The 72,089-nt window shown below is 34.3% G+C and overlaps 2 protein-coding genes across 4 annotated transcripts; one reads left to right on the top strand and one right to left on the bottom strand.

Annotated features, from left to right (window-relative positions):
- Positions 1-22,840: 22,840 nt before the first annotated feature.
- On the bottom strand, positions 22,841-24,350 carry LOC141630040 (protein FAR1-RELATED SEQUENCE 5-like). The gene is made up of 3 exons (XM_074442928.1): positions 24,028-24,350; positions 23,455-23,704; positions 22,841-23,227 (listed from the first exon to the last, which is right to left on the bottom strand). Exons 1-3 carry the CDS (start codon positions 24,348-24,350, stop codon positions 22,841-22,843), a joined length of 960 nt encoding a protein of 319 aa, XP_074299029.1.
- Positions 24,351-30,050: 5,700 nt separating this feature from the next.
- On the top strand, positions 30,051-55,034 carry LOC141633809 (two pore calcium channel protein 1-like). 3 transcript variants are annotated; one of them, XM_074446213.1, is made up of 24 exons: positions 30,051-30,330; positions 31,386-31,529; positions 31,673-31,780; positions 32,855-32,950; positions 35,243-35,373; positions 36,404-36,464; positions 37,005-37,171; positions 37,674-37,779; positions 38,510-38,587; positions 39,767-39,828; positions 45,506-45,578; positions 45,687-45,752; positions 45,845-45,988; positions 46,098-46,155; positions 46,955-47,062; positions 47,174-47,237; positions 47,656-47,824; positions 48,791-48,855; positions 49,022-49,112; positions 50,187-50,273; positions 50,901-50,963; positions 51,771-51,802; positions 51,882-51,972; positions 54,723-55,034. In XM_074446213.1, exons 1-24 carry the CDS (start codon positions 30,211-30,213, stop codon positions 54,738-54,740), a joined length of 2,202 nt encoding a protein of 733 aa, XP_074302314.1. In that variant the 5' UTR covers positions 30,051-30,210; the 3' UTR covers positions 54,741-55,034. The 3 variants fall into 3 exon arrangements, with proteins under 3 accessions (XP_074302314.1, XP_074302313.1, XP_074302315.1); XM_074446212.1 differs by lacking the exon at positions 54,723-55,034 and having other exon boundaries at positions 51,882-52,928; XM_074446214.1 differs by lacking the exons at positions 48,791-48,855; positions 49,022-49,112; positions 50,187-50,273; ... (2 more) ...; positions 51,882-51,972; positions 54,723-55,034 and adding an exon at positions 47,891-48,018 and having other exon boundaries at positions 30,064-30,330.
- Positions 55,035-72,089: the final 17,055 nt, after the last annotated feature.

Genomic DNA, 72,089 nt, shown 5'->3' with positions numbered 1-72,089 from the left:
CCATAAATCCGGATATTAAAGATGTATTATAATACTCCAAAGTCTTAAATCATTCGCAATGATCAATATGTCATCCACATATTAGACTAATTAAAATTACCGTAACTCCCACTAAACTCCATGTATAAACATAACTTCTCGATTTGTCGAGAAAAGTTTTATAACATGATCAAAACATTGATTCCAACTCATTGATGCCCTACTTAAGACCCTCTCTTAAGTTTCACATTATCTTAGGATTGCAAGAATCTACAAAACTCAAGACATGTATTGAATACATTTCTTCTAATTGAAGAAGTGGGTTTTAGATTCACTTGCTATATGTATATCATCATAATGAAACACAAAGCCTAAGAAGATCCAAATAGACTTAAGCATTTCAACTAGTGCAAACCCCTTTGCCACCAATCAAGCTTTGATATCTAACAATTCACTTGGAATTTATTTCGAATTTTCATGGCTCTAAGCCTTGTATTGAGTTGTGACTTAAACACTCTCATGTAAGTCATATGTTCATTACTTTCCAGAAGTAATCAACTTGAATCAAACAATTTCTTTGTAAGTTGTAAGTTCTTTACTTTCTTAAAAGTAATATGAATTTATCATTTTCAACAAGTGAAAACTTTAACCTCCTAGGTTTTGAAGAAACAATGTCTTACACAAAACGTTAGGTTTTGTGTAAAACAACGTCTTACACAAAACGTCTCATGTAGAGTCTTTCTTGTGACATAACATTCTTTGTGGCTCTTTGAATAATTTCTCCCACTCTGTCTTCTAGAAATAAACTTGTATTTTAGAAAGACATCTTCACGAGCCACAAACCCGTTGTACCCGTGATTATAATAAGGAAAAATGAGCATTTGTTTCTTGTGAAAATTTACAAACATGGTACCTCACCATTTCATATCTCATATGATTCGTTTTAGATTTAGTGGAAAAATAATTCAGACAAAATGATAAAATCCACAAAAGGATCAAGTAACTCAAAGTAACTTGATTGAAGTCCAAACCATATCGAATAGCGTTTGATTTCTTTATCCAACCACACATTATCCCATAATGTGTGTTAAGAGAGATTAACTTGTGATACTATATCATATTTCATTTGGCTTATATCAAAGTCTTCACTTTGATAATCCCATCACGACTAGATCGTGATTCTTTGAACTCTTTGAACTTCTTCAAATATTTCTCTATTTACCTTATTAAGCGAACACATTAGCGTCAACTTAAATCGTTGGTAAAAGAAAATGATCAACCTATTCTGGATCAATGATTTACAACCTCAATCTCCCTTTCAACCAAAAGGCATGAGACATCTTGCTTTGAATACAAGATACGCATATACCATAAGATCTAATGGTTTCAAGAGTACTCGATAACTCTTTGCGTTCATCATTCCAGAATCTAAGGTTTAATCTTGGGTTACCAATTTGAGTCTTGCATCATCTTCATGATTTATCATTCTAGTTTGGTTTAGAATATAATCACCTTGATAATGGGCTAGCCATACATCAAATCATGGTGTATAGGGTCACAAAAGTGAAACCTCTTTTGTATCTTAACAAGTTTATATTCTTATTTAGAGTTTATGCACTTAATAGTCACAATTAAGTACAACTATAAACCCAAAACTAGATTGATTACATAATGACTCTATCTCTCAACATCATTGTTGCTAGTCGTCATATTCTAATCATCCTATGTATCAAGTACAATGATGAAAACCACCACCGGTTTCTAATATTGACAAAGTAGTACTAGCAAAATTTATGTCAATCAAATAAACATTTAAAGAAGAAGGTCCCATTAGATGTCCCACAACTAACTTGTTGATTCTTCAATAATTTGGGGTAGTTTCCTTTCTAGCGTCCAACAATTAGGACAATGGAAACTTTATCTGTCGGGATTGATAGGTCTAGTATTGTTATTCTCAATAACGTTACTTTTAACATTACCTTGTATCAATTCCAATCTAATTTTACTTCTTTAAAACCTTATCCTTTTCTTAACGGTTTAAGAGAATGCTCCCACTCATTTCAATGAGTCTTTGCTTTGAGAAGCAAAATTATATTCATGAAGACTACTCTTCATTCGTTTGTTTAGTCTTAAAACTTTCATTGAAGTGGTTGCGGTATTTTGGTCTATTACGATTTCCGACAAATCTAATTACCAAAACAATTTATCGCTTCAAGGTACTTAATTCAATTAAGTATATGAAAAACAATCCATTGTAAGTAGATGTGTTAGTCAAGAATCAAAAACTTGTTTGATAATGAATAACTTTTATCTATACTTTTCACAAGAGATCCTTCCAATGGATAATTCGAGGTTTTAGAAGAAAATTCAAATTTTGTCTTTAGTTACGATGTTTTGATGGAGTTTTGAATCGAAATGATATCGTATAAAAATTGTGGTGAAGAAATAGAACAATATGATAACGGAATAGTGGAAAACTTAACATTTATCGTTTTATTAATATTTGTAAACAAGTATAGCATTTACATATTGACCTCTACCCAACTATGATAAATGATTCCAAGATCCAAATTCATATTAACTTGGGCACAGTAGGGCCGATTCAACCCTTATCAATATAACTCGGTGGATTAACTCTTTAACCGATTCTACTTTTAAAACTCTTGGTCGATAAAATTACATTAATATTTATCTTTAGCCCGGAACACATGCGACTACGGTCACGAATACTTCCGTTGAGCTCAATCCAAATTTCGAATAAATGTGTCCATGATCCAAATCCACATCAACTTGGGCACGGTAGGGCCGATTCATCCCTTATCAACATGAATTCGGTGGATAGACATTTATCACCCACTTCCCCTACGTAACAAGGTTTGTACCCCGGTAGGGCCGAGCGCACTCCCTCATGAAATAGGTTTTCATGGTTTCTACTTTTTGGTAAAGCTAAGTCTCAATTGTTTATTTTAGCGAGAGATCATGTCAATTTATTATCTATCACGTTTTAAGTGAACTAAAGCGGTGAACTACGATAATTGTAATTGACATGGTCGATAAACTCGATTGAAATGCATGTTTAGTTATGGCGATTTAGCGATGCATGCAACATATAAATAAAGTGCAAAGCATAAAGATAAAATCCTAGTATGGCCTTCCTAAATAGTAAATCTAATAAACTATTACAAATTCGGAAACCAACTCCTTTGGTCCCTTGAACTTTGGTCTTGGCACGCATTTCAAGGCAACACCATCTTTAATGGATCGCCTTCTCGAGTGGCACCGTCTTCAAGGATCTCCGGAATAAATAAATTACATAACGAATTACATAATTTCCTATTATACATTTGTAATTAAAATAAAATAAATCTATTAAATTACAAAACGGTGATACGAGTTCACAATAAATTACAACCGAATCGATATTCCCATACATTTCGGGTAATATCAATTAAAAACTAAGGCCATACTAAGTAAAAATTACATAATTCAAAAATTACATAAAATAAAATTATGACAATCATAAATAAAATGCAGCATTATAATATGTATGAACATGCCCAATTTTATACTAAATCGCCTTTAAGGAGTCAATATCGTATATTAATCGGTTGTTACGGATTTGCGTGATTCAACCTTTTAAAATCACAATAAATTACATAAAATCATATTTATGCACAAGTTAATTACCCTAACCAACTTAGTACTCAAAATTAGTCTCCACTAACTTATGACAATAATTAACTTATATTTCTTAAAATTGTTCATTAATGGACTCAAAATTACAATAAAATGCTATAAACTTCAAATAAATCATAAAAATTTCAAATAAATTTGAAATTTAAACTCATGAACATTCTGGAAAAATACCATGACACTCATAATGTTCAAAAACTTAGGTTAAAATTTCGAAAAATTTATCGGGAAAAACATTGTTGCGGATTATCGGATTTATCAAATATAATCATAAAAACATGAGAAAAATTATATTTATCAACTTTTCAATTTTAGATCTGAAATGGGTAAAAAAATGCAATATGTGACGTTTTTCCTTAGTCATGAAGTATGTTTTAGCAATTATTCTCTAATTAAAGTCACTATTTATGCTATTTTTCATCAAAAATTCATAAATCATGCATAAAGACATCATTATAGCCTATTATTTTACACACATCTTGTAAAATTGCATGAGACAACATACTAAATTTCTATGACCAGATTCGAAATTTATCTCATATTAACCTATTTTTCCATTTAAATTCGATTTTATCAGGAAAAATCCATATTTCGAGCATAAGAACTCCAAAATTATGAAAATTTACAGGTCATCTAAAAATAATATATGTGAAAACATATCCAAAAACCACTGGAAAATTCGAAGTTTAGCTAATTTTAGTCCGAAAGTGACATTTTTATCATAAAATCACATTTTAATGTCATTATTAAATAAAATGAACAATAAAAATCCATAAATTAACCAAAATATCCTAAATACATTTTAGGATCAGAAACTTTAACATGCAAAATTAATTTCGTGATATATCATAATAAACACAAATTTATAAGTTTTATATGTTAATCGTATAACTCGGAAAAACTATAACCGATTTGCATGCAAACAACCTAAGGCTCATGATACCGCTTGTTTGAAATCTATATCTCATTACTATACATATTCATATATGTGATGATTTAATTTAGTCATAAAATTAAATGTTGATCTTATGCATGCAAACATAAATAAATATAGAGAAGAAATCGTTTTCCTTACTATGTGATTTCGGTTTTATGAGCACCAACAAGATCTCCTTCTTGTTAGTTCTTGAGCATTCCAAATAATGGATGAACAAAGATTCAATTATAGAATCTCTCCCAAAAGTGAATACCCAAGGAAAAACTCTTAATAACTAATATTATTATGTTCTAGTAATAATAAAAGTCTTTGCTTAAAATTTGACACAAAATATTTATTTGTTCTCTTGAAAAATTTCGGTCCAAGAGGAGGAGATTTTGTGGTTTTTATTTCTCTAAAAATTTCATAAGATGTAGAGAGACATAATTTTTACACTAGAAAAATTATGTGAAGAAGAAGTGAACAATAAAAGAAAAGCCCCCTTGTCTTTTCTATGTGGAAACCGGTTGGAGGGGAAGGAGAGCCCAATGCATGGGCTAGTTTTTCTACCCAAGAAAAACATAGGTATGCAAGGCTATGTGAGGTAGTAATCATAATGTTTTCCACTTAAAATAAAAACACAATATATACCTTAACCTCCCTCAATATTTCGGCACTTTTATAAAATGGATGGTCCATTTTATTTTTTGTCATTTGTCAATTGTGACAAATGTGACATGTTACTTGTCATGTGAAATTGTAATGTATTGTTATCATATTAAAAATCAACATACTCATAAAATATGTCATTTACAAAATCGACTAGTAATTCGTAATTACTTGTGCCAAAACGGTTTACCAAATTATAAATTACAACGTCTTGTATTTATAATAAATTATTTATTCAATTTCAATTCCAAATTATTTCGTAAACAATAATTTTATCTAAGTAATAAAACAATTCAATTACTTAGACCGTATCTAATATAATCGAATTACAATAAGACACGTTAATTTTACCCACAAAATCATCCGTCAATTTTTAAGCAATTTAATTAACCCGTATCGGCATACGATTAATTAAATAATCAATTAAGAGTATTTCCCTATAGGTATGACCTAAGGGAATCAACTGATCACCACCGTCGCACGATAGTAATGTCAAACTCTAGACAGCCAATCATTACCGATATGTGTGGACCAGTTGACTGTAAAATATTACATCCCACATGTATTCTTAAAATGAGATTAAACATGTGATCATCATGATCGACAATTGTGATCGCATTATTGTCGGAGGACACTTATTCCAACAGATGGACCAATCAAGGCCTCCATCTTGAAATTGAACCATAATTTTTGGTGAATAATATTTTAGGGTTAGCGAAGAGTTTTTTTTTTTAGAAGGATGAATTTGGAGAAAGGGAAGTTGAATAAACTTGAAAGTGGAAGGAAATGGGGAAATGGTAGTGTGGACCGTCAATTTTGATATTTATAAGGTTTTTTTAAAAAAAAAAAAAATTAAAATTGATATATTATGCAGGAGTCATTTGCAATTATATACATTTCTTTACATTTGAATTTTAGTACATTTTAAGCTATCATCGGGTTAAGTTAATACGTATTTTTACATAAAATATCGATATTAAGTTATGATCGGGTTAAGTTATTACGTATTTAAATGAAATATTGAATCTAATCTATGATCGAGATAGTACAAATATCGCTTTTAAGCTATGATCGGGTTAAGTTAGTACGTATTTACATGAAATATCAATTCTAAGCTATGATCAGGTTAAGTTAGTATGTATTTGAATGAAATATCAATTATAAGCTATGATCAGGTTAAGTTAGTACGTATTTACATTAAATATCAACTCTAAGCTATGATTGGGTTAAGTTAGTACGTATTTACATGAAATATCAATTCTAAGCTATGATCGGGTTAAGTTAGTACGTATTTACATGAAATATCAATTATAAGCTATGATCGGGTTTAAGTTAGTACGTATTTACATGAAATATCAATTCTTAGTACACATTTACATTCTCGATTTAATCTATACCATAAAAACCCTAACACCTAAATCTATACCCTAGAAACCCTAACCCCTAAATACTAAAACCCTAAACCCTATATCCAAAACCAAACCCAAAACCGTAAACCCTAAACCCTAAATTCCAAAACCAAACCTGAAACCCTAAAATTCAAATTGGCGCCAATTGTGTTAAATTAAAAAAAAAACAATTTTCGCCAATTGGGTTGATTGTTACCAAGTTTCAAATTTACAATGATCGGGTTAAGTTAGTACGTATTTGAATGAAATATCGAATCTAAGCTATAATCAGGTTAAGTTAGTACATATTTGAATGAAATATCGCTTTTAAGATATGATAGCGATAAGTTAGTACACAATTACATTCTCGATTTAATCTATACCAAAAAAACTCTAAACCCTAAATCTATACCCTATAAACCCTAACCCCTAAATACTAAAACCCTATATCCAAAACCAAACCCTAAACCCTATATTCCAAAACCAAACCCTAAACCCTAAAATTCAAATTAGCGCCAATTGTGTTAAATTGAAAAAAAAACCATTTCCGCCAATTGTGTTGATTGTTACCAAGTTTCAAATTTACAATATTTCAAATTTTAAAACTTGACTATGTTAGTTAAAATAAATTTTAAAAATCAAATACATGTTCAATTAGAGATCATTATTCTTAAATTTGAATTTTACTTTCAAATTGCAAATTAGCCTCTTTTTATTAAAAAAACTAACCCTCTTCTTATGCATCGACGGTTCGAACCCTCCTAACCACATTTTTTTTTCAATTTAGGTTATCACTTTTATTTTTTCGTTTTTAATGCATATCATTTTTACATTTTAAATTTTATTCATATTCAATTAGGATATTGCATATCTTTTCCATTGTTAATTTTATTGTATCTTGCTATAATATATTCATTTTTTATTTTTTAAAATTATACCAAGATATTTTGGCCGAAATATAGGGATATAATTAGGAAACTATATTTTGGCCGAAATATAGAGCATAAAATTAGGAAACTTTATTTAAGTTTTAAAAATCATATTTTGGGATATCTTATTTTTATTTTATTAATTCCATTTATTTTCATTTACATTATACTCAAATGCAAACAATAAATCTCTTCTTATGCAACGTGGGTTCGAATCCTACCAACCACATTTTTTTTCACCCTTTGTATCCGCTTCATATGCATCGTGGATTCGAATCCCACTAACCACATTTTTTTTCACCATGTGTATCCCTTTAGGGTTTAGGATTTCAACGTAGGTTAAGACTTATGTGAAGTCGTTTAATTGCTTTTGAACCATAATTCGTTTAATTCCTTTCACTGTTCATATATTCTTAATTCAAACAAATAATTAAAAGGATATTGACGAAATAACTATCAAATTTATTTCAATTAAAAATTCTAGAACATAAACTGAATTAAATTAAAGATTACAAAACTGAAATTGAAAAACGTGGGAATTGACAAAAATAAATAAACAAAATGAAGCAAAAATGGCAACAACACCAAGCATCCTTTTACCCGGTTTTGGTCCTTCACCAAAATCGAGGTCCAACTTCAATTCCGTCTAAGAACACATGCCATTTTACGGCCTAAGACTCTTCTAGGATGAGTTTAGAGCCTTTTTTCCTAGGATAATTAATCTTGAAAGGGTTTAAATCAGATGCAAAAGACAGCACCAAACCGAGTGGTCACAATGAATGCGGTTTTGGAGAAAGGTGCAAAACATTGCTTTCAAGCTTTCCTCTTTTGTCCAAGCAAGCTCTAAAGTACTTTTGATGCTGCCTTGGGTCCTATACTCCGTCTAAATGGTCCACAACCAGCTGCCAAGGAGTCCTTCTATGATAAATAAGATGGAGCAGGCCAAAGGAAACTTGTACTTATGCAAACAACCCTCTTTATGCACTTGTCTTTTAGCCTTTTAGTTTCAGCTTTCTAAGGCCTTTAGGGCCTTTTTTTATTGTCTCTTTAGGAGACCATTGTGAGCCTTAGATGCTACTTTAGATGAATGGCTAGGATTGCAACAAAGACTTTATTTAAGGAGCTCTTTTCTCTTTGTAAAAATCAGATTTGAGTGAATTAAAATATGAGTTTGAAACTGAAGTTTTCAATCAACTTTGTTCTTGCTTAGTGCGGAAAACCCATCATTACTTAGTGTTTGAGGCGGAATTAGCTCTTGCTACGTGATCTTGAGTTTAATTCCAAGGCTTAAACCTGCTTCGTGATCTAGTTTAAGTCATATCCCGGTTACTTGTTCTTGTTTTCGTGTCAAAACAGTCCCAAAGTTTCTGTTTTCGTTGCTGTAAGTCATTGTGGAAATTGTTATTTGAATGTTTAGTTCATAAGTATTTAAATTACAATCTTATTTCCATTGTTTTCATTCAAATTACTCAAGTTAATTAAGGTCTTATTTTCGTCCAAAACAGGCTGTTTCGTGCCTTGTTTTGGTTGAGTCGTTTGTTAGCTTTTAAAACGATCCTTGTGTTGTTTGTTGGTCCTTAAAACAGTCCATTTAAGTGTCCAAGTCAAGTCCTTAGAGTTTCTGTCAAAATTCATTATTATTTGTGTTTATTTTAGTCATTTTAATCCCAATCAAACAGTCCGTTACACTGTTAAAATTCGAGTCTTAATCGTCGAGTCTTAGTAGTTTTATTCCACAAAATCTATAAAAAAACTAAAATTTGAGGCGTCTAATAGCGCGTGCATGCAGGCAATCGATATCGATCCCTAGATCTCCATCCAAAATGGATAGGAGGAGGAGGTGTAGGATGATCACGATTATAGCCAAACTCATCCCGAACATCTATTGCATCGTCCATATCGGGCATAGGGAGATACTCCAAGTCACCTACTTAACGCCATTTAAGATGGTCATCGGGTAGAATTGCAGCATTTTTGCATTAAACTCCTCTTCATATAATACTCGATATTTTGGCAAGGGGTACCATAAAGAGCTTTTTCAAATTGCTTCTGTGGAACAATTTCAATCATTGCTTGAACGAACCGTCTTGTCTCCAACACATCTTGTGCGCGGCCTTTCCTCTCACTTGCAAGTTGATACTCCAACACACGATTTCGTAGCATAAGTTCGGCCCATTTTACATCTTGGTTATCCATTTGTAATTTAGGGTTAGTTTTGATAAGATATTGGAATTGGGTTGTGTTATGAATGAGTTTTGTGTGAGTTAAAATGAGCAAAGGGATGAACTTAAATACAATCCCAACTCAAAATTCCCTCCATTTTTTCCCTCCAAAATTTCCCACCAATAATACCCACGTAAAAGAAAAAACAATTCATTAAGAAAAAATTTAGAATCCATTAAAAATAAAAATATAAGAATACACAATATTATAAGATCAATTAAGAATAAATTTAAATAAATAAATGGTATAAAAAAGATTCCTTAAATAATTTATTTACAAAAATAAAGAATATGAATATAAAACCGAATAGGAAAGAAAAATGGCAGAAATTTAGGGCTTCCAAATAGGAAACAATAATGAACGAATATTAGGGCAATATATTAGGAAAGTTTGACTATTTTATATATTAAGATTATTCAACACTATAAAATGCAATTAAATTGTCTAGTAAACGTGTTGATACCCCTTGCTTAACTGGTTACGAGTATACTTGCAAAAACTAACTTAGGCCCTTCTAATGCAACGCGTGTTGGAACCTCATTATCAACATTTTTTGGTTTTTTTTTTGGCCTCAATTTTTCGCCTAATTCAACACTAACCCATGAAATTCACACAAAAATTAAATTAGGTTTCATCATTATTAATAGAACGATTTCAATTAGGGTTCATCATCAATTGAATGAACAATTTTTCTGTTTAATTGAATATTGGATTAGGGCTACATTCGAATTACTTATTTTAGGAGGAAAACGATGAACAATTACCATTAATCACAAAATCGATCCATTAATTTTATTAATACAATTAAATTAAAGGGGAAATGTTATACGAAATTCATTGTTTTGATCCCTAATTCAATTTGGATGAACCCTAATTTAGTAAGATGTGTAATTGAATTAGGGTTTTCGTTAATTTGATGCAAAACTTTGTTTGATGCAAAAGTTAATCAGATGTGTAATTCAATATGATAATTAGATTTTGCAAACATTAATGTAATTGAATAATAAATAATTTTATTTTTATGTAATTGACTAAATATAAATGGAAACGAAATAAATGAAATAAGAAATAAAACTAACCATAAATTAGTTAACTATATATGCAAAAACTAATCGAACCTAATTCACCATTGTTTGCCACGTGTCACGCCACGATTGATTTGTGTACAAAAAATTTGTACTCATATGTATACTTAGGCTCTGTTTGGTAAAACTGACTGAAAATGTATCTGAAACCTGAAAAGGTGCCTAAACCCTGATAAGGTGACTGAAATTAAAAAGGTGCCTGAAAAGCTAGCTGGAAATTGGAAACTGATAAAGTAGCTGATTAATTGTAAAGTATTTGGTAAAACTAACTGAAAAGGTAACTGATTTTTTGTAAAATGACATAAAAGGACATTAATAATTATAATAAATTAATTTAAATAAAGGGTAAATATGTAAAGTAAAATATTTCAGCTATCTGAAACTTTAAAAAGCTAGCTGAAATTTTAAAAAGCTACCTGGAGTAGCTTTTCATTTCAGGTACCTGAAAAGTCATTTCAGATACCTAAAATGACTTTACCAAACAACAATACATAAAACAACTATCTGAAATATTAGTCAAATCAGATTGCTTGGTCAAATTAAATACCTGAACTAACTTTCCCTTAGCCTTTTTGTCTTAAATTCGTAATTGATTGATTGGTGTCAGTTAGTCAATAGCCGTACCACTTGTATGTGTCTGTCTGATTCTGTTGATTAATTCCTTCACCAACTATATACCGACACTCTCCATCTCTTTGTTCGAAAAGGCTACAAGTACACGGGGTGTACAAGGGCCTTGGTACACAGGCCAGTGAGAGCACGCCAAGTGGAGTTTGGTAGGGACCATATGGAATCTTTTTCAAATGAGTTTTTAGAGGGATAAATTTGAAAATTTTGAATTTCAAATTCAAAAAGAGACAACCTATTAATTGCTACACTTTCCAAAGATCATTAGCAATATTAATCTAATTTTTTTATACTAATCTCTATACTAATTATTTTTTGTTTCTTATATTTATTTTATGTTCTTATTTATTTTAACCTCATTTCTCTAACTAAAAAAAATCGTTTCTCTCACTTAAAAAAATCAAGATATATCGTTTCTCTCACTTAAAAAAAAATCAAGATATTTTTTTCCCCAAATCTAATAATCCATAAAAAAAATCAAGATATTTTTTTTTCCCAAATCTAATAATTCCTTAAAAAAATAAGTATATTTTGTTTCCAAATCTAATAATCATATTTAATTATTAAAATCTCATATCGTATTTCAATCGATCGACACCACCATCATCTTTCAAATATGAGTTTTAATCAATCTTGTTCTTGCGATTCACATTGTTATCATAACTTGGTTCTAATCCGTCAACTCGTGAAGAAAAATGGACCTAACAAAGGAAGGTTTTTTTATCGTTGTCCCTTATGGAAGGTATATTTATGTTTATAGCTCAAAATAATATAATTAGTATAATATCTATGTTTATTGCTCTAATTAATTTTTAATGCATCTTTAGACCAAGATTGTGGTTACTTCGTATGGGATGAATGCGTGGAGGTTGATCGAACATGAACAAAGTTGATTGATCTAAACAACTCTTTGGAGGATAGGTTACGGCAATTGACATCGGAAAATATTAAATTGAAATCTCAGAAGTTACGTGCTACTAAATCAGAAAAGTTAGCTCGTCGGTTATTGTATTATTCATGGGTTGTATTTGTATTATTATTATCAATTTGTATTGTGATAATACTACATAAATAAGAGAAGAAGCTTTAATTTGTTATTGATTGTTGATCTAAATTTGTATTTTGACGATAGTTGTCCATTATTCGTTGTCGATCAAAAATAATTTCGGTCGCGGTTTGTTATGCTTGATTATTAAGGTTTTAAAACTTAAAATGAATCAATTGCAAAAAGAAAAACATTTAATTTGTAATGTGTTAACTTTGAAAATTGCAAATTGCAAATGACATCTACTTACTGACGGCCCAAGTAAATGAATGGATGAAAATGGCCCAATTGAGGAAGTAAATGGGTCGACGAGAAAGAATGGATGAAAATGGCCCAATTGAGGAAGTAAATGGGTCGACGAAAAGTAATCGATGAAAATGGCCCAATTGAGGAAGTAATAATGGGTCTAGTTACCGAAGGCCCAAGTAAGTTAGTTGATAAATAGAATGAGCCAAAATTGTTATATAAGACCTATATTTTGATTGGGCTTTTCCCCTATTGGGGCCACATTCCTAATGGTCTGGTTTTTAACATAGAAACATGGAAAATGAATATTAATGGCCCAAGTGAATAATGGTTAGTCCTACCAAGTTAAATTGCATAATTATTTGTAGCAATAAGATCTCGTTGTGGCGTTTGTTACTCGCTTACTTAGCCGTGTTCTCCTCATGTGCCGGATTTATTTTGGATTAAAATTAGTCATCACACATTGGTAAAATTACGGGTATTTTTTTAACGAAGGACGTAAGATAGTAATTAAAAAAAAATAACAGAATTTGAAAAGGAAAATGGGTAGTTGATAATCATAGATCCATTGGAAAATATAAACCAACCTTTTAATCCTTACAAAATACGTACTATATAAACCATATTTAACCTAACTAAAAACCAAGAAGTTCAAGTTGATGAAGCTCCAACTCAATTTTCTGGATTTCAATCACCCCTTGTTCACGATTAGCTTTCACTTCATGTATAAGAGCTTCCATATTTTCCCGCACGTCGTTCATCCCTCTACTTATTGCCCGCCTTATCACCTCCGCTCGGTCTATTAGATCGCCAACCGAGTGTCAATCTCTCGCAACCGAGCGAGTTTGATTCTGCGATTGATAGTGTATTGTACTAATATAGGAATGAACTGTCTAACCATCTGAAATTCATACTAGTTAATTAAATTAAAAATAAAACGTTATGTAAAAGGAAAATTGGATGACAACTACCATTCATATCCCATCGCCAATATGGACATAAACCGTTTATATTCAATCAAAAAATAGTTATGATTGACGAGTTATTAAATTGATTGTCACATACATGCAAAAATCGTTTACGGTTTTAAACTTATACAAACGATTTCATTTAAAAGAAAGAATGGTTAAATATCTTGATGAAATGAGCAAAAAAAAGAAAGAATGGTTAAAATACCTTGATGAATGATCAAACAATTAGTAACAAGAGTTGTGAACAAGTTTGGAGTCCTCCTTACAAGTATATATGAGATCTAGGGTTTGTGTTGTAAAGGGAGTTTTATTTTTGTAGATGAATGTAAAATACTGCCATATTCCTTTTATAATGGGGAGAAAGACAATTTTTTAATTTTTGTAATTAGTGATGTTTAAAACCGTCTATATTTAATTAAAAAAATTAAAGCGTTATGTAAAAAGAAACAAATATAACAACCTTTCATATCACATAAACCGTTTATATTCAATTAAAATATAATTATGATTGAGGACTTATTAAATTGATTGTCGCATACATGCAAAAATTGTAAACTATACAAACGATTTAATTTAAAGGAATGAATGGTTAAATACCTTGATGAATGAATTAGTAACACAAGAGTTGTGAACAAGTTTGGAGTCCTCCTTACAAGTATATATGAGATCTAAAGGTAGTTTTATTTTTGTAGATGAATGTAAAATAGTGCCATTTTCCTTTTATAATGGGGAGAAAGACAAATTTTTTTATTTTTCTTATTAGTGATGATGTGTTTTAAATCCTGTCAATTGAAGTCAAATCAACATGCATGCATGCTAGATTTCTCGTTTCGTTGCTTTTGCTTACACGACACACATAATCAAATCAAATCAATTGTAATTCTTTTTGTGTTGTGTTTAGTCAAATCAAAATAATCAAATCAATCCACATTTTTAACTATTAATAGATATTCATATGTTATATCGAAACCAAAGAAAATCAATGATAATAAAACTGATTCAAATGGAAAATATTAAAAACCCACATTTAAAATTTACATACTTAATATAAGTGACATCATGCATGCCCACTAAATTAAATAGAACTTAAACGAGAAATAGAGGCTCTTAGGGAGGCATTCTCTTCCATGATTTTGATCTTCACCTCCTTTGCTAGTTTGAGGTCTCGTAGCGGATGCAATATCTCGCCGCATCTTCTCCAACTCCGGCATAAAGCCACGATCTTTGGCCACCTTGAGTGAGATCTGAACATTAACAAGGAATAGGTTGTTCTTCCTTTCGATTTCCTCTAAGCGATTTATGAAACATTTGTTGTACTCGATTGTAATCAATGTTTTGGTAATGTTCCGATCCATTATTTTGAAGGAAGTTTTCAGTTTAGGTTTTAAAGGTTTAGAGTTTGAAATATTGATAGACAAATCAAATTAGATAATGGCTTGGGTAGTAGATGTGGTTAGGATTTACTGAATATATGTATCATATATATATAAATAAAGTGTGGGTTGTGTCTTTTCATATGCCACACAGGAGGATTTTTAATTATAAATTAAAATTAACAAGTGGAAGTTGAATTAAAATTAATATGTTTATAGGAAATGACAACTTGTCCTTTAATCTTCCGGTACAATGAATTGTATTTTAATAAATCTTACGTAATTAATATAATTGCGAGTATTTAAAACCGATATTTATTTATCAACTCTGGTTCAAGTACGAAATTAAAATGACGTCACATAGTTAACATTCAAAATCGAACAAAATATAAAAGGGGTAGAAGAGAAAACCCAACCATGATAGTACTAAAATGAAGTAATATTAAGATAAACTTAAATAAGAAAAGTACAACATAATAATATTATAAAAATAAAACATGCATAGATATTAATTGGAAATTAAATACATGAATATCTAATTAAGGACTTCTTTTAATCCTTACTAATTTAAGGATTTTAAAGCCTTTAGATCATCCTCAAGTTCTTTCCTAAGGTCGATGCATTTTCCATAAGAAACAAACAAGGATTGTATGAGATCATCCGCTTCCTTTTCAATCTCCTTAACGCCCTGTACATAACAATAGTTCCGAGTTTCAATCGTACCAACAATCATCTTCATCGCTCTCAACTCTTGTTCAAGTACCGTTTGAATGTTTTTTTCCAAATTGGCGATCAAACCCATTGACATACCACTTAGGTTTGCCATTTGAAATCTTTTGTAGCTTTAGTGAGAAGAAAGAGATAACTATTGTTATTTTAAATTGTTTTCTTTTAGAATGATGTTAACCACCAAATATTTATAATTGAATTTATGACCTTTGGAGAACCGTGCGTTGAATAGTTAAAAAAAATTGCCACTTGCGTTTTTATTTTTATTTTTATTTTTGACAAATTGGTTCATGAATTATGACTGTTGGTGATTGCCAATTTCATTTACCTTGCAAACAATGGCCACTTGCATAGAAATCAAATGAATGATACACCTAATGTAAGAGGTAGAAGTAGAGAAAACCCAACAATGTTAACTAATTTAGAAATAATACCAGGATAAACTTAAAAAAAAGTACAACGTAATTATATAACTAAATGTCAAACAGGAATAAAATAAGGTCTCCTAATCCTTATTAATAATGAACTTTAGAGCGTCAATATCCTCTTCAAACCCTTTTCTAAGATTGTTAAATTTTTCATACGTACCCAACACGTATTTGATGAAATCATCCGCGTCCTTTCTGCTTTCCTTAAGGCCCCTTAAATAACAATCGTTACGAGTTTCAATCGCCCCGACAACCACCTTCATTGCTTTGAACTCGAGTTCACGAAGATTGGAAACTTGTTCTTCTAAAAATAGCAACGATTCAATTAACAATTCATTAAGGTTTCTCATTCTAAAAATTTTAGTTGATTTATTTAGAGAGAATATAAAAGGTGAAATAGTTTAGAAAGAGAGGAATAGTTATGTTTTAGAATTGCTACTTTGTGTTAGCTCCCCACTATTTATAATTAAGTTGGTGACTGTTCTACTACCATGACATCAAAGAAATTAATTAAATTAAATTAAATTAATATAAATTTAATTTAAAATTACTTTTTAATTACCGTTGCTTCACCATTGCTCTATTAAATATAAAAAAATAAGTTGGTGACTTGTTGGCGTACCATTCATTGTATTTTGATTGAAATTATATAAATAATTGAAATTGGCATAATTTTTAAATACTTTAATTTAGCACATTTGAAGGTAAATTAAAGAGTGCAAGGATTTGAAACGTAAAATCGAACTGGTAGATAAGACTTAATACTGAATTGAAAATAGGAACATAACAAATTCGACCATCTAAAATCGAAACGAGACTATGAATCTACTTGAAATTAAAAGGATCCATGAAAGTTATTTAGTAAACTCTTTGATCCACCCTTGATAAAATTCTTGCAACCCTATCCTCTATTATGGCAAGCCTTTGGTCAAGATGAAACAAATATTTTGTTACTGGGTCTCTTATCCCCTAGCATAGACAATATTCCTTGACTAAATTAGTCCCTCTTCTTATAGTAAGGATACCAAACTTCACCTCTCGGCGTAAGGACAGACGGTAATCTCTTATAAATGATGGTTCATGGTCTCCAAGAAGAAACCATTTAGCCCAAGCTTTGCATACCTCTGCTACATTCTTCTTATCAGCTGTGGCCAACCATTTAGCCCAAGCTTTGTATACCGCTGGACCGTTTTTTCCTGGCATGGTTGAGTCGTAGGTGGAACCCTAGATCCTGTGAACTGAAAATTCGTGATGATTATATTGTTAAAGTTGATGAGGAAATGATTGGGTGGGTGCCTGGTTTACCATATGGTGATGACGCCTTCGACTTTGAAGAAACGTCTTCAAGGCGTCTAGAGTTTAAGGAATTGAAGAAACACTATGAATATTATGGTGGTGTCCCCTACAACTTCATCTACAATGCATGTATATCTGAGGTCAAAAGTAGAGTACTTTTCTTGCGGCATTTCATTTTTTATGTATTAGGTGTCCTTCTCTGTACTACGAAGAGCAACTTTGCAAGTCCAGAGTGCTACGAGCGGTTGTTTACGATTACGTTTCAAAGTTGGAAATGGAATTGGTCTAAGTTCATTTTACGTGGATGGTGAAATATACTGGTGAAGGTACATGTGATGGAATTTCAGGCTGTGCATTAGTCTTGATGGTAAGTGATTCCTCATTATATGTGAATAGCTTCAGATATGGTTGTTAATTTTCTCTGAAAGTTGCACTCCATAACTGTGCATTGTCTCTGTCACGTGTTGTACTTGCAGATTATTTATCTTGATAGGTTGAACTTTGAGGGTAAGGGCCTTAGGTGGAAAGTTGATGAGCCAAGATTGGGTGCATGGCAACACTCTGATATTCAAAAGGCAATAGCTGCTGATAGGGTAGGTGATTCAGAGGATCATTTTGGAAGGTCTGATGTTGTTCGGAATGTCGTTTATGGCCAACCTTACCCAATAGGTCCACGCTACTGTAGACCAAAGTGGCTTGAAGGTAAAGGGTGCTCGGTGACTAAGGAAATGGGTGTTGATGTGGATTTGAAGAAGGTGAAGGTAAAGCAGGCAACGGTAGGACGTAAGCGAGTTAAAAAGGTCACAGAAAAGGAAACAAATAACTGTAGTGTTGAAGATGTGGACCAAAAGACATTTCAATGAAAGGGTTGACAAACTTCTACGCCGTATAGTACTACATCCTGCCAAAGCTGCGTATGGGTTAGTGCATGAGAATTTTTAGGATTCTGTAGTTGCTTTCATAAAATAATACAGTTTGTGTACTTTGATATCGTCCATATTGTTATTTTTTAGGTGCAAAGACGACTCAATTTTCAATGACGGAGAAGTTGAATTGTCGGTTCGTCGTGTTCGTCAAGCTATTCTTGGAGAAGAACCAATTGGTGTAGAGGTTGTTGAAAAAGGTTTCCATCTAAATTACATTAACTAATTGTTTAATTTTTACTAAATCAGAATTTGATTAACTTTTTTACTAGGTAATGGAGGCTTTGGCAAGGGTAATCAATTATACTTTATTTATGGAAGATCCGATTGACACTCAACACTACATACTTTGTCCAAAACTTATGGTAAATTGTGAGACATATTCAACTAACTTTGTAATGTACAATCTTAGAACTACATGTTTCTTCAATTTATGTAGGGGAGATGCTTGATCTGGTTGTGAAGGGTAGAGGTCATCATAAGTTCATGCCGAATATGGCCACCCTAGTAAAGAAAGATGTAAGTAAGGGGTTTAAACTGAGTGAGACAACCCATGTAAGTGCCTTTTCTTCATAAATTTGCATGCATGATGGTTTTATCTCAGCCTCTCTCTCGTATTTGTTTTTATTTGTGCCTGAACCTTCCATGTTTATTGACTAGTTCCATGTACCTGTATTTGTTGATGGCCTCTGGATGTTGTATGTGGTGAACAAGTGTAAAAAGTCGAGACGCTTTACAAGACAACCGATGATTCATTGACAACACGAATGTTCATGAAGTCAGTGTAAGCAAGCGTTATTAATGTCCTAATAACGTTTCGTATATGTTATGTGCTACTAAAGCATAAATAGCACAACGCTAATAGATGGAATTTTCTATATGTTTTTGCAGAAAAGGACGTTGGAGAAAGCAACAAGTTTGGCCGGTGGGATTTCGCTCAAGTGCAGTAAATGGCAACTGAAGGAGAAGAAAGGAGTGGCAATTGAGGGGGATTCAGCAACTTACGTCATGCACCGTTTTCTTAAGTTACTATATCCATCTGATGGAAACTTGCGAACTTGAGAAAGACGGTAAAATGTGCCATAAGTTAGCGTTAGGATTTATATTGGGTCACCAAAATAACGGGAGCAGTTACATCATTAAGAAACTGATCGGGGAAGTCTATTAAGAAAATGACTTGTTTAATTTTATGTAAATTTGTTTGTATACACTTTAAATTAACGAATTGCATTTCCACGTGAAGACAACGTAGTAAACGGACCATTTCGCACACATCTTCAAATTAATTACCAGAGAATATGGAGTATGTACATTGAAGCTATACAATATACGTAGTAAACGGACCGTACGGCGTATGTACATTGAACCTATACAATATACGTAAAACTGACCATTGAATATGGAGTATAAAAATGAAAAGACACCATCTCCATCTCCTATATATATGTGTCCCCATAAATTTTTTTCTCTGTCAACCATTCCATCAACACAACCCAAAAACCCTAAAAAACCTAAATGGAAGTTGTTTACCCATACAAAAGAATGAGGTGGGAACCAAGGGTCTATACACCAAATAACTATAAGGTCAAGGGATACAACAAGACATCACCGACATTCAGAGTTGGTTCGTGCAGGGACCTTATCATATCCTACATCCTGCCAAGATGCAATACGGAAACTAGGTGAATCTTTTGGTTTGCGAGCATGGGGCAGTTGGTACCATAACGAAGGTGGCCGTGATGAAACGAAGAAGTATAAAATGTCAATTAGTGGTGGTTGGCCACAACCACCATATTGTCCATGAAAATGGACAATATTCAATTATGAAATGTCTTGTTTGTTTTTTATTTTATGGAATAATCAAAAAATATTAATATATAATGTTTATGTTTATCTAAGTAAGTTTCGTTCTTTTTAGATCATTTTACATAAGAAAATATATTAATGTTATAATGTTTATGTTTATCTAAGTAGGTTTCGTTCGTTGTTAGATCATCATATCACATAATGCAATATTATAATATCCGTATCATAAAGCTATTAAAATAACGCAATATTGTTAAGATCTTATCTCTCTTTTTTTTTTAATTTTCTCACACAAAGATAATCCTATAATCATGTTCATATTGTCTTGAATAAAAAAAAAAAAAAAATACAAATCGTTTATTTTAATATCCCACAACAAAGTGGCACCCATTCATATTTTTTTCCACTTCCCCATATAAACTGACTGCACAGAGAAGTTGAAGAGACATACCGCTGATAACGTCTACATCACGCCTACTTCTTCATCATTATCAACAAGGTAGGTTTGATCTCACATTTAAACTTAAATATGTTTATTAATAATTTAACAAGTATGTATGTTACCGTATATGTTAAAGAATTATTGTTCTTCATCAGTAGAAGATGAAGTACTTGATGGAATATTGTTCTTTGTATACAAATTTTGCCCTAAATTTATACTTTGTACAAGTTTAAATGATTATTGTTGCTTAGTCAGTCCAAGATGCATGCTTGTTCTTCATATATTGATGTCTTGATGATTCTGATTATATGATATGTAATCCCCAAATATGCATGTTCTACATATATTGAGGTTTAGGTTTAAAGGATTGATGATTGTGAGTTTTGAGTAACATCATGTATCTCGTTAATCTTTATGCATGTTTGATCTTCTTGAAATCTTTCAAGAAATTATGGATATGAACAAAAAAACGGAAGTGCGACCCTTTAAAGTGGAAGTTTCAACATCCAAATAAAAGACAAGCGGTTTCAAATCCGGATTGTCCTTGGGAGGCAGAAATAACAAAACTAGAGGAAGAAAGATTTCTTAGAAGGGTTAGGAATGTTCCAAATTCAATTGCGTATCCAAAAGGAAAGGTCATCCTCAAAGGGACAGATGAGAGATCATCCGCTTACGAAGTGGGTTCTAATGAGGACTTGATGGTGGGTTATATAATACCCAAAGTGCGGTTGGTGGAAACGTTACGTGAGCAAGGCAACAAGGGGATGGTATACCTGGTGGTTCCACTCAAGCCCGACCATTGAACGTATTGAAGAGCAATCACAGATCGAGAACCTCTTCTACGACGAAGATTATAAGAGGCGATATTGTCCATGACTTTATTTACTTTTAAGTTGATCTTTTAGGGCTCTAAGTTTAAATTGGTATGTAATTTTGTAATTATAAACTCATGGTTTCTGGAATTAAACTTATGGTATGTGAAATTAAACTTGGTCAATATAATTAGACTTCATTAAGTAGATGATTGTCTTCATTATGCAAAATGCAATTTCATTCATATGTAATTTACATGACAAACAGACTAACGGTAAAATTCGTAAGATGACTCATTCATCGATCGATTAGCATCTCCGTCCATCGCATGCAAAGGAGGAGTAGGCTGTGATGCACCAAATGTGCTTCTGCTAGGGGTAGAATAAGGTGAGCGTAATTGCGATGCACCTAATACGCTCCTTGTAGGAGTTGATTGCGACGTATCAAACTGGCTCTGCGTAGGGGTACATTGTGACGCACAAAACAGGCTCCGCGTAGGGGTACATTGCGACGCACCAAACTGGCTCCTCGTAGGGGTACATTGCGACGCACCAAACTGTCTTGTAGGAGTAGATTGCGATGCACCAAACTCGCTACATGCAGTATTTAAATGATTGCTCTCATTAGCGGTGAATGGGTTTGGAACATTAGTTTTTTTCTGCAATTCAAAAAATTATGACGTTATTTAGAGGGTTATGCAAAAAAGCCGAGTAAAGAATTTAGTACAACAATGAATAATAATTACTCTATTACTCACCTTCTTATTCTTTCTAGCATCGGGAGTTCTATTGCCTTTTGGTACCCTCCCGGATCTTCTTCTCACAACAGGTCCTGCACCACCTTCCCTCCGTCTTTGCCTTCCTCTTCATATATCTAATATTGCATTCCTTAGGCTGTAGCCTTCTATGACCCCATACCCTAGAAGAAACACCGTCAGGGACATAGGCGTCTATAGTTTCAACACCAACAATCCCCTCCAACTCCTTAATTAATTCAGAAGTCAATCTATCATATGTTTCATAAGTTTCATCGTCTCGAAGCGCTAGTGTGGAAATGTAATGGTTCCTTATAGTTACCTCCAACGACTTCTTCGCACGAGCTGAGGCTTCCGGATTATAGTACCCAGTTTTGATTGTCTCGTATTCTCTAACCAAGTCCTTTCGCCATCGATCAAGTATATACTTCTCCGGGATCACCTTCACATCTTCGATAACCATGCATCTAATAATATGTCGACACAAAGATACCCTTGAACTCAACTAACTTACATGAGCACTTGAGCGGTCCCCACACTTCACAATATCAACCCAATATTTCTTACACTTGCCAAATGGCGCCACTTTTTTATCTTCAACGTTAAATGTCACACTATGCCCAAGTCTTCTCGGCGGATCAGCGTTCGTATAAATTAACCCAATTACCTCGTCACGTACCAACTTATATATCTTCTTAGTATACAATTTACGGAAAACCTGCTCAACAAGTAAGTTGCACTCAATCTTATACGGTTTCTCTGTGCAATCGTGATTGTTCGCGGTCTCCTCCTTCACTTTCAATTTCAAGGCTTCCTCAATTTTAAGAAACCGACTTAAAGTAGTCCTCCCATTGACATAAGTTTTGAAAAACCGGTTTTGTTGCACACTCCTCTGCGTCGACGACATCCCAAAGACAAAATATCCCACGCCAATATGCGGGGACCCAACTCTCCACGATCAAATACGACTCCGTCACCCACGAACATTTTTCAATACCATATTTACGAACCATTTCCTTCCATGCTATCTCAAAATCATGCACCTCCAAACTGTCGTGAACTGCTAAATTAAGGTCACTTGAGATATCGTTCCAAAGTGGATGTTTTCCCGATTTTTACCAAAGATTTTTCAATATGTGCCAAAGGCGAGCCTGTGGTGAGTGTTTGGGAAGATTTTTTAATTGCATTACCAATTGCTCTTTCCCCGGTCTCAAATATAACTGATGGAGCTTTACCCATGCATTCTAAAAACTTGGCAAAAACCCACTCAAAACTTTCTTCATAATCACGCGTAACCAAAGCACAAGCAAAAGCAATTGAATTCCCATGTTGATTCACCCCTATGAAAGGGGAAAAAGGCATGCGATACCTGTAACACCATGATTTACTCTATTAGATTAATGATATACTACAAAACTTATACTTACATAACCAAACAAATAAAATCAGTAATCAGAATAATTTCTATAGTACAATTAAATTGGTAATTTTAATTTTAATTTTATGAATTCTTGAAGCACGGTAAAACACTCCTACTCTTACATAACAAAACAAACAAATACGATTAATCAAAATAACATTTTAACACAGATAAATTGAGATATAACGCCTTACATATTCGTCAAGAAAGTTGTATCGTACGACACAACGTCTCCATACGATTTAAACATAGCTCGGCAGCGTGAATCACACCAAAAAACATTCATTGGAGTCCCAAAATCATCGAGCTCAATTGCATAGAAATAATTAGGATCCTCCTCTTTCATCTTCTCAAAATATGCCTTCAATTCTTCAGCATCGCCATCTATGACGCTACGTCTTCGTTCTTGATTGATGGCGTTTCGACTATCACTAAACTTAAAGCCAAGGTTCTCATGACCTCCCCCCTCCAAGACCAACGACTTGTAATTATTTAATATTGAAATACCAGCAGCATCATTGATCATCATCCTCTTTTTGAAGTAGTCATTTATATGTCTAAACCCAACAAATAACCGGCTTTTCTTAGGATCCATCTCATGGTTGTGCTCTAAATGGCATTGCGTTATCTTCACTACGTCTTCATCGTCGAAATAACGGGACTCAATGTAAGCATTGCAGGCATCCTTGGTTTTAGCAGCATGACCACAACAAAGCCTTAATCTTTCATACATATGATACCGCGGTTCATTCTTAAAGGAACCTTTTTTTTTTTTTTGAAATTGTCATCTCATTAATAATCAACTAGGCGTAGGTTACAATGAAGATAACAAATAGACAAAGGAAAATCAAGATTGCTAACGTAAAAAATACATTCAAAATAACTATCTAAATCTCGGTAATGGCCGCGCTCTCCAAAATCATAAATTTCTTGAATCTATGAATAATCGATGTCTTTGCATCCTTCTTGATGGAGGGAAACAGTGTAGCCGTCTTGATGTATTCATCCACGAAACAAATCTGATAATCTCCCCGTCGATTAAAACTTATTATATTGATAACAATCCCACGAAATAATGGAAAAACCCCGAAAGAAGGGACGGAACAACAGATCTCACCAAAAGGGAGACTATTATTGAAAATAAGATAGATCTGCATAAAATTAGTTGTTTAAGAAAGCTTTTGTGGGGCTTACCATCGATGGATGATCGATGGAAGCCCCCGAATAATAATGGAGGCTAGGTTTTTAGAGAGGGTTTTTTTAGAGAGAGAGATTCAATTGACTAATTTTGTGTAATCTTTAATTACAGAAGAAGAATATTGGCATTTGTAGAGTTAAAGGAACCTTTTTTTGAAACACCGTCTTCCTTGTACTTTTTAAAGAGTTTATTACTGCGAATGTACCATGAAAACCCCTTCTTATATGCGTATGAATGGGCGAAAGTCATGAGTTCTTCAGATGACTTGTAAGCCAAACCTACAACAGGTTCAACAATGTTGTCGTTCTCAGCAGCAGTAACGACGGTGTCATCATCATCCACTGGACCGTCGCCATACAGCTCGACATACTCTTTCATTAAATCAACATCGCCATTATATTCTGCTTCACCGTTGCCTTTTGTTTACTAACGCTTTGCGTGAACATTCACCTTCTTCATACAAGTTATTGAGATCAAAATCAAGCGCCATTTAATCAAATGTTGAACGAGTATTTTTTTTTTTGGTGTAGATGTTCAACGAGTATTAAAAAATAAGGTTTCCAAAATTTTAATCACTGTATTTTTTTTGTTTTAGTATAAGTTACTGTATTTAAGTAATGAAAATAATAAGAGAGATAAAGTGTCAATTAAAAAGATTAGATTAAAAATAAGTGTTGTTAATTATAAAGATTAGATTAAAAATAAGTGTTGTTAATTATAAAGATTAGATTAAAATAAGTGTTGTTAATTATGGAGATTAGATTAAAATAAGTGTTAATTAATCTTGGGGTTATTCCCAATAATACTCCCGCCAAAACCCAAATAATCCCTCCCATTTTTCCCTCCAACTTTCCCTCCAAATAAAAAAAGAATCTTTGACTCACCTTTACACGTGGCGAGCGCTGATTGGCCCGTGTACCAAGGCCTTGTACACGTCGTGTACTCCTAACATCTTTGCTCTTTGTTTCATCTTCGTATCATCCGTGTTTCCGTGTCAACCCACAAATTAATGCAATTTCATCAAACGTCAACTCTTATTTCACACCCTTAAGTAACAGCTAGTCTTGTTATAGACGAATATATCTGTTTATAGCTAAAAACGGGTCAAATAGTTTGAAAGTAGTGATATTTTTTTGCCTCCACCACCCTGCTTGTTGCTTGTCCTGTTAAGAATGTGATATTGTATTTGACCCCTCTTTAGTTATAGACAGATATGTAACGTCTATAATGAAATTTTGTGTTTAAGTAAACATCCAACTCTCCTTTTATTTTTCATCTTATTAAAATCGTATCGTTTTAATTCAGGATGCTCTGATCTAATAATTTGACTAAAAGTAATTTCAGTTAGATAATTAGTTTCAGTTATGTCAGGTTTGTATAGGTTAAGATCCATTGTTATCAAAATTTCGATTCGATCCTACTGTACGATTTTATAATCCAAAAACGTTTGACCGATCACGGATTTCAACATTTTATCATGGATGTAGAATCTTACTATCCTCATATGGAAATTTTTAGAGGTAGGATCATAATACGATCTTACGATCCAGCTTTCTGATACAAAGTATTTTATATAATGCCTTTGTAAAATCAAGTTAGTTGTAGAGACATGTTCATACAATGACACAAAAATTATAAATCGTCAATAATTTATAAATAAATATCAATAAATATATATTTCAATCTTCAAGTTTACGTTTTTGATCTTACCTACTCCATCAATTCAAAGTAAAGTCTCGATCTTGAAAACATGGCCTCCAGAAGCTCCCGTTATACATGCTATAAAGTGGGTCAACAAAAGTGAAAATGTAAGAGGAGTGATTTTTTTCCAATTCTCTTTTTAGTTTATATTTATAATGTAAATTTTAAAAAGTAGGACCAATATTTGGCAGGAAGAGCATGTGAAATAGATTTATTATTAGGTGCATAATTAATTTTGCTCCCCAATGAAAGAGGGTTTAAAATAGACTTGGCAAAATTGGCCCCGCCTAAATGACCCGAGCCATACGACCATACATGACTCTATACCTGAACTTAAAACCCGAGCTTGACACGAACTCGATCCCAAATCTAAATTGACCAGACCCAATATAACTCGACACGAATGTTTATTGTTGCACGCTATTATCTATAAATAACTTGTTAATAGTTGACCCGAACTCGAAATGACCTGGCTCGACTTGAACTCGAATCGAAGTCTACAAAGCCAAAATTGACTCAACTCGGTTGACCTGTTTGCCTGGTCTTGCTTTAAATGGAGACCATAGTAGGTGCTCTCCATTGTTTAGTATTGTACATGCTCTAAGTACACCTTGTTTTTGTCACTCCACAACTCATATGTATCGAAGATATTTAGGAGTTGTCATGATGATATGAATGAAGATGCTTGTGCCTAAACTTGACAAAGCTGATCCGACCCCAATGACCCGACTCGATAAGGCTGACCTGAGATCAGAAAATGACCCGAAATGCATCACCCGAAGTGCCCCACTTGAAAATGACCCGGCCTAAAGTGACCCCTAAATTAAGGCAAAATCATAACCCGAAATGACTCAAACGACTCAGAATGACCCGACCCAAAATGAGCCGATCCGAAGTGACCCGATCCAAAAGTGACCCGACCTAAAAGTGACCCGATAAGTTATTGATCCGTAAATAACCTGACCCAATGTGACCCGACCTGAACCGAACCCGAATGACCCATTTACCAGGCCTACTTATGCCCAGTGTTTCGTACGCCACCAACTTGGTTCAAATATCCGACGCATATTCTTGTGTTTGTGTTAGTTATAGTTAAATAGTTCATATTATGTTGCATAATGGATGTAATAAGGATTTAAAGATTCCTAACATTATGTAATTATATCCTTTATACGGTTGTTAAAAAAAAGATGAAAGATTTTTAGGAATTAGTACTAGTACTAGGCATTATTATCATACACATTATACTTTTGTTAATTTTTTTTTTTATTTTTTTAGATAAAATAAGGAAATTAGATTGATCATTTAGGATATGACCAACTTATTTCATCATTTCGGATGAGCGGAGGTGAGTTATGGCCAATGACTTTCAAACCACCTCGAAAGAGTTGGACAAGAATGCCTAACATGGGGCATAAAGTCATCGACTTTATCGGCTCCCCGGAAGCAATGTTGAACTATCACTTTCTCAAAGAAATGAAAATCTAATTTTATATTCTTGATAATTCTTAAGATTTCCTATGAAATTTGTCAAGTATTACGAAGTGAGTTGATAACATAAATATTGTCACTTTTAATTATTAATTCCAAGGCTCCTATAGCAATGTTGTCAGGATCGGGATTCTACTTTGGATAGATGGGAAGGGTAGGATCGAATCGGTAGAATCAGATCGTAGAATCGCAAGATTTTACAAACTCACTAAATATAATTTTTTATTTGGTAAAAACATATAATTGAAAATCAAAACACTTATTTATTAATAGTTATTCATAAAATATTGGTAATTAATTATTTTAGTATCATTGTATGAACAACTTACAAGAAATTTGGGTTTTACGGTGTCATTATATAAAAATATATATTATTTTTTTATTATGGAATCGGATCGTATGATCGTAAAATCGTAGGATCGTATTATGATCCCATCTCTAGAAATTTTCAAATTAATAGGATCTTAAGATTCTATAACTATGATAGAATCGTAGGATCCAGGATCGGTCAAGCATTTTTGGATCGTAAAATCGTAGAATCGTTGGATTGAATCGCGATTCTGACAACAATGTCCTATAGATTTAGCCGCTAAAACGTATTCTTTTAATGCGAAAGTTTCTACAACTAGAGTTCAATTAGATCCCAAAGCAACTTTATTCCCAACTACTTTTGATCTATCAAAATTTAGCTTAATAAAACCGTTTAAAGGCTTCTCCCATCTAATTTCTTTTTTACTACTAACATTGTTTTTAACTGAGTCGTTTTTTATCGGGATTGTCCAAATCGTCAAATTTAGTCTCTTTCCAAACTTTAATGCCATTACAACAGATAAGAGTGAGGTTGTTGTGAACATTATTAAAGATAAAGCCGGTTTTAAAAAATCGCGAATTTTACTAAATAAACACAATTTTAATGAAATTATACTTTGTTAATTGATGATGGGACAAGTCCAATTTTTACAACAACAAAATTAAACAAAGGGAAAATTGATGCTTTGTTACACGGCACAAAAGGCGTAACAAATACGGAGTAGCAATCTAGTTGAATCTATACACATCTACTTGCATAGAATTAGAATTAAGAGGGTGTTTTGGTTGGGAGGTTTTGAATGAAATGGAATGAATTTTAGTCATTTTAGTGTTTGGTTGGGGTATTTTAAAATGGAGTTAAAATTCGGATGAATTCTCATTTCACCCCAACCCCTTAGAATCCCATACCCAGTTACCCACATCCTCTTTATGGATTCAAACTCTATTCCTTATGTTTAGTCAAACTCTATTCCTTATGTTTAGTTTATTTTTCTAATAAACTATGTTTTGGAAGTATGAAATTAGAACCCTTTCTCATTCCTAGGGGTGTAACCGAGCCGAGCCGAGCCGAGCTCGAGCTTACCTATGATCGAGCTCGGCTCATATTGTAAAATCCGAGTTCGAGCCCGAACCCGAGCTCTTGAAATAAAGGCTCGGGACCGGCTCATATAATATTTTACGAGCCCGAACCCGAGCCCGAGCTTTGCGTGCATACTATTTTTTCGAGCATTATTTTAATTATAACGTAATTTTTGATTTAAAAATTCAAATTCAAACGAGAATATTATCTTTTTGTTAGCTTAGAATAAAAATTATTATGTAATTTTATCTTATAAACTAATATTTTAATTTATTTACTTTAAAATTGATACAATTTAAGTAAATATATTGAAAAAATTAAGTAATTTTAAAAATAACGAGCTCAAACGAGCTCTCGAGCCGAGCCTTAGTGTGCTTGAGCTCGGCTCGGTTTGAAACTTTAGTTTGGCCTCAAAATTTCATTTCGATTTCAGACCGATCTCAATGAAAACTTTTAAAGCCGTCCTAGGCATCGAAGCTCATTCATTTACTGCCTCTGAGTCATTCCAATCCATTGTCGTTATCAACCAAAATCAATCTCAAATAAATAAATAAATCCAACTAATAATAATTTTGAAGAATGATCTTCAACGTATTCTACATTCAACGTATCATTTCCATTATTATTCCAACCAATTAATTAATCTCTACTGTGATTCTCTAGTCGGAGCTGAAAATGGAGCCATTGTTAGGTGAACCCAGTAGTCGTTCTAATGGATATAACCCGCCTCTAACCCGCTCCAAAGCCATCACTACCGGCTCTTCTTATCAACGTGCTGCTGCTCTTGTTGATCTCGTACTCTTTCTATTACCCTTTTCTCTCTTTTTTTTTATTTGGAATTATTTCAGATTTTAATCGCTCATTTTTTTTGTTTGGATTTTGTATGTTACTCTACTTTTTACCCACTACCCTCTAGCGAGTAATGAATCTTTGGCTCCATCATGGCTTCCGTACCTACAGAATTTGGGACTTGTGGTATTAAATTATACTTTGTGATCATATAAGTAGAATTAGTCGGAAAAAGTATTCTTGACCTCGCATTTTATGCTGTCTGTAAACACCAAGGATCAAATGTTTTTGTATATTTGATGGATAATAATATCTATACATGATAAAACCAGATTACAATGACTGCTTATATGTTTATCCCTTCATAATAGCAACGGACTAGTTATTTGTCAAAGATTGTGGTATTAGACAACGTCTATTGTCAGTGGACCACCATCCTAGTGGTGCTACTAGACAATCTAGACAATATTATTGTCGAGATTTTCTTTCGTATCTTTGGGAATTACATGATGTAGTTGCGGTTTGGTTGATTGACAGATAAGTTTCCGCATGAAAAACTCCAGGTAGTCACCGAATCTGGTCCTAACCAATTAATTGGACCCATAAGGCCATAACCTGAGTAGCTTAGTAACTTTCTCTTCATTCAAAACTAAACTGAAAAAGTTTAGAAGATGTCACAATAATGGGAAAGAGGAGCTGAATGTCGTTGGGCATGGCTTCATCCCATCTATATTCTACCCATTAGCATCTCTTACTTTCACTTCGGAGAGTGGCATTCCTTATAATTTGGTAGTGTTTCCTTCATCTATTAGAAGCTTGAGAGGTTGCCTGTGAGTCAACTGTAACAAGTTTCTACTTGAGAATCATTTGGCGTAAGAAACACCATTCCTGACTGCAGTAGTTCGCTTTTTATTTAATCATTTACAAAAGTTCTCACTAATAAGTACTAGTTGCAGTGATGGCGTACGTGAATTATGGGCATTTTGAATGTCTTTCGATCTATTTCTTGTTGAAGTATTGAGATGTACTTGTGATTTCTGACTAAATGATGCATTTTGCAGGCTGAGGATGGTATTGGTCTCCCTGAGGAAATTCTTAACCAGTCAAGCTTTGAAAATTCAGTGAAGTTGTATTTCACTTACACTCGCTTTGATTTTCTCTGGACACTCAACTATTTTGCGCTTATAGTCTTTAATTTTCTCGAGGTCATTAACTTATCCCCTCCTATGCCATGTCTACTGTTCCTCAGAACTTTCTATTTAAAAAATTGACTCTATGGCCAAATTATAGTAACTTTCAAAGTGTTTTACGACTGACTTTTAAGTATGTATTTCCGAAATGTCTACAGAAACCTATATGGTGTTCCAAGAGTAATCAGCATTCTTGTAACGATAGGGACTACTACTTCCTTGGTCAGCTACCGTACTTAACTGGTGCTGAGTCTCTTATATTCGAGGTGCGAAATATGACCGATCTTTTTTTCCTTATTATTAAATATTGTTCTTTACGCTTTACATTTTGTTTCCTTGTGTCTTTCCCCAGTTGTCTGTTTCTGTAAACTGATTTAGTTATATCTCTAACTACGAACATGCATCACAACAGCACGAAACAGAAGCAGAACAATGAAAAAGCCTTAATGCCAAATGTTTTGCGGTCGTCTAACACGAATCATTGTTTGAAACCGTAGATATGAAGCAAAAAAATGAAAAAATGTAATAAAGTGAAACTGGAGAAGTACGATGACAATGAAGACAAGTACATAAAAATGTGGAAAACATTTTGAAAGAAATTTAGAAAGGGATCTAAACGAAAAACAATCAGTGCACTTATCAAAAAACAAAAAAAAGTTCAGTGTAAAGAAAAACCAAGAGAAAATAGTAGTATGAAACACTCAGGAGATACAACAAAGAAGAGATTCAAATGAAAGAAAACTCCATCTTTGATGCCATATTTTCTCCAATCTCAAGTAGATCCATAGAATTTTCATTAACCTTTATTTATTTATTCTTTGATCTTACCTACTCCTCACAGTTTTACATTCTTATCGCTTTTATGTTACTCCCGAATCTTCTCTTTTGGAGGCGTAACCGATTTAATCGTGATCGACATGAAGCTCAATGATACTGATCGGGATTCGTACCCGACCTGCACCAATCTAACACTACACCTATAATAGACAAAAGGAAGGTTCGCTTGACACAAGTAGAGTATGATGAGATTTATGTATAAAACAGCAGTCTAATTTCTTTAGCATTTTCTTTATTATTATAGAATAAAGCAAAATGACTGCTTATATTATTTGGTTGTGCACGCCCTTCTTGTTTTGCTTGGCCTGAATAAGGTGGTAGGTTTCATGTTAAAACTGTCGTAAATGCTGAAGGGGGGAATATGTTTTATTTTTTTTTCATCGCGTCATCTCTAATGTTTTCTTTTTTTTTTGGCTAGGATGGGCGTGAGACAAAGAGATATCAAACTCTGGTTCTTTTTTATCTGCTTCTTAGTTTGATGCGTACTTCTATCATCTTTGCAGGTTATAACCTTAGTGTTACTTATGGTACACACTTTGTTTCCAATTTCTTATGAGGGTGCTCACATTTACTGGAAGAGATCAATTAATATATTTAAGGTATGTGGTTTGCTCATTGTTCTGTTAAAGCTGACTGATTGCCTCATGAGTCATGTTTAATTGTTTAATGGTTTTGTTATATACCGACATTTTCTTCGAGGGAGGTCACAACATGATTGTTAGAAATATAAATGTTTAAGCTGAAATAGTGATAAGACATCTTGTACATCGGTACTCTTTTCAGATAAGGCAAATAAATGACTTGAAAACCAGTTTAGCTGCTTATAATTGCCCATCGTTTGCAATAGTGAATGTGACACAAAGTGCTCTTTCTTTCCATGTGAATGGTAATGGTCTCCGCAAAACCTTGCAAATGGTATTTGCTTGGAAGTGAAGGAAGTATATCTTCTATATTGAAACGGTAGATACACATGTTTAGTTGCTATTCTAACATATCAGATTTTTATAACATTAGGAATTCGAGGGGAGGTAACACTATCTACAAAGATTTGGATGATTCTTACCTTAAAATAATTGTAAAAGTGAAATGTTTTACAATGTGATGGCTAATTTTAAGTTGAGGAAGGGTTACTGGATAGCTAAAACTAGAGTGAGAGAATATCTCTTTTAGTATTCATATTCCTGAACTCATTCCTTCTCAAAACTGATCATTGTCCCGAACTAGTTTCTAGAAATGCTTGACCATATGAATATTATCTCTCGTACATGAGACATTTGATGGAACACCATCGGGACAAGAAGAAGGACTTGCATATGGTTTTTATTGACTTGGAAAAGGCATATGATAGGGTACCAAGAGAAGTGCTTTGGTGGGCTTTGGCGAGAAAGGCTGGGTCTCGAAAATATATTGACCTCATAAAGGACATGTATGAGGGGGCTAGTGCAAGTGTTCACACTAATGTTGGGAGAACGGAAGAATTTCCCATTACCATCGGGGTGCATCAAGGTTCCGCATTTAGTCCTTTTCTCTTTGCTATAGTTATGGATGAGTTGACAAGGGATATTCAGGACGACATCCCTTGGTGTATGATGTTTGCCGATGATATTGTGTTGATTGATGAGACGAAAGAGGGGGTGGAGAGAAAGTTGGAATTGTGGAGGCATACCTTAGAGACTCGTGGGTTTAGGCTGAGCAGGAGTAAGACCGAGTATTTGAGGTGTCAGTTCACTAAAGTGGCGGGGTCGAGATCGACAGAGGTGGGAAGTATTATTTTCGATGGGGATGTTGTTGAGGGGTCAGATTTTTTTAGATATCTAGGATCTATTATTCAAAAAGATGGGGAGTTAGACGGAGATGTGGCTCACAAAATTAAAGCGGGATGGTTGAAATGGAAGAGTGCTTCAGGGTTTTTATGCGATAGAGATATGCCCCAAAGATTAAACGAAAAATTTTATCGCACAACAATTAGGCCTGCCTTACTTTACGGTTCCGAGTGTTCGGCCGTGAAACATGGTCACATTCAAAAAATGAGTGTGGCGGAGATGCGTATGTTGAAGTGGATGTGCGGACATACAAGGAAAGATCGATTAAGGAATGAGGTGATTAGGGAAAAGGTAAAAGTGGCGCCAATAGAGGACAAGATGATGGAAAATCAACTAAGATGGTTTGGCCATGTGAGAAGGAGACCTATGGACGCACCAGTTAGTTAGTTAGTTAGTTAGGTAAGAGGCTGGAAATTTGGAGAACAGAAAAGGTCCCTAGAGGTAGAGGGAGACCGAGACAGACATGGTTGAGAGTGATAAAGCACGATATGAGATTTCTGGGGCTTGAGGAGAGTATGGTGACGGAGAGGGCACAATGGAGGGAAAGGATACATGTGGATTTTTAGTATTTGATGTTTTTTGACGTATTTAGTGTTTTTATTTAATTTTTAAAAAAAAATTATTTGTTCTTCTCTCCTTTATTACACCTTTTTTACCAACCACTTTCTTATATATTTTACTTTATTTTACTTGGTTTACTTTTAAGGCATTTCGGATCCTTAATTCTATTTCGGTTTTCAAAATCGTTTTCATCTTTTCTCTCGATTTAAATTTTAAGTTTTTATAAAAAAAATCCGGAATTCGATTTTAAAACCCGTAAGTTTACCTTTACTTTGTATTACATTTTCGCTCTCCCTTTTGTTTTTCATTTTTCCCTTTTCTATTCGCATTTTGAGGTGTGCGTTCACCCAGGGACGGTCTAAAGGATGATTCATGTCAGCCGACCCCAAATCATTTTGGGATTAAGGCTCTGATGGTGTTGTTGTACATTACATTGTTGTGTAATTGTGTTCATTTATTGTACATTTTCATGAACTAATAAAGCACTTTATTATTTTCTTTTTCCAGGTTGCTCTTCTACTGCTCCTCACAGCTGATATTTTAGTTAACGTCCTCCATCTCTCGCCCGTGGCCGTCAATTATCTCCCTTTCAGGATTGCTCCATATATAAGGGTGGTCTTTTTCATTCTATATATCAGGTGTGTTTGATTCAGCAGTCGTCTTTTCTCTGTCATTTGATCATTCGGGTGCGTGAAGTTCTAGATTTATATAAACTGTAAACATACAACTTTAAATTAGAATTCAGTATCTCTGTCCTTAGTCTTTGGCCTTGCCTCTTTCTTTTTTGGGTAATAAGTGCTAATTCAGCTAGATAAAATTAATACTCTATTGCTTCTGCAGTTTTACACAAGTGGGCCTTTGTTTATGTATAATTATAAAAGGGTAACTTATTCAGAATTGGTTTCAAGAGGAGGGAGGGAGCTTGAGCCCTGAGGTGCACCACAATGCTTGTTATTTTAAATGTGCGTGGATGTTCAAATTAGTATACGTCTCTATTCTCTAAGCATTAATTGTTCGAAAAAGTTTTTTGTGATTCAGTCTATTTTGACATCCACCATAAGGAACTAAAAGCTAGACATGCTGTGGTATTATTTTGCTTTTCTCTCTCCCTATCTTACATTCAATGATTCAAGGCAATATTTGAATAAAGCTATGATGATCTTGGGGTAAAGAGGTTGTACTCGCTGATAATTATTACTTGTCTCTAAGGCAACTAGTACATTCCATCTATATTGTCTTCCTTTTGACTTTGATTATCAACTTTGACTATTCCTCTCCAAATATATATGAAAAGGTGCAATTTTAAATTTATCACATTCAATCTATCAAAATAACTATTTTCTTATTAATATTTTAAAAAAAGTTGTAGGTATTGTGTACTTGTGAGAAAATAGAGGTCAAGTTGACTACCAAAGTCATAAGAGACAATATGAATGGGATGGAGGTGATATCTTTTTGTTTATTTGTCCTCTGTTTGTTTGGTAATATTTGGTAGGTGATAGTGGGTGTGATGAGAAGAAGTTGTTTTGCTATATGAGACCTCCCATAGTTATATCACACGGTTCTTGTTCCTGAAGATGGTTTAGAGATTCTATAGTTCTATACTCAAGAGTTGTGATTTACTATTCTAACGTTTTCTGGCCCTTTTTATTACTTTTCTGCTTGTAGGGAACTTAGCAGAAGTGTTATTGTCCTGGTTGGGATGCTTCCTACATATCTCAATGTCGTGGTTAGTAATTCATTAGTAATTTTTTTTTTGTACAAAAAAATTCTTTCTGCGTGTTTTTCAACTTCTTGTTTACCTAGGTGTTGTGATCCTCTATATTCTATAATATCAAGTGATTGTAGTTAATGCATTTTTTTCCATTTCCAATGGAGTCAAAGACTCACGGTTCTTTGGTCTTGGATTATACTGGAATAAATCACAATGACTCGCTGAGCTTCCTGCGTTTTTTTATGGTAATATAGTTGGCATTCAATATAGTTCCCAATGCAATTTTTATCACATAGATCATTTGGAAACAGTCTCTCTGTGTTGTTAACATGGAGTAAGGCTGCTTAAATTCAATCCCCTTTCCATGCCATTTGCAAGAGCCCTTGAAGGAGTGGAGTATGTTGTAGGCTATGCGTTAAAATCACATTTATGGGTAACTTAGTCTGGGTTTGCTGTTGTTTGTCTCAGTCCATTCTATCTCATGTAAAGTTTATTTGGTTTCATCACCTGTTGATTTAAGCAGTTCTTATGGAAGCTTGATATGATTTGATGCAGGCACTCATGCTTCTGTTTCTCTTGTTCTCAAGTTGGATTGCTTATGTCATGTTTGAAGATACCAAGCAGGGTGAAGAAATTTTTACGTCCTATGGGACTACGTTGTACCAGATGTTTGTGCTATTTACAACATCAAACAATCCAGATGTTTGGATCCCTGCATACAAGTAAGATTGACTACTGATAAGTGAGAACTCTTAACAATGTCTATATCTTCAAACTTTTTGAAGTATCAGTTAGTGTTTCTATGCAAAAGTTGGTAAACAAACAGAATAATAATAGTAGCTCGGACTATGGTCGCAATGTGTATTAATCAATCAAGTGAATTCTATCACTTGAATTTCTGGGTTTTTTCTCAAATAAGAATGAGCAGTAGGGCCATTACGTTTTTGTCTAGGAGTATTCTGAATGTCAACTAAAGTCAGTTATCTCCCATTGACAACAATGAAATCCACTTGCTGCTCTGTGGAAGTTCATAAGTGACTCGAGTGGCACCCCCTCTTTTTCTAGAACAGTTCAGAAGAGGCAGTGAAATGTACATGTTCTTAATTTGCTCACAAATTTTATGACGTTATCTGACCTAAGAAATGAATTTTTATCCTTGCTTCTGGATTTATTCCTGTATATGCCATTACACTTCTTTCTGAATTTTGTTGGTTTGTAATCCAGGGTTTCACGATGGTATTCTCTGTTCTTTGTTTTGTACATATTGCTGGGGGTCTACTTCTTCACCAACTTGGTTCTTGCCGTTGTATATGACAGCTTCAAAACTGAGGTGTATTTCGTTTTCTTCTCGTCTATCTTCTCCCTATTGATACATTTTATGTATTTATGTGACTCAAGTTGGATTGTTGGAATGTTGGTATGAAAACTTATATATAGTGGTTTCCTTTTAATTGAACTATTTCCCTTTCACTTTATAACATAATGATATAAAACTACTTGTACAGTTGAACCTTGTTATTGAAAAATTACTGTTATAACATGTCTCTAAGAGACTAACATTGTTACATGATGAGTTTCAATGTAAAACTGAACAGGTAGGATGCAACTAATAGGTAGTCAGACAGAGTTGTTTTTTATATAAAGGGCAACTTTTCACATTATCAATTTTCTTTTTAAGAAAAAGGGTTATTTCATGGGAATAATCCAAACTAAGCCTCCCCTTCTCATATTAATCCAAACTAATGTTTAACTGAGAAAAATCCGATCTTTGACATCATTTAACTTTGAGTGAACCGATCCCATAATTTACCTGATAGCACCTGTTTTCCAACAGGTCACTTATGTGGGTCCATTTCTTTTCTAATTTTTCTTCTTCTTCTTCTTCTTCTTCTTCTTCTTCTTCTTCTTCTTCTTCCTTTTTTCATTTCTTCATCCTCTCTCCAATTTTGACATTCTTGTTGTTTGCTTGAAGATTTACTGCTTTCAATTCAAACTTATACCATGTTTCACCATCTTGTATCAACGAGAGCTTTGACTCAGTACTCCCCTTTCTGTTGCAGCTTGCAAAACAAGTTGCTGGGATGGACAGTGATAGGCGGCGTATATTGGTTAAGGCTTTTCGTTTGATAGACACAGCTGTAAGTGAAAGCTTCTTTGAGTCTATGACACTCTATGTACCCTTTTCCCTCCCTGGGAATCATGTTTAAGAGCTGGTAAGCAGGTTGTCTACAGAGTGTAGGTGCTAGTAAAGTGAAACCTTTGACTATTTCTGAGATATAAGAAGTTTGACTTTTGAGGCATTTTGCTTCATGAAACTTCGCAAATGACTGTTCTGTATGAAATCATCATCCCCTATATCGGCTATATGGCTATATACTAAGAGAATAATATGGCTATAAAGAATATAAAAATTCTCCAAAATTTTCCCTCCAAAAAGCATCAAGTTAAATAAGGAAACAAAAAGAGTTCTTCATTCAATTATTATCATTTCCTCAAAATAGTAATCTAATCTTTTAATCAAATAATAACCTTTTCATTAAAATATAAATTATAATCTTTTTAATTAAACTAAGATAAATTCGCTATAATTTAATAAACTCTAATTTTCTAAATTTTTATTGTTGTTATTATTATATATTAGAGAATGACCTGACACATACTTCTTATCAAACAAAATGTTAAATTGATATTATTAGCTTCGTCACAAAAAAAAAAAAAAAAAATCATTAAAATAATTTGAGAAAAATAAAAAATTGTAATCATTAGTTTTATGGCAAAGATTTTTTTTTTCTTAAATACATATTTTATAACTTTACTAAATTTTTTTGATTAGTGCATAGTTCAATTTTTTGTTTTCTCATATCGAGATACAATGAGGTGTATGACAAATTAATTACGAGTCAATTCAAAATATATAAATAATAACTAAAAATAAAACCTCTATATAGCGCACATGTGCGGGATTTACACTAGTTTGGTAATAAGGTACTTCTTGAATAACATTTGTTGTCCCCACTTTACTTAGTTGACCAAATGGTATCATCAACGTAGGTGGTTAATTCTTCCCAAGATACAATAGTTACAAGACTTGCAAATTAAAATTAAAAGGACAATGTGAGAATTTTTTTTTTTTGATAAATTAGCCCGATTTTCCATTCTATCTTTAGGTTTCTTTGGCCAAATAATGGTTAAAGTTGACATCAATTGACTACCAAAGTTGAATGCGAACAGTATAAATGGGATGGATGTAGTAGTTCTGTTTTTCCATAAATGCCTTCTTTACATTATGTTTATGACTTCCTTGTTTTAATTTACAGAACCGTGAATATCTAGATGAAAAGCAATGTCTTCGGCTGTTTGAAGAATTGAACACATACAGGTGAAATTCCAACATCTTTCATATAGACATTTCTACCCCCTTGTGTAAAGGCTTCAATTTCAGTGGTATAGCTTTGATATGCTGGATTGCTGGGATGGTGACCAATTTCATCATGCTTTAACTTTCTTGCTTTCTCTTTGGCACTTTTAAAATGGTAGAAGTTTATTAATGCAAAATCATATGCTCTATAGATCAGTCGACATGGTTTTAAATATCTGTCCGGACACCGATACACGACCGAGTTATCATGGCTTTGGAGGTCACCACTCACCACTCACCAGTCACCATGAGTCACGACCTCATGTTGAGGCGATATTGACTGCATTTAGTGAAATTAGTTCGCGAAAACTGATAACGCGACCATGATCGAAACCATCAAATACTATGTGAGTCAAGACTCTAAATTGGACCTGACCTATTGGACCTTAGTGCCCTTCTTTTGATACAATTTTCGACCCAAAACTCGAAAATGATGAAATGCAAATTAACTGTGGATTCTGGACCAAAATGGGTTGGGATTAAGGTCAAACTGTCGGGTCAATGAATAAGTTGAATAAAAAGTAAGAATTTCCTATTTTGCTTTTGCTAGTCCGTGGGATAATTGTAATGATGACGACAGATAATTCAGATTCAAAATAAGTCTAGACCAGGGGAAGGCCGAAAGTCTAAAATTTCCGCGGAAGGCCGCTCGAAATATGTGATTATTTAATTTTGCTATTTATTTATTTATATTTTTTCTCATTATTTTTAATTTTTTATACGGAGTATTATTTTTCAGCTTGATTTTTCCAGAAAAACTTATCTACATTAGATTATCTGATTATGGGATCGTTGATGCTTTCTGATGATATCCTTGTTAGCCGCTTCTCAACGAGCCTAAGGCTCCGTTTGACACGACACTTCAGGTAGGTTATTTGACCAAAGTAGCTTATTTGACCAAAATTTCAGCTACCTGATTTTTCTGCACGTGTTTGGCAAGTAGCTTATTTGGTCAAATAAGGTACCTGAAATGAAATGCTACCTAGAGTAGCATTTGAGATTTCAGGTACCTCAAATAAATTATCTTCCATTTATTACCCCTTCAATCTATAATATTAAATAATTATCATATCCTTTTACGTTATTTTACAAAAATCAGCTACCTTTTCAGCTAGTTTGCTAAACATTTTTTTTATAATCAGTTACCTTATCAGCTCCTACCTTTCAGCTACCTTATCAGCTAGGTAATCTAGGTTGCACCAAAACGGACACGGACACGTGATACGGCATCCCATGAAATTTAGGACACGGGACACGCTATTTAAATTTAATAAAAAAAACATATTTTATGGTTATAAATAACGTATGACTTTATTTTTGTATGTATTTGATACTAAATTTAGGTAATTGAAGGTAAAATTTGACCTTTAACTATAACTATTTCTCATTTCCCACCCAAACCAATCTTCTAATCAATCTCTTTTGACAATTTATTCCTCATCTAAACTATAACATATTTAGGCGTGTGTCCAACGAGTGTCGGGTGTCCGGATATCGGACACGGTGTCGGACACGGGATGGCTAGTTAGGAGGAGTGTCCGTGCTACCTAGCTTATCAGTTACCTTTTCAGGTTTCAGTTAGCTTTTCATGTTTCAGCTACTTTTTCAGTTGTTTTTTTTTTTTTTTTTGGTTTTTGTTTTTTTCATATGCGAACACAGTGCATTACCAAGTACTCCATTTTTTCTAGTTGCCTAGTGCCTAAACATATAACTTGGTTGGAAACATATTATGACGGTATTTTTTTAATTTATATATACATTAACCAAACAAAGAGGACCTAAACTTTCAACATTTTTAGCGATAAGGACCTGTAGTTTGTCTGTTTAGCGTTAAGGACCTTGGCCCTATTTTCCGTCACTCCTCCGTTAAGACGGTATGCTTTGTTGTTTTTCTTTTAAAATGTTCCATAATATGCTTATTACAATTTACACAACTACCTTTTCCCTTTTCTCTTTCGTTTTAACATTTTATGATGGGTCAATTGGACTGGTTATGGATTCATTCATTTTGGGGTCGGGTAATATACGGTTTTGTACGGGTTGGATATATACGGGTTGTGGTCATGTTAAGGTCAGAATCGGGTCAAATTAACACATCTTTACAAAGTTTAATTCTCTTTCTTCAATTTAAAATTATACGAGTTGTACAATTTTTCTTAAATTTTATAATTATTATCTTGTTTGATACGAGTATATGATACTCCGTATTAGTAAGACTAAATATATTTTTAATCACAAATTCTTATTTAAGACGGATATATCCGTTTTGAGTTTAAAACGAAACGAATCAAGTACTGTAAGTAAGACGGTAGAATGCATATGGAGAAGCAACGTGTTTGTCTTATATGCTCAAGTGAGATGATATTTGACCCGTTTTAATGTTAAGACGGATACATCCGTCTTAAGGAAGACTTACTTATTTTTAATATATTTAATATCACACAAAACTCTCTCTAAAATTCTCTCTCAAAAAACTCTCTCTAAAAAACCCTAGCCTCCATCAAATTATACAAGGGGCTCCATCGATTATCAATCGATCGATGGTAAGCCCCAAAATTGTTTCAAATTTTAATCAATAGTATGCATACCTATTTTCTATTCAATAAGTGTCTCCCTTTTGGTGAGAATCGTTTTTCCATCCCTTATTTCGGGGGTTTTCCATTTTTTCGTGGTTTTAGTTTCATCAGTAATATAGTCAGGAGTAGTTCGTTGATGGTTTGCAGCGTGTTCTTTCAAAGGGTAAAAGTGATTTGTCAACGATCTTTGGAACCAGTCAGAGGTAAATTTTATCTCATAAATCAAACGAAGGATCCCCTCAAAAGCTACATGAAGATAGCGATAATAGGACGAGCCGAATTATCAGATGCTGTTTTGAGATCCCTAGTTTATAAGAAAATTATTTTTCTTTGGTTTCCATTAGATTTGTTTTCGATTATAGTTATCCTTTGTAAGTGCCGTATGGCGTTCTATTAATGAATTGTTCTTTTCTCAAAAAAAAAAAAATATATTTAATATCACGACGCCTATACAAAGTATTAGTCAGTTGTCAGAACAAGATTTATACGGTAATTATGTGACGAAACAATGCATTAAACAAATACTCCCTCTGTTTTTTTATATATGACTTTCTCATATTTCGAGACACTCCTTCTCTCTTCAATATTATCTTAAAATATAAGACTAAATATTATGATATGTATACTCATATGAAAGAGTTTTTCGTAAGGAATTTAATGGTACCATTTTTATATTTTTTGAACAAATATATTTTTGTAAATATTAAAGTCAAAGGCTTGAGAGTGATAGAGCACGATATGAGAGTTCTGTGGCTTGAGGAGAGTATGGTGACGGAGAGGGCACTATGGAGGGAAAAGATACATGTGGATTTTTAGTATTTGTTGTTTTTTTTTGACATATTTAGTGTTTTTTTATTTAATTTAAAGAAATTAAATTATTTATTCTTCTCTCCTTTATTACACTTTTTTACCAACCACTTTCTTATAGATTTTACCTGGTTCATTTCGGATCCTTAAGTCTATTTCGGTTTTTAAAAATCGTTTTAATCATTTCTCTCGATTTAAATTTTAAGTTTTTATAAAAGAAAGCCGGAATTCGATTTTTAAAATCCCCTAAGTTTACCTTGACTTTCCATTACATTTTCGTTCTTCCTTTTTGCTTTTCATCTTCCCTTTTTTATTCGCATTTTGAGGCGTGCGTTTACCCATGGACGGTTCGAAAGGATGATTCATGTCAGCCGACCCCAAATCATTTTGGGATTAAGGCTAAGGCTCTGTTGTTGTTGTTGTTGTTGTTGTTGTTGTTCGTCGTCGCCGTCGTCTCGGTCGTCGTCGTCGTTCGTCGTCGTCGTCGGCTTACCTCGTAAATTCAAAACATCATATATAAAAAAATGGAGGGAGTATATTGTATCTCAAAATTTTGAAAGTCAATGCATATTACATACTATGATTTTGAGGAATATAGTCAATAATATTATTAAAATCTTATTTAATGGTTATAATTCTTTAATCGAAATAATCGCTAAAGTTTTATTATTTTTATAATTTTATATTAATTGTATGTATTAACTACATATTCTCAATAATTATTATTCATTTACGGGTCGGGTCCGGTATCAGGGATCATGTGAGTTTTAACTTTTAACCCTAAATGTAAGGTTATTATCAGGTCGAGTTGTTTTCGGGTACTACAAAAAAAAGTGCACCTTAGCAACATACATAGTCGCAAAAATACAAAATTTTGTAGCTAAATAGCGTTATAGTAGTGAGGAAAATAAATATACAAAAATAATGAAAAACAATGAAAGTTTGTATGTCGAAATTGACGGAAAAGTGAAAACAAGTCCTTAACGCTAAACATTTAAAGTTCAGGTCCTTATCGCTAAAAAAAGTGAAAGTTTGGATCCTTCATGTATGGTTAACTCTTCCATCTTCCTACAGTTATAGAAATGTATGACTCGGACTATGTGCTTTAATTTGAAATTAAACCTATAAAATGGGTCATTCGGTTCATTTCGGATTGGGTTGAATCGGATTGTTGTTATATCGATGAGATTTACGATTCAATATTGCTCTCTTTCAGTTCACGTTTATTTCGACCACTTATCCTAATTGGTTTAAGCTCCTTTGGGTTGGTATGTGTTCGAGTTGGATCAGCGTAAAATCAGGTGACATTTGAGTTGGACCATCATTGAGTTAGATGTGAGCAACTTGCGTCGATATTCAACATATTTAAAATATTTCAATATATAATTGTTGAATTGGGCAACAATTATGCAGTTAGTAGACGAGAGGATGTTAATGAGAAAAAAAGGACTTTTGATTCAGGTTAAATCAACTCAAGTTTAATTCATTCGGATTTGGGATTATTTGAGCGTATTGAATTCGGTTCAATTTTGATTAGATTAAGATTGAACCCGGTTCTGGTGCAATTCACGATTCCATTAAGATTGAATCGGGTTTGAGGTGCAATTCATGTTTCTCGTTGTTGGGTCTTCGTTCGGATAGCTATTCACATATTTTCGATCGCGTTTTAGAATTTTGGTTTATTTTGACAGCTACACTTGAAATCAATAATGAGTGCAATTTTTATTTAGTACAATATACAAAGAATTGAAGTAAATAATTTGAATGCAAGGATAATTGTACTTTTCAAATGTAAAAACTGAAGAAACTAAGCAAATACTAAAAAGGTGTCCATGGACCCATATCTTCACCCTAACCTGCATTCACCATATGGGAAATACTCCTGATCTGTATTCTAATGGTACCTGAAATCATCCAACCCATAACCGCCCCTCAAGTGTTTGAGAGGTATAACTGTGTATAACTGGAATAGATTCAGTAAATCATTGATGTTGAAGATAAGAGCTTTGTTTGTCTTGACGGAAGAGTGGGGGGAGGGGGAATGCTGTTATTTGAAAGATTCAGTTACTTCTGCTGAAGGACACATCTGCTCATTTAAACCTTGGTGGTATATCAGAGCCTTTGTTGGCGTAATGTTGCTGTATTGGAATCCTTTTGCAACTTCTTAAACTATTTGCATTTGTGAATTTCATCTGGATATTGGTGCACTGAGCTTTCCATGATAAAATCATTATGAACTATGGTGCTATCTGCAGGACATTACCACAGATGTCAAGTGAGGATTTTGGGTTAATATTTAAAGAGTTGGATGATAGTGGTGATTTTCAGGTAATAAGCAGAGAACTTTTCTCATGGTTAGAAAAAATACGAGGGTGATGTTTGACGCGAAAATTTCTATCTAATCACATGGTTCTTTTGTCATCATTCATATGGCAGATTAATTCAGAAGAATTTGCTGATCTTTGTCATGCTATTGCTCTTAAATTTTCGAAGGAAGATTGTGTAAGTTGAAGGACATCTCTAATTACGATCCTTTCTTTATAATAGTAGCGTACTGCTAATTTACTACTACACTCTTATTCTTTCTTTTTCAGCCATCTTGCTTTGAGTCATGTCCTGGGATATATTATTCTCCTTTCTCGGAAAACTTGAAGAATTTTGTTCGCAGTCCAAAAATTGGAAACATTGTTGCAGTTATCCTAGTGATTAATCTAATAGCTGTAATCATCGAGACAGCGGTATGAATTGACCTTTATCTTACACCGGTGCTATTGTTCTTATGATGTTTCTATTTGTTCACTTTAACTTGAGTGTCATTGATTATAAGGCAATTGTGGAAAATTGCAGCTTGACATCGAAGACAGTTCAGCACAGAAGCTGTGGCAAATCATAGAGTTTGTTTTTGGTGAGACTTTAACCTTCTCTTATTGTGATACGTGTCATTCTCTTTTAATTTTATGTTACTTCTATCTTTCAATAACGCCAGAGCAAGATAATCATATCATAATTTATGGTTCACCCATCCTAGTTTTTAAAGTTATTGTGTCAGCTTTAAAATAGCAGGGTAAGCTCTTAAAATTTCAAATTAACTATTCCTTTGAAAGTCGCCATTGTATCGTAAAAGGTAAAACCTAAATGTTAAAAGTGAGCATGGTCGAACGATAATCTAACATAGTCTTCCCTAAGTTATTTTTGTTTAGGATAAAAGTTTCGCTACTACCCTACCAGTTTCTTTTATAGCCATTTATGTTACAAAACCTATGCTACTTTAAGACTTTACTTTGGCAATGTTTCACATATCCAACACTTGGGCATTTGGACCTAACACTTCGAATTCCCATGTCGTGTCCAAAATTTAGTGTTATATAACGGAAAACTATATAACATCCGCGTCAGACTCATATAGTCATATTCCCGAGGGTCAACTGCAATGAGAAATTAACATCCATACCACCCCATGTGAAAAAGATTAAATTACAAGAATATAACTTTGAGTACTCTTCTATTGCAAAAAGCATTTTTGTTGAATTAACTGGAGTTATGTATCTCAATTGGTCATTTGACGCTTCTCGAGAATAACTTTACTCCCTTAAAATTACTTTAGCCTGCTCTACTTTGAAGTCTGTATATCTTTTAATCATCTATATATATGCCTGTAAGGTCGAGTGAGTTATGTGGCTTTAACAGTGTTTCCTTTATGACAGGTTGGTTATATGTGCTGGAAATGGGTTTGAAGATTTATGCATCTGGATTTCTCAATTACTGGAGAGATGGTCAAAATCGTTTTGATTTTATTATTACTTGTGTTATAGGTATAATGTGATAGTTAGATGACTTTACTCGTTATTCTTTTTATTTAGTTTGTTAATTGTTATGTCCATGTGATCGCTTAGGTTTAACTTTATTTTCTTACATTGTTCCAGTTATTGGAGAAACAGCAACATTTGTTTCACCTGACGGCCAGACCTTTCTTTCGAATGGTGAATGGTAAGGACACTAGTTTCTGGGTTTGATTAGTTTATCTAACATGATCTTATTATTCCTTGCTACATGATGGAGTTGGAACAAGGCAGTCCTGAAACACTGGGTTTTCTATCCAAGAATTTTTTTCTCATGTTAAAAAATATGACCATTAGTAGTCTCTAGTTGGATAAACATTGGTGTATAAAACCCTTGAGGAAGACAAATAAGAATTAACATCTTTAGAGTGCTTATTTTAGTCAAATGGTTTCTCTTAGAGATCCTTAATTCCCTTCCATGTCATGCCAATTATACAAACTTATCTTAATTACTTCCAGCTGAAGAAGAAAAGATTCTTTCTTACATATTAGAGAATAGGTAACGATCTGAAATTTCCTAATGAAGTCAAATTATTGCTAATAATCTCTACAATATTTGTAAACAGGATCCGTTATCTTATCCTGGCTCGAGTTCTTCGGTTAATAAGATTGTTGATGCGAGTTAAGCGTTATCGAGCTTTTGTTGCAACTTTCCTGACCCTTCTTCCAAGCTTAATGCCGTATCTGGGGACTATTTTCTGTGTCATGTGTATTTATAGCTCCCTTGGTGTACAGGTCTGCAATGTTTTCTCAAATTCCATACTCTCTTCAGTCTTCATATTGATGCATCATTTTTTGTAGGAGGTCAAATTCTTTTCACTTGATTACTATGGTAGTGGGATATGAAGTTCTCTGTGGAAATGTCAAGCTTTCAGGATTGAAGTTGTCTCCATATCCTAGTTCCCCTAGTAGACTTGATAAATTTTTAGGTACCTCAATAGACTTATAGACATAGAGCTTATCGTGATAAGTGCCATTCTCTTTTAATTTTATGTTCTATCTTTTCATAACACCAGGGCAATATCATCATATAGTAACTTATGATTACCCATCATATTTTGTTTTGTACTATCGTTTCCCTTTTCTGGCCTTTGGGAAGAGGGGCTGGTGGAGTTGTGGAGGTGGTCTGAATTAATTAGAAAACTTCGAATGTATTTTTTCGTATTCTTCTACTAGTCTTTATTGGTATGTTATGCATTTATTAATTTTTTGGTCAAGTCTTGATTGCGACATTATCTCGATTGTTGCGCCCTCATATGGCATCTACCACCCCAAAATTACGCTTGTATTAAACTTCAAAATCATAACCAATATATCCCGAAGTGTCGTGGCCCAGGTCATGTTGCTATGCTTTGACTGAGATGCATAAAGTTACCTTTAAATGTTACTTTGAAAGTAACTATGACCGCCTCATTTAGTCACTAAAGCATAAACTTGAATACCAGTTCTTGTATGATTTAGTTGGGATATTTTATTTTGTTAAATGTGGCTGTGTACTTGATGTAAATGCTCTAGGTCCGTTATGCATAAGATTTTTGTTCCTACCCTCATTAGTTGGGATATATTACTGTTCCCTGTTTTCTATTGGGTTTACATTACAACTTGGTTTAGTTGAAAGTTGAAACTGTTGCAAGATGTGAAAAATGAGGCTTGCTATGTTCTCAAGTTCTCAACTGAGTTCTTTGGTTTTTTTGGTTACAGCTTTTCGGCGGCATTGTTAATGCTGGAAATCCCTTGTTGGAAGGAAATGATCTTGCAGAAAATGAGTATCCTTTACATTGTTATTTTTGAATGGTGTATGGTGGTGGTAATATTTTGGATTTCTGCAATGTTAGGTAGTTTCTTGTCATTTCATCATTCTCCTCTTCAAAGTTCTCTTTGCTATCTTTTACACGTTTCGTCTTTTTTTTGGCTTTTTCTTGACTAATGTAGTTATTTCCTCTTCAACTTTAATGATTATCCGAATGCCATGGTCACAACATTCAATTTATTGGTCACGGGGAACTGGCAAGCTTGGATGCAGGTAATGTTTTCTGGTAATGCAAGAGTTAGTGGTGGTGGCATAGCTTCTTTTCCCTTTTTTTTTGTCCCACATTGGTTGTGAAAGGAAGTTTTACTTCAATCTTTAATTCTTTATATCCATCATCTTTTCTATCAATAAGGTATCGTTTGGTTGTCATGGCGGAATTAATCTCCCGTCAATTTCAAAAACACGTGAATTGGGTAATTCATGTGAATTACTGAAAAGACGTTTGGTTGACATGTAGGAATTAAATGGACACAGGAATTTCAAACTACCTAGGGGAGCTAGGTAATCAAACTCCTCCATTATGGAGGAGTTTGCAATTCCTAGGAAAAAGTAAATCATGGGATTTTGGGCAACCAAACATCTTCATTTTTTCCAATTCATGGGATTTTCGAATTCCCCCACATTTGTAGTGGCAACCAAGCGATGCCTAAGATAATGCGTAGCCTAGAATGGGCTTTCCCCATTTGAGAAATTTTACATTGGCTCTCTACATGGGACTTGCTTGGGATGAAGGTATAGATCTCGAAACAGAGAAAAAAGAGGAAATAGTGGATTGTGGATGGGAAATAATGTACCACCCTGTGGCGAGGTAGGTAACTATTTCCCCTATTTACCGAGTAAGTCTTACTCTCCCTTTCTCATTTTATTCCTCCTCTACCACCAATTTCCTCTATTTTTTTTTCTTGTTTTGAGCCTTGTTACTTCCCATAATCATTACCCTCATCTCAAGAAAGCCCAGAAACTTGGAGACGTTAATGATCAAATATCTGCATTGGTTGACCACCAAGGTCAATTAGCTCAATAACTTTGGTATGGAGGCAGTAACTACTAAGCATGCCTGACCCCCTAAACACCAATCTTCCAAGGAAACAAGGAGTCTAGATTACTATCCAAAAGTGGTCTTGAAGTGACGACGTAAGCCTGTAGTTGTTGGTTCCACGCTATCATATGACATTTTGGATAACTGATTCCGTCGAACTGCTTTGATGTTTGCTTTACTAGTTATAGCATACATGAAGCTATGTAATGTTATTGTTTAAACGTTAAAGGGAGTTGCTGTTGTTTCAGGGTTACAAGGATTTGACAGGAACATCCTGGTCTCTCGTGTACTTTATTAGCTTTTACCTCATCACTGTGATGCTCATCTTGAATTTGGTAACGCTTGTTTCTTTCTCGTTTCAAATTTCTTGAAGGGCTTGATGTTTTCTGTAATCACTTTCTCTAGTCTCATCCCCACCCCAAGGCCACTAATAATCCCTAATAGGTATTATGCAGTTGACATTAAATGAACCAAAGATATGATCTGTTATGATTAAACTGTTATGGGAATTACTTATCTTTGTCGAAACTCCTTAGCATCATGAACATTTTAAATTTATCTATTATGCGACATATCTTTTGGTGGAGGAAGAATATGTATTCTATACTTGTGCATGCACAATAGTTCATGTACAAAATTATTTGTAACTTGAACGATTGCAAAGATTGCTCATTTGGCCTTTGGCTGATTGTTTCAGTCCTAGTCTGCTCATTTCAGGATAATCATGGTGCTTATTTGACCAAATGATTTCTTATTTAAAATCATGACTTATTTTCTCACTTGTAAGTAGGTGCATTTTTTTTACTCGATTGAGCTACACAATTTAAAATCAACTTGTTGGTTAAGAACATACACATGAAATGATGAAATGCATAATAAATTTTTCTATTCAATGGTGTTGATTTTAGTTGTTCCCTCTTTCAACTGAACTAATTTGAGAATGTCCAACATAATGGTTGCAGATTATTGCTTTTGTGTTAGAAGCTTTCTTCTCAGAACTGGAGATTGAGGAATTGGAATGCGAGGTTAGAATTGTTTATCGACAACTTGATTCATGAAACATCTGAATTTTGAGTGGTCCTGCTTCTTTGTGGTAATTATCCGAATGAATGATCGTAAGGATTTGCTCGTGTTTTATGACTAAGCAGTATATATCAATATTTGAAAATTATAGACACCCTCGAAGTGAATAATGTCTGTCTGAACTTCAAAGTTATCATCGGTAGACGATTGAGAACACCCACATTTAGAAGTTGTATAATTAGAGTCAAGTTATCCACTTTGCTCTCATTTTGTATATAGGCGTTACCCCTATGGTATTTATTTGTATATTGGTTCTTAGTTTGGCTTACAATACAGATGCACACAACATAATTCTTTTGAGTTTTAGAAATCCTTTTGAAGCTAAAAGACCTTTCAAATTAATGCATGGTGAATACTTGGTGGTGGGCTTATAGGGAAGCAACTCCCACAGTTTCGTTCTAGCAAAGAAGTTGCCTCTTCTAAAGCAAAGCATCAAACAATGGAACAAAGATGTTTTTGGTCAAATAGATCAAATATTGGAGCATTTGATTGCTGAGGTTCAAGTTGCCCAAACTCTTTTTGAGTGATATGATGCCTCTATATATGAAAGTAGATGAACCAACAACTCGCGGGTGTTTTTCTCTTGTAGGAATATTGTAGTTTAGTTTTTGTAATTCTCAAAAGGTTTTGTTGTTAGAGTCCATCTTATAAATACACCGTGTGGTCTGCCCAAGTTTATCTGCAGAAAAACTGTGCGCATCTGTTTTGTCTTTAATTTCGACTAATTCGGTACTTTGTACTTTGTTCAGGCGCAAGCAACAAGAACACGTCGCTATACTGGGTAAGTAATAATGTCAGTGTGTCGATAACTCCGATAGAAATAAAATTATTAAGACCACTAATAATTGTTATTGTTTCAGTCCAAAAACAAGCAGCCAGAGAGTTGATCAACTCCTCCATCGCATCTTGAGTTCTGAGCTAGAAAAATCAGAGGCGGCTTGCAGAGCACTGGTGAGTGGTTTCTGTGCTCCATTGTTCCACCTTAACTCATACATAAATTACTGATTGATTTTCTTTTTCTTTATTTTGGGTATTTTATTTGATCCCTTACTAGTCTTAAACCCGTGCAAATTGCACGGGTATGCTCTTTAAGAAATTGTTACTATAAAAAAAATTCAAGATGAAATTGTATATTAATACTGTATTAATTAATTATCTCCTTTTGAATTTAATTATCTTTAGAAATAAAATTTTAAAGTAAAGCAGTAATATCACCCTACTTTTGTTTAACAATTTTGATCTCTAAATGTAATAATTGAGTTATAAAGAGTCATGTTTAATTAAGATCTTAGATAAGGATTATAATTTCATTTTGCAATTAGCATAAATGACATGTTAGGGTTAATTAGCTCAGTACTTGTAATTAGCATAAATGATACGTTAGGGTAAATTAGCTGAGTACTTGTTGTAATATGATATGTTCTTTTGTTAGCTAAATTTGAACTTCTACTCTAACTTGTTACTCGGGTGCTTAAAAAAGCCCGACTTTGTATAAAATGAAACAAAATTATTTGGATGAAATTAACATAAAATTATTGAAATTGCACAGGTTTGATAAGTTTGAATAGTTGCAGGCTTCTTCAAATTGTTAGACCGCTTTTCATTATTGAAACCAATGTACAAAACAAAATGGAAATTTTGACCCGTGCTTATTTAAAATGAGAATTTTGGTCCATATTTTAGTATAAATTTTTAAATTAGTGAAACGGGCTAAAATGAAATTTTGACCCGTGCACGTTTAAATTGATATAAATCAAACTGTTAAATATTCTCACCCATGAAATTATCATATAAATATATGATAACAAAAACTAAACGATAATGTTACATCATAAATCTCATTAAAATAAAATGAAAAGTTGCATGAATAATCATCATATTCACACTATTTGAACAAAAAGTAAAAATAATTGACAAATTACTATCTCGAACTTTCATTTGTATTTGCAATGTAATAGGCCATTAAAGACGATATGCAATCACAAGTGAATGTGATGGAAATTAGTTTGAGTGACGTGTTTAAACGTCCATAAACGTTGCTATGATTAACAAAAAAAACCATGCCCAAAATGTTGCTATTGGTCCATAATTTTTTTTTTTTCATAAACGCATAAATAGAAGTAGGCTAAGTAAATAAATATAAATACGATATTAATATTGAATATGATTCATTTTAAAAAAAATATATACATTCTTAGTTTTTCGCCTAAGAAAATGGTATAAGTAAAAGACGGCAAACATAGTTTGTTTTTAATAAAATATTCTAACTTAATATGACTTGTGATCCGTATAACCCAATTCGTATTTTATTTAACCGTATTTTAACCTGACCCTTTTAACAGGTCTAATGGGACATGATTGTTATATAGTTAATCTTGTGTTGTTGTAGAAGATAAATGTTGCGATGGATTATTGTATCTGCACAATCATAGCTCACAAATTCTTGTTTAAGAGTATCTTGGGCTTAAGAGTTAAGACGGATTAAATAATAAGATAAGTCAAAAGGAAAATGCATCAAGAAAAGTAAAAAAGTTGTTTTACATGCTCAATTGGATGTTATTTATCCGTTTTAATGTTAAGACAAAGTAGAGCTATTCATGGGTCGTTTTGTCCATTAAACCCGACTCATCCCGCCCGCTAAATAAGCGGGTACGGCAAGGCATTTTAAGAAAAATATAAAGGCCCAGCCCATTAACCCGTTCCAAACCCATTAACTCGCTTGTCCGTGGGCCAAAAATCAAACATGAATCCGCCTATATCCGATCCAATCCCGTATTTAAACACCTCTAAAACAAAGATACAATATATAAACACCTCTAAAACAAAGATACAATATACCAAATTGATAAAAAGTTGTACATTGGAAGGACAGATTAAAACAAAGGTACATTATATATTAAATGAACTACGACACACTCGGCCAACTTAAGACCTTCAGCCCAAACTATTGACCTCATAATCTCGTATATTCCATGTTCACTTTAACCCTAATTATATACCCACCTTCGCCTCATCCACCTCCATGTATATCTTCCTCAATCTCCCTGACTTTATCCATTCATATTCTCCTCCTCCTTCCACCTCCCTTAACTTCAGCCGTCACATCTTTTATTTATCCCCTTCTTTTTCATTCCAGTTTAACCCTAATTCCATTTATCACCATAAAACTTTGTTCTGAAGCGATTTCGTGTGGAAAATCGTTTACTTTCACTGTTAAAAGCTTGAAGTTTGTACATTTACTCACTACATGAAGATTTAAGTCTGCCTATTTTTTTTCTTTTCTTCTTTTTTAAGAAAATTAAGTTTGAAAATAATATAGGTTTCAAATTCAAATGTCGGTTGTTATATGATTATTCAATCAATTATATAAATTTTATTATTTATGATTCTTCAATCAATTATATTAAATTTGTAAATTTTATTATTTCCGATTCTTCAATCAATTTGTATATTAATTCAATTTCTAAATATGTGTTTTATAATTTATTTATTTTGATACGCAAATTTGTGTTTTATAATGAGCTAGGCAATTTGTTTTATGTGCAGCAAATTAAATCCATGATAGAACGTGGGTTCCATAAATTGAGCAAAAAAAATTGATCTTTGAAAAGTTGACTTTCAACCACAAAGCGACACCTCAGCTCTGTGGTTGTTCCTTTAATAAATAAGATACTCTATTGTTTTCTATGCTGGATTTTCAGGAAACCCCATCCGTGTGATGTTAGGAGACTGAGGACTCGATTCACTTTGCTGCGATAGAACTGCTTAGAGTGACTTTAGTTGTGACCCTGCAATTGAAGACTTACAAACTCCTTACAGACGGTCTACAACAGTTCCGATATCATAGTCGTTGGGCAGCGTTTCCTGGGCATCATGTAGGCTTTTATTTATTGTATTATAATATAATATATTATTAGGAACACAAATAAATCTTGAATTTTTGTAGGGGTGTCTTCAGATTGTTATTTATATTGGGTTTGCAGCTTTTTATTACTTTTTTCTGTGATTTTCAAGTTTAAAGTGAAGCTCAAATGGTTTGTATAATGTCTGTTATTACAGTCGTGCAATCAGGGCCGTCCCTGTAATTTTGGGGGCCCTGTGCAAAAAATTTAAGAGAGGCCCCATACTATATTACTTCCTCCATTCAACTCCACTCTACCATCTTTCCTTTTTCATCCATTCAACTCCACTCTACCTATTTCCTAAAAAGGAATGCCAAATGACCATTTTATCATCATACCCCATTACTTATTTACAATATTTGCCACTCATACCCCACTACTTCTACATCAAACTCCACCTTTTTCCACTCATACCCCACCTAATTACATTATACCCCATTATTTATTTACAATATTTTCCACCCAACCCCACCCTTCTTAATATTTGTGCAAAATACAAATAGGTAGAGTGGAGTTGAATGGAGGAAGTATATAATATCATAATAATATTATTAAAATAAAAGTGGGTATACGTATTATAACTATATATTATGAAGAATTTTTATGTGTTGTTTATTTCACATCTTTAGAAGAAACCGTATACAAATAAAGCACAGTTGGTAGTCTTCCAATCAAGAAGCAGGAGCACTCGTGTTAGAATCCCCTTGACTTCATTTTGAATATTTAATTCAACAAATGAACTTAATGTAAAAATTTAACATAATAAACCATGTAGCAAACGTCGAACACTAGGATTGTGCTTCTTACCACTGAGTCATGCAACGTACTTTGTTTGAAAAAGTGCACTAATTATCTATTAACTGAATCACTAATTATTTTTTCATGCGATTGGGCCCCCTTGATTCGGGAGCCCTGTGCGGCTGCACAGCTCGCACTTGCCCAGAGCCAGGCCTGCGTGCAATGCATACAACCAAGTTTGAAGCATTTCTCTTTTATTCTCTGTTTGTCCAGTTTCACAACTCAACTCGTCGTTACCTTTTTAGATACAAATATGAAATAACATATGTCGAAGTTTATGCTTCGACCATTAATCTCACTCTCATATACAGAGTACTTTTTCTATACGACCACAAGTCAATCAAAATACCTTATACCAACTATTAAACCGGTGTTTGGTAAATATCTCGTCATACCTATTGCCCAAGCAATGTATATTATAATTGGTTACCTAAGGCATATAGAATTGTATTTTAGGTAAGAAAGCTAGGGTATGCGAGGCATATAAATAGACGATGTACTCGGTTGATTTATTCATTCAATATACAAATATTTCCCAATTCTCGTGTTCACAATTTAACATGGCATCAGAGAGGTTGCGATCCTGATCGATTTTTTTCACCACAAATAAAATTATACACAATTTTTTTTTCTTTCTCCTTTTTAAGCAACAACAATGACAGGCGGCACAATAATCGTTGGTGGAGAAGGAAAAGGTAGCAGCAGCGGCACCAAGACTGAACAAATTGCGCCATCTTCACCGTTATACCTTCATCCCTCCGACAGTCCTAGCCTATCATTGACTCAAATTAAGTTTGATGGCGAAAACTATGCACTCTGGGCTGATGCGGTCCGCAATGGTCTCGACGCTAAAATAAACTAGCTTTCGTAGATGGCACCATTGAGAAACCAAATACGGTACCAGGAGAAGACGAAAGCCTTGAAAGCGTCGCTTGGCGTCAATGTAACGCCATGATAAAGGCATGGTTGAGAAACGCTATCGAGATTTGCCTCCATTCCAGCATCTCGTTTAATGGCACGGTGGCTGAAATATGGAAAGAGTTACAAGAACGATTCTCTGCTGACAATGCACCACGTGTACATCAATTGAAAAGCGAACTTAACGACTGTAAGCAAAACAAGGACCAATCAATTGTCGAGTACTACACCAAATTAAAGGCTTTATGGGACGAATTGTCTAATTACAGTCGGGTTACTCCTTGCACCTGTGGATCGGCAACTGCGTTACTAAAAGAACACGAGGAAGAGAAGGTACACCAATTTCTCATGGGTCTTGACACCAGTCTCTATGGCAACATCTGCACCAATCTGCTCATGGAGGACGACATTACTTCCTTAAGCAGAGCTTACTCGCTTGTATTACGTAAGGAGAGGCATAGAGCCGTCACAAAAACAAAGGAAGAAGTCAATGAAGCAGCCATGGATGTCAAGGCAACCGGAGGTGGTGGTCGAGGCGTTGGAGGCCGTACGAATCAAGAACAAGGGGAACAAGCACCTGTTCACTGCACCTTCTGCAACAAAGATTACCACACCGAGGATATTAGTTGGGAAAAGCATGGGTACCCAATCCGTGGCAGAGGAAGAGGTCGTCGTGGTGGCAGAGGACGAGGAAGAGGCGGAAATGGTTTTCAACAAGCAAATGCAGCATCCACTAGTGCAGCACCAACTAGTGAAATAGACGCACAAAAGCAAAGCCAACAGACCTTCACAATGATGAAATTGCTGCCATACGCGGTTTTTTGAATAACAAAAATAATAAAAGTGAAACTACTCAAAAATTAACAGGTATGAAAAACAATTACAATGGTGAGTGGTTGCTTGATAGCGGAGCATCACATCACATGACCGGAAGATGACAATTACTTGATAAGGTTTGGACGAGCAAACCTTCCACAGCCGGATTACCAAATGGCTCCCATATAATTGCACATGATCATGGGACAGTCACTTTAACAGAAAAATTCGTCTTAAAAGATGTTTTATTTGTTCCTTCATTAACTTGTGATTTAATTTCAATTCAACAATTAGTAGAAGAAAATAACTGTTTTGTAACCTTTTACCCTGACTATTGTATTATACAGGACCGACCTACGAGGATGGAGATTGGCCGTGGTGAGCACAAAGAAGGGGTTTACGTGTGGAAGAGCAATGGCCGTGAAATAGTGTCGAGGGTGAAGAAAACGACAATTAAAGGACGTCTTTGGCATAGAAGACTTGGTCATCCTTCCAGTACTATTTTCCTTCTTTATCTAAATTAGTTGGTAGTGATTTGTTTTGGAATACTAGTGACGTTTGTGACCCTTGTTGCCGTGCAAAACAAACACGGTCTGTTTTCAAGATTAATAATAAAAGAAGTAGTGAATTGTTTGCATTAATTCATTGTGATATTTGGGGTCCATATAAAACTAGTAGCTTGTCGGGTGCACATTATTTCCTGACTATAGTAGATGACCGAAGTAGGGGAGTATGGGTGCACCTGATGCGAGATAAAGGGGAAGTTAGTCAGCTAATGAAGAAATTTGTCAACATGACCTTGACACAATTTGTGAAGCAGGTTAAAATCATACAGAGTGACAATGGAACATAATTTCTTTCGGGGACACTAAAGGAATATTATGACGCGAATGGCATGTTATTTCAGACAAGTAATATCGACACTCCACAACAAAACGGTCGGGTAGAAAGAAAACACAGACACATTCTCGAAAAAGCTCGAGCAATTCGTTTTCAAGCAGGTTTACCAATAGAGTTTTGGGGGGAGTGTGTGATGACAGCTGCATATTAAATTAATAGAACACCAAGCCGTGTCATTAATGGTCTGACTTCTTATGAAATATTGTATGGCGAGAAGCCTTACCTCGATAATGTTCGTGTCTTTGGTTGTCTTGCTTATGCTCACAGTAAAGACAAATCGAAAGATAAATTTTCTGAGCGAGGAAAACGTTGTATTTTTATTGGTTAGCCATATAGTAAGAAAGGATGGAAATTATACGATCTTACTCGCAAGAAAATTTTGGAGTCTCATGACGTAATTTTCTATGAGCACGTATTTTCGTTTGTTGATTCCGCTGTGCAAAAGAACACGGGGATGGCACATAACAGGATAGACATCACGTCACCTAAGACACAAATTGTGGAGTTTGATGAAGAACCATTTGCTTGTCTTGATGATAGCATTGCAGAAAGTAACCAGGGTACTACAAGAATCGAAGAAAAGGGGAGTACAGACCACAATAAACTTGCTGAAACTGAAATTACAGAGAGTGTTCCTGATGAGGGTGTGAGCGTGGAAGTAGTGCCAGACACGACCATAGCATAGGAAAAGCCGACAGGCCGTGGTGCACGCGAGAAATTTGACCCCTTATTGGAAGAAAGATTATATTTGTAAATCCACACGTCTTGTAAACCCCGGACACAATGCTCATCCAGCTCAATCGTCATCACCAAAGAAAGGTACTCGTTATCCAATAGCTAATTATGTCACAAACAATTGTTTTTCTTCTTCTCACAGGTGCTTCTTAGCTGCTATTGATGCAATACCAGAACCCAGGAATTATTCGGAAGCCATATTGCATAATGAATGACGGATGGCTATGGGGAAAGAAATTGAAGCTCTTGAGAAGAATGACACCTGGAAAATTGTTGAGCTGCCTAAAGGGAAGAGACCCATTGGGTGTAAGTGGATATACCGAGTAAAATATAACGCGGATGGAACAATAGAATGATACAAGGCGAGATTAGTTGCACAAGGATTTACGCAGGTGGAAGGAATTGACTACCATGAAACATTTGCGCCGGTTGCAAAGATGACGAGCGTAAGGTGCCTGTTGGCCGTGGCAGTGATCAAAGGGTGGTCTATCACCCAATTAGATTTGAACAATGCTTTTCTAGATGGAGATTTAAACAAAAAAGTCTACATGAAACTGCCACAAGGTTTCAAAGAACAAGGAACAAATAAGGTGTGCAAATTACTAGTGTCCTTATACGGTTTGAAACAAGCATCTCGTAATTGATTCGCCAAGTTAGCTGACTCCTTGAAGAAATATGGCTTTGATCAATCCTTAGCGGATTATTCGTTATTCACTTATACGAAAGGCGGTATTTTTCTTGGTGTTTTGGTATATATAGATGATATGATTATTGTTAGCAGTGATGATCAATCAAGCGCACGACACAAGATGTTCCTCGATAAGAGTTTCGGTGTTAAGGATCTTGGTCGTCTAAAATATTTTCTAGGCATTGAAGTTGTTGCGGGATCAAACGGTCTGTTTCTTTGTCAGCGTAAATATGCGTTGGAGATTATTAAAGAGACTGGTATGGAAGGAGCGAAACCCGTTAATACGCCTATTCAGCAAAATCACAATTTAGCACTTTCCGACGGTTATATACTGAAGGATCCCATGCCTTATCGAAGATTGATTGGACGGTTAATTTATTTAACAATTATGCGGCCAGATTTGGTATACGTAGTCCATATACTATCTCAATTTATGAACAAGCCACGAAAAGAGCACATGGAGGCAGCCTTGCGCGTCGTTCATTACATCAAAGGGAGTCCGGAAAGGGGATAATCATGCATAGGAATTACGAGTTAAAATTAAATGCGTACTCGGATTTGGATTTTGGCGCTTGTCCACTAACTAGACGGTCATTGACTGGATATTTTGTAGCATTGGGTAATACGCCTTTTTCATGGAAGGTTAAGAAGCAAGTAACCGTGGCCAAGTCGACAGCAAAAGCGGAGTATAGGGCATTAGCTGCTGTGACATGTGAGCTACTGTGGATAAAAGCATTCCTGCATTCGAAGGGAATTCTGCACACAAGTCCAATGAACATATTTTGCGACAATAAGGCGGCATTGCACATTGCTAGAAATCCTGTGTTCCATGATCGTACTAAACATATCGAAATTGACTGTCATTTTGTTCGTCATCATTTGCAAAATAAAACAATTGCCACTTCGCACGTCAGAAGCAAAGAGCAAATAGCTAATTTATTTACGAAGGCTCTAGGTGCGGAAGCGTTTAATTATTTGCAGTCCAAGTTGGGCATCGGTTTGCTCTGAGCTCCAACTTGAGGGGGAGTATTAAACCGGTGTTTGGTAAATATCTCGTCATACCTTATTGCCCAAGCAATGTATATTATAATTGGTTACCTAAGGCATATAAAATTGTATTTTAGGTAAGAAAGCTAGGGTATGCGATGCATATAAATAGACGATGTACTCGGTTGATTTATTCATTCAATATACAAATATTTCCTGTTCACAATTTAACACCAACACATACATACGATCGAATTTTCATAAGTAAGGGATAACCAATGAAACTAGTAAGTGAATGCATTTTCATTCAGGTTAATAAACTAGTTTTGGTTCCCGTGCAATGTACAGGATATTAATTTTATGGTATTTTTTAATGCAATTGTAGATGATACGTCAATCACCTTTTCGTGCAATCCTCAAAAGGAGTTACTAACTCATTTATTTTCTCAATCTTTTGATTTTTTAAAATCATATTTTGATAGTAGCATAATTACGAAGTTTAATAAAGGGAAATATAGCAAATCACCCCCATAAGTTTGATATTATGTGCAATCAAGCCCCTTAACTTATAAATGTAGCAAACCAATCTCATAAGTTTCTCTTAATGTGAAATTAACCACATATCTTATTTTTAAGAATAAAAATTGTTAATTAAATATTTTAATATTATTGAAAATCAAAATTATTGATTAGATTTTAATCCTAAAATTCTTGATTATTAAAAAACACGTTCAAATATTTTTTTTATCTATTTTGGTTAAAATTGTTAATGAAGTTACAATGAAAAATTACATGACCAAATTTTTGTTTATACAAAATTTGGTTCGCATTTTTCGTGAATATGTAAATATTATATTTAATTATTTAAGAAATAAATTTATAATAGTTTTTATAATAGAAAACAAGTTATAGTTAAAAAATGGTAAAAAAAATTTGATTTGTGGTTAATTGCACATTTTTGTAAAGTTATGGGGCTAATTTGCTACAAGTAAAACTTAGGGGGCTGATTTGCACATAGTTCATAAGTTATGGGAGTAATTTACTACATCCATGATAAATCATCTATATCAATTTGCCAATATATTAGTCTAATGCATATCCATTACAATATCATTATGGGCTATAAGACATATCTTTAAAAATTTTAAACGCATGAACAGTAGGTGATAATGTACTTTAGCGATTGTCCATGTTAATAGAATTTTTTTGATACAACATGTTAATAGGATTGAGATGTGATAATCTTTAAGTTTTGAATATTGTATCCGAGCATGAGCTATTATCATTAAGCCTTAATTTTCTGTTATGTTTCATTTGTAAGTTGTTTTGGATGTTTAGTTGAGAAATCAAATTAAACATCAGATAGATAATTAATATTCGTTTTATTTTCAGATGTTGATATTACTCCAACCCAAATGAAATTACAAGGGGAAACATGGCCTAAACTCCATCTAAGTAAAATTGGCAAAAACATTAACCATATTAAATATTATTTTAAGTGCGCAGTGGTCAATGAGTCACCGAAACTAAAACTCTTACCATATGTCATATGCATTCATTTTCAACTTAATGTAAAAAATTATTCAGCAATTAAATCATTAGCTTAGCATAGTAGCTACCCATATATATCCTCCGCCTATACGTAAATGCTGACATTTTCAAATACTATATAACAAACAAAATTAATAAAATATAAGAGATGATAAGCAAGAAAATGCATATTAGATGAATAAGATTGTTAGTTACGATATTGGTTAAATTTCAAACTTAGAATTAGAATCTAATCTACAACTCACAATCAGAATGTAATTAAATGAATTGGAATTTTATAAAAACCAAAACACATAATAAGATCACGTCATGAATTATTCAAGATAAATGGTGTACTTAAACTACGACCATCGACATGTTAACATAAAACCCAAACTCGAAAAACTTAAATAAGTCAAGCAGATGAAGAATGCTATTTTTCAAAGGCAAAATGATGGAAAAAACACAAATACCAAAATAAAACATACATTTGAAAGTATCTAAAATACTAACTTCTTTTACGGGCCTAAAAGTTATTAGTCATTCACGTTATTGTTGTTAATCTTGTAGTTATTCTGCAATATATTGTTGTTTAAGCAATCCTAGTATTTAACTTCTTCATATAATCTTCTTTTTCAATGAACCATCCCTACCCACTTACAATAGGTGGGTAGTGTAACACCCCCTCATATCAAGGTACCTTACCAGGACTACCCCAGCATGAAAGGTTGTTACCATCTCGGTTGCCCGAGGTTAATATATATCAAAAGCAACAGTCCAAACACATGTAGTAATATACGGTAGTTATAAAAGTTACATAGTCTCAAAAATTTAATAAACGAATTATCCAAAGGGCAACAACTACCAAAACAGTAACTAAGGCTCGTGATGGTGTCATCTAATCCAGCGTGGTGACTCTCCCATGACTGCCCCAAGCTCAATAAATGTATCACCTGTCACAATCTGCTCACCATCCCCGAATGGATCACCGCAGGTTTTACAAAACAACAACACGGGGTCAATACTACTCAATCAATATAAGACAACAAACATTACCACCAACTGATCATCGATCTCACACACGATGAACCGACTACATACCGAAGTGTGTAGCCCTGCCGGATTACCCATCGCAACATGTAATCCTCGCGCGGTGGGTGACCGCAGACCCATCCCCACCTAGTCCAGCTCATCAACGAGCGACTAACAATCCCCAATCCCTTAATGTGCACATCCCCTCCCGTGACGGGTTCCATGGAGGGCGAACTAGGGTGTGAAGCCACTCCCGCAAGTGACTCCACCACAATCATACACACACAAAGATCACAAAATGTCACAACATCACAACCGTCACAACACAACCACACCAAAACCGTCATCACAACACCCATACTCCGATGATCAGCAGATAACAACAATTACAACACAAGCACAGTCTTAAATCAATTAACGAATCGAGTAGGGAAACCCTACCTTTTCGCAATCCGATATGCTCTAATCAATCATACAATATGCATAGCAATTACCACATCGTCACCTACAACAATTATAATCAACAATCAACACACATATAATGACCAAACCCTAAACCCCCAAATTAACCCAAAACAATAATTAGGGCAAAACCCTAAAAGACAACTTAATGAGACTCATGAAATCAGAGACTTACCGACATAATCGACGCAAGGCAAGATTCGTTAAACTCACGAACAATCCACGCAAATGAGAGAGAGATTTGGAGAGGATTAGAGTTACGTTGTGTAGTTCAGGTTTTGTAAAATGTTTTAGAAACTGTAAAATGCGTCTCAATATAACTCTAATCCTTTCTAAATCAACCGCGGAAAATATTACCCGTCAGACCGGATACTCGGTCGAGTATAGAGTATACTCGGCCGAGTATCCTCTACTCGGTCGAGTATTACCCATACTCGACCGAGTATTCCTGGGCAGTAGCCAAACAAAATACCCAACACACTTTACTCGACCGAGTAGGCCATACTCGGTCGAGTACCAGCCTATAAAATCCGTAGTGTTACAATCTTCCTCCCTTAAAAAGAACTTCGTCCCCGAAGTTCCAACCCAACCTATAAAACATGGACACCTAACACCAACTCCACTAACCACGCTTAGTAGATAACGTATCCTCTCGATATTGACTCCATAATATTATCGAATAACCACAAAATAATGTTACCAATCTTGTCTCCCTTCCATAACACTCAATAGCACTCAATACCAAGACAATCCACAAAAGAAGATCAACCATCAAAACGGAATATTACATTCTACCACCCTTAAAAGGAACTTCGTCCTCGAAGTTTACTCACACTCATCAACATCATCATCCTGCTGCCAAAACTCTCGAACTCATAAATATCATCATCCACTTTTATCAACACTATCGAAAAAAATTCTCACACTCCTAAACATCGAACTACTACAAGCACAGCCATGGCCTTTTAACACTATCAACCACTATATGTATCCATCCATTCCTTATGCTACACCAACACTCTACGTCCAATAATATTACGACATGCACAACCCTCAAACGCTCTTTGCCGCATCCTACTCCTCTTAAGACACATGTTACGTCGTCCTCGTAACTCACTAATACTAGATCCTTAGCTATATCTCTCATTATCTTCATCACCACCACATGTGAAAGATACCCGCCTATAATCTAAACACTTACTATTCCTATATCCAAGGCTCTCTTACTTAAACAGTTCTCATACCTCAACTCTTTCTGCACTCCATCTAAACAATACCACACAATCCTGATCATAACAAACACTCTAACTCTTCCACATTACCGCAACACGACATACCTCTCTATATAAACTATCTAAAACTCTTATCGCCAACAGCATAATTCACGATCCGCACTTGTTACGTACACTTACACTAGATCCTCAAGTTCCTTTCTTTCATTACCACAAGACTCATACATAACTTAACACGACACTAAATATCCCACACCCTACACTCACTGTCTCAACAAAGGATTATGAACCACCTGCATATATCAGATCATTACCACACATGTTCTACGAATCACTTGCATATATCAGATAATTACCATGTCTACCAAAGCCTCATCTAGAACAAGATCAAAATTACTGTAACAACCTATCACAATTGTGTCCCATCAACAGAATATCACTATACCATGATAACAACGAAAACATATACAACTCTCTTTCATATCATCCTCTACCCTCATTCCCAAACCGAAACTGGTAAGATACATCAACAAACAAAACAACAGTCTACATGTCTAACCGAAACTCACAAGAAACAACAACAAAAAACAACAATCATTGCATAACTGGTCTCAGACTTTTCAAACTCAAATCGTAACCACCCCGTATACTCCACCACAACCGGTGACGGCATCGCAACACCGCCACCTACAGCCGCACCGCAGCGCGAAAATGCCCGCATCACAACACGAAGTACCGTGCCCGAATCACCACCCGAGGCACAACAACCACATCGACAAACATCACGCCCGCATATAATTCCCACAAACACTGACTCAGTATAACTCTCCGGACAAGAAAACTTACTCAAAACTGCTTTACTCGACCATAACACAACATTTTATGCGGAATAAACATACAAGAATCTCATGCCTATCATCCATACCTTTTCACGGAATAAACATGTATCATCAATACACATACGATTTTAACTATCCATGCCCGATCAATCAAATTATTACCTTTTGAACCTTATTCCAATAGATTGTCGTACCCAACATATATCACAAACATTCATATAACAACTTTATGACTATCACACCCTACCGCTTCTCGTGAGGTCAGAACCTCACACAAACATTTATACACATCATAGACCCATAATCACATCTAACTAGTCAATCCCGATCACGTAAGTTACCACCGTTAAAAAGTTACCTCTCACCCGAGTTTAACTCGTACACCCCTCATAACATATTCTCCCATTCGCATAACCATCACCCCCTGCCAAATGTAACCATACCATTAATACTCAACTACTAACAACCGCCTCATACAACCACATCTTATACTCTCTCACAACCATACATATCTATCTGGTCTCTATAAAATAAACCTCATTAGGACAACTAACTTCCCTAAAGTAACATCACCCTCAGCGACTAGTGACACTACTATGACACCAACATCCTTCATGTGACTACTCTCTTACTATCACTTCTTAATATAACAATCTATTTCCTCTCTTTGATTATCATCCCAAATACGAACATCCAATCCATCAACAAAACATACCTTAACATTATTCCCAATTCTATCCTTTATCATATCGCTACCTAACTCTCCACCAAAATCTCAGATCGTTCAAACACTCTACAAGCTCCTTGTTCCCCTAATACCTCGAAACTCACGGCTAACACGTCGTCCTGCTCTCCTATATAACCATTAACTCACACCCTCTAGTGGGGATATCGTACATTTCATAACTTCCTACCTTCATGCTCCTTAACTCCGGTCAACGTTCTCTCAACTTACTTCCATCCCTCTTTCCCTCCTTTTACTCAATAATGCCAATTAACAAGTCATCTCCTTTCTCTTTCTACCTAACTCTTTAGTCATTTGTTTATTTTCCATAGCTCCACAACTCTAATTCCATTAATTCATATCAATATCTTATCATTCTTCTTATCATTTATCATCTCTCATCTTGCTTCACACTCACCCTTGTCACCATCAAGTCCACGCACTAACAATTACTCTTCAATTAGTCGTATCTCCGTTTCGCATTTCTAGAAACCAAAATTCACTTCATACCGTTTGTCCAAAGAATTACACACTAGGCTCACCCCTTGATATTCCAACTTCCCAAACTTAGCCACTATCTACAAATCCACATCGCGACATAACTTCCTTTAAGTTCACTATATACCTCTCTTTCCTATCTTCTTACAACAACCTTCCATTACATATATCCTTAAGCAACTCTATCCTAGCTGTCTTCCTCCATAAATCCTTACACATCCAAATATGCCACTATTCGTATCCCTTATCTCAATCTTTCATTCTCATGCTTCTTTACACTTACATCACCCTTGTCCATATACACTTACTTTTATACTACTCAACACACGACTATATCACTCATCATATCTCACAAAACATGCTCTTTGCCTCAATTAGCTCACATTCTTCCTTTTTCTTTTTCCACTATCTCTCACATGTCTTCCTTATCCAACACATGTCCCTCATAAGTCGGCATTCTCCCTAGCATAACATCTGGTAACTTACGTATCAAGGCCGTCTCACATATAAAAGAATGCGTTAAGACTCAAAACATACATGTGTATATACCCTACGACTCAAAACAATGTAAAAACATAGCCACCGGCTCAAAACAAAAGTAAGAACATAGCCACCGACTGAAAGTGACCATCCAATGAGGTACTCGGTCGAGTACATAACATACTAGGTCGAGTACAAGGTACTCGGTCGAGTAACTATATTACTCGGTCGAGTTTTCGACTCCAGAAGCAAACTCAATTGTCGCAGAAGGATTACTCGGTCGAGTATTGGGAATACTTGGTCGAGTAGACCTTACTCGGTCGAGTATGAGACTACTCGGCCGAGTTCACGACTCCAGACGCTAAACAGTATTATCACAGAGATATTACTCGGCCGAATATGAAATACTCGGTCGAGTATGAAAGATACTCGGCCGAGTAGGGACTACTCGGTCGAGTATCGGCGCATTTCTCAGCACCGAACAGTTTTCGTAAAACAGTCATATCTCCCTCGTTACTTGGTCGTTTTGGGCGTGTGACCTATCGTTAGAATCGTAAGAAGACAAGCTATCACCTCAACTTGTAATCACAGCAATATCATTTCTAGAACTAGACTTATGACAGTTTTAAAACAACCCTTCCGTAATCGTTCTTTCTACAAATCAAGTTTCCTAAGCCAAAACAACTTGAACATACATAAGGCAACAATAACAACTCAAAACTCCAAGAAACCAGTACACAAGTGAACTCTTATCATACTCACATGAAAATTAAACACGACATTCACATATATAGACGCATGACCTTAATCACATGCTTCTACCAACAAGCAAGCATTAAAATCATCATGTTCATATGCACATGTACCGCTACCATACTTCATGTTCAACATTGTATTAAACAGGTAACATGATCACATTCTTCATGCTCAATATCAATCAGATACAAATTCACAATTCACCTTTCATATTTTACCATGTTCCAACACTTAACATGCCAACATATACCTTCTCAAAGTTTAACATGAACAATCCTCGATGCATCTTTCAACAATTATCACATTCCACTTCTTTCATCATTTCATCCAACCACGCACAAGACTCAAACTATAGATATCAAATACACATGACTCAAACATACGACAGTTTCCCCCCATGTGACCGGCTTGAGATCGTAAAGGCCTTAATGCGACTTCGGGACGTCTCCCAAGTCCTTGCGGTAGCTCCAAACAACTCTCCCCGGGTTCATTTTATTTAGACTCCCTAAGTTCATTGGGTTCATTTGTTTTAGGTGCCGGAATCGTCGGCTCTGATACCACTTTGTAACACCCCCTCATACCAAGGTACCTTACCAGACTACCCCAAAGATGAAAGGTTGTTACCATCTCGGTTGCCCGAGGTTAGTATATATCAAAAGCAACAGTCCAAACACATGTAGTAATATACGGTAGTTATAAAAGTTACATAGTCTCAAAAATTTAATAAACGAATTATCCAAAGGGCAACAACTACCAAAATAGTAACTAAGCCTCGTGATGGTGTCATCTAATCCAGCGTGGTGACTCTCCCATGACTCGCCCCAAGCTCAATAAATGTATCACTGTCACACCGCTCACCATCCCCGAATGGATCACCGCAGTTTTACAAAACAACAACACGGGTCAAGACTACTCAATCAATATAAGACAACAAACATTACCACCAACTGATCATCGATCTCACACACAGTAACCGACTACACACCGAAATGTGTAGCCCTGCCAGATTACCCATCGCAACAGGTAATCCTCGCCGCCAGTGGGTGACCGCAACCCATCTCCACCTAGTCCAGCTCATCAACGAGCGACTAACAATCCCTGTCCCTTAATGTGCACATACCCTCCCGTGACGGGTTCCACGGAGGGTGAACTAGGGTGTGAAGCCACTCCCGTAAGTGACTCCACCACAATCATACACACACAAGATCACAAAACGTCACAACATCACAACCGTCACAACACAACCACACCAAAACCGTCATCACAACACCCATACTCCGATGATCAGCAGATAACAACAATTACAACACAAGCACAAAGTCTTAAATCAATTAACATGAATCGAGTAGGGAAACCCTACCTTTTCGCAATCCGATATGCTCTAATCAATCATACAATATGCATAGCAATTACCACATCGTCACCTACAACAATTATAATCAACAATCAACACACATATAATGACCAAACCCTAAACCCCCAAATTAACCCAAAATAATAATTAGGGCAAAACCCTAAAAGACAACTTAATGAGACTCATGAAATCAGAGACTTACCGACATAATCGACACAAGGCAAGATTCGTTAAACTCACGAACAATCCACGCAAATGAGAGGGAGATTTGGAGAGGATTAGAGTTACGTTGTGTAGTTCAGGTTTTGTAAAATGTTTTAGAAACTGTAAAATGCGTCTCAATATAACTCTAATCCTTTCTAAATCAACCGCGGAAAATATTACCCGTCAGACCGGATACTCGGTCGAGTATAGAGTATACTCGGCCGAGTATCCTCTATTCGGTCGAGTATTACCCATACTCGACCGAGTATTCCTGGGCAGTAGCCAAACAGAATACCCAACACACTTTACTCGACCGAGTAGGCCATACTCGGTCGAGTACCAGCCTATAAAATCCGTAGTGTTACAGGTAGCATTATAACTCAAACCCACAATGAACCATCCCTATAAAATAAAAGCAACCAAGTGATTAGTGTGGAGTAACCGAGTAGCCAACAAAATAGTGGAATTTGTTCTATACAATATTATTGTTATTAAGTTAAACTTCCCCTTAAATAGTGAAAAAAAGAGGGAATGAGAATCAAGTCGTAGAGATTTAAGTATACTTACCTTTGAAGAGTACAACACCGCAAATTTTGATAGCCCCTAAATAGGAACAAAACAAACATGTGAAATTGAAAATGTGATGAATATTTCATAACCCAATGGAATTTCCCTAATAAATAAATAAATTAGCTAGTTAATAATTTAAAATCTTATACACCTAGCTTGATGTGAATAGAATGATACGAAAGATTATAGGCACATACAATTCTACTGGCAATAGGGATAAGAAACATTTTGACTTGCAAAATTTTTGCATTCCATTAAAAAATATACAAACAATAGAGGATGCATTTTATAACTTTTGAACATCTTTTTTTCATTATTATCAAATTTAATACATACATAAATATGGAGCAAGGTTCATGACTTTTAAGCACCATTTTTCATTATTATCAAATTTAATATAGACATGAATATGAAATGGAATGAAAAAGGGTTGCTTAATAATTATTTCTTCCTCCGTTCTCATATGATCTACCCATTTTATTAAAATACTACACTCATATATTCAACAAATGGGTAGATCATATGAGAACGGAGGAAGTATTATTTTATTTTATTTACAAGATCCACTTTGCATAAAAGTGGTTAAGAAGTTATCTTTGAAATTAAAATATGACTTGTGGATGATGGTAGATATTTTAGTTTGCCTTTCAATTAGATTTATAGATTATAGATGTGTCCACTTTAATTAAATTGTGGAAATGTAAAACAAAAAGTGGGATAAACTATATAAAATTAGAGTGATGTGATTTTTTTTTTATCGTTTGATTTATTCTAAAAATTAAAAGCAGAATTTAAAATTTAGTCTGAATTTCGATTTTGAATTTTTGTTTATTTATATCAAAAATTAAAAATGCCAAACTTTATTGTTTATTTTGGTATTATTAATTTAAATTTAATGTTTACAAATTTCTTAGTTTCTTATAAAGTGCATAAAATTAGAATGGTGTGATTTTTATCTGTCCTTTATTAAATTCTAATAATAAACATAGAAATTTAAAATTTAGCATGTATTTTAATTTTTTTATAGTTGTTTAATTTATTTTAAAATTAAATAGGCTAAATTTTAATGTTTATTATGCTATTATTTGCATTTAATGTTTACAATTTCATTTTTCTTTTCTTTTTTCTTTTCAAAATAAGAGATGATGATGTGGCTTGATAAATTACTCTTAAACTAGTTCTATTACCCGTGAAATTCACAGGGTGGTGAAATGATTTTGGAGTATTTTTTTTTATTTTTATAAAATATTTTTCTTTTATCTTAGGAAATATAATTAGAGGCCCTTTTCTTCTAAGCCACTAAGTGCAAATATAAATGTTATTTCAAAATAACTAGTAAAATTTCGAAAGTAAAGGAAAAAAAATAAGAGTGAGACCTATAAGCCACTAAGTATTATAAAAAAAATAATAGAACGAAAAATAGTTCAACACTACTTTACTTTTTTGATGGCGTTTTAAATATCAAACTAGTCTTACACCTGTGCTAAAAAAAAAATACACGGATCGTAACAACAGATGTTAAGTGTTCAATGTCATAACAATATAAATTGTCCACAATGACGGTATTGAATTTAAATGGGCCTCTTATTTATTATTGTAACCACATCTAATAAATTGGGCCTCCTTATTCAAATGTTAAGTTC

Source organism: Silene latifolia, chromosome Y (genome assembly GCF_048544455.1).
Source record: "Silene latifolia isolate original U9 population chromosome Y, ASM4854445v1, whole genome shotgun sequence".
Lineage (NCBI taxonomy): Eukaryota > Viridiplantae > Streptophyta > Magnoliopsida > Caryophyllales > Caryophyllaceae > Silene > Silene latifolia.
Note: the sequence above shows the minus strand (reverse complement) of the source record. Positions and strands in the feature narration are given on the sequence as shown.

Bases quoted from the DNA above. Each gene is read 5' to 3' on its own strand.
- LOC141630040 (XM_074442928.1), bottom strand. From the start codon at position 24,350: ATGGATCCTAAGAAAAGCCGGTTATTTGTTGGGTTTAGACATATAAAT. The intron at 23,705-24,027 runs GTGTGATTCACG...ATGGTGTTACAG, and splicing joins ACTCCAATGAATGTTTTTTG to GTATCGCATGCCTTTTTCCC. The intron at 23,228-23,454 runs GTAAAAATCGGG...TCGTCGACGCAG, and splicing joins CACATATTGAAAAATCTTTG to AGGAGTGTGCAACAAAACCG.
- LOC141633809 (XM_074446212.1), top strand. From the start codon at position 30,211: ATGGAGCCATTGTTAGGTGAACCCAGTAGTCGTTCTAATGGATATAAC. The intron at 37,172-37,673 runs GTAAGATTGACT...TTTGTAATCCAG, and splicing joins GTTTGGATCCCTGCATACAA to GGTTTCACGATGGTATTCTC. The intron at 47,825-48,790 runs GTCTGCAATGTT...TTTTGGTTACAG, and splicing joins ATAGCTCCCTTGGTGTACAG to CTTTTCGGCGGCATTGTTAA.